Below are 72,089 nucleotides of genomic sequence, written 5' to 3'. Positions count from 1 at the left end.
TGTTGCATTACAACATGTAATTTAAATTGATTTTTATTTGGACTTCATGTAATGGACATACACAAAATAGTCCAAATTGGGGAAGTGAAATGCAAAAAATAACATGTTTTTTAAAAAAATGGAAAAGTGGTGCGTGCATATGTATTCACCCCCTTTGCTATGAAGCCCCTAAATAAGATCTGGTGCGACCAATTACCTTCAGAAGTCACATAATTAATTAAAGTCCACCTGTGTGCAATCTAAGTGTCACATGATCTCCGTATATATATATATATATATATATATATATATACACCTGATCCGAACGGCCCCAGAGTCTGCAACACCACTAAGCAAGGGGCACCACCAAGCAAGTGGCACCATGAAGACCAAGGAGCTCTCCAAACAGGTCAGGGACAAAGTTGTGGAGAAGTACAGATCAGGGTTGGGTTATAAAAAATATCAGAAACTTTGAACATCCCATGGAGCAGCATTACATCCATTATTAAACAAACCTGTCAAGAGATGGCCGCCCACCAAAACTCACGGACCAGACAAGGAGGGCATTAATCAGAGAGGCAACAAAGAGACCAAAGATCACCCTGAAGGAGCTGCAAAGCTCCACAGCAGAGATTGGAGTATCTGTCCATAGGACCACTTTAAGCCATACACTCCACAGAGTTGGGTTTTACAGAAGAGTGGCCGTAAAAAAATAAGCTAACATGTTTGGTGTTCACCAAAAGGCATGTGGGAGACTCCCCAAACATATGGAAGAAGGTACTCTGGTCAGGTGAGACTAAAATGTAGCTTTTTGGCCATCAAGGAAAACACTATGTCTGGCGCAAATCCAATACTCATCACCCCGAGAACACCATCCCTACAGTGAAGCATGGTGGTGGCAGCATCATGATGTGGGGATGTTTTTCATCGGCAGGGACTGGGAAACTGGTCATAATTGAAGGAATGATGGATTGCGCTAAATACAGAAAAATTCTTGAGGGAAATCTGTTTCACTCTTCCAGAGATTTGAGATTGGGACGGAGGTTCACCTTCCAGCAGGACAATGACCCGGTGCATACTGCTAAAGCAACACTCGAGTGGTTTAAGGGGAAACATTTAAATGTCTTGGAATGGCCTAGTCAAAGCCCAGACCTCAAATCCAATTGAGAATCTGTGGGGTATGACTTAAAGATTGCTGTACTTGCATTGCTTGCTGTTTGGGGTTTTAGGCTGGGTTTCTGTGCAGCACTTTGAGATATCAGCTGACGTAAGAAGGGCTATGTAAATACATTTGATTTGATTTTGTACACCTGCAGAACCCATCCAACTTGAAGGAGCTGGAACAGTTTTGCCTTGAAGAATGGGCAAAAATCCCAGTGGCTAGATGTGCTTATAGAGACATACCCCAATACTTTCACAAGCCACTGTGTATAATGCCTCTGATCATTAATAAATCACAGGAGGACAGACATTATTTCAAGCAAAAATGTTACCAAGCTAGAAAAACTGGTTTGCCTAAGGGGTTTGTTCTAACTAGGCCAGACAGTTCAAACAAACTAACCCATGCTCTTACTAGATTAGTGAGTTCAGGCGCCTACAGGCACAGAGTACATACGACTTAAAGGGAAACTCCACCCAAAACCTATCTTTTGGTATTTGTTTCATTAGTCCATTGTTGATATAGTCTTAAGTTTTCAAGGTATATGCAGTTCCTTCAGAAGGAATTTAAAATGGATTCAACTGAGATGTGTCACAGGCCTATACACAATAGCCAATAATGTCAAAGAGGTATTATGTTTTTAGAAACATTTTGAAATTACAAATGAAAAGCTGAAATGTCTTGAGTAAATAAGTATTCAAACTCTGTTATGGCAAGCCTGAATAACTTCAGGAGGAAAACTTTGCCTAACAAGTCACATAATAAGTTGCATGGACTCGTGTGCAATAATAGCATTTAACATCATTTTTTAATGACTTCCGCATCTCTGTACCCCACACATACAATTATCTGTAATGTCGAGCAGTGAATTTCAAACACTGATTCAAACGCAAAGACCAGGGAGGTTTTCCAATGCCTTGCAAAGAAGGACACCTATTGGTAGATATCCCTTTGAGTATGGTGAAGTTATTAATTACACTTTGGATGGTTTATCAATACACCCAGTCACTACAAAGATACAAGCGTCCTTCCTAACTCAGTTGCCGGAGAGGAAGGAGGCCAATGGTGACTTTAAAACAGTTACAGAGTTTAATGGCTGTGATAGAAAAAAACTGAGGATGGATCAACAACATTGTAGTTACTCCACAATACAAACCTAAATGGAGGGTGGTAGGTAGCCTAGTGGTTAAAAGCGTTGTACCAGTAACCGAAAGATTTGAATCCTCAAACCGGGTAGGTGAAAATATGTTGTTGTGCCCTTGAGCAAGGCGCTTAACCCTAATTGCTCCTGTAAGTATCTCTGGATAAGCATGTCTGCTAAATTACTCAAATGTAAAACATTTAAATGACTGAGTAAAAAGAAAGAAGCCTGTACAGAATAAAAATATTCGTAAACATGCACCCTGTTTGCAATAAGCCACAAGAGTAAAACTGCAAAAATTGAACTTTATGCCCTGAATACAAAGTATTATGCTTGAAGCAAATCCAGCACAACGCATCACTGAGTACAACTTCATATTTTCAAGCATGTTGGTGGCTGCATCATGTTATGGGTACGCTTGTCATCGGCAATAACTAGGAGGTTTTGCGGGGGGGGGGGTATAAAAGAAACTGAATAGAGCTAAGCACAGGCAAAATCCTAGAGGAAAACCTAGTTCAGTCTGCTTTCCAAAAGACACTGGAAGACAAATTCACCTTTCAGCAGGACAATAATCGAAAACACAAGGCCAAATATACACTGGAGTTGCTTACCAAGACAATATTGAATGTTCCTGAGTGGCCTAGTCACATTTTTGACTTAAATCGACTTGAAGATCTATGGTAAGACTTGAAAATATCTGTCTAGCAATGATCAACAACCAACTTGACAGAGCTTGAAGAATTTTTAAAAGAATAATGTGCAAATATTGCACAATCCAGGTGTTCAAAGCTCTTAATTTAAGAGACTCACAGCTGTAATCACTGCCAAAGGTGATTCTAACATTGACTTAGGGGTGTGAATAAATGAGATATCTGTATTTCATTTTCAATACAATTGCAAACATTTCTAAAACATGTTTTCACTTTGTCATTATGGGGTATTGTGTGTAGATGGATGAGAAAAATAATCAATTTAATCCATTTTGAATTCAGACTGTAACACAACAAAATATGGAACAAGTCAAAGGGTATGAATACTTTCTGAAGGCACAGTAACATTAAACAATACAGAAATACAACCGGTATGATGTAAATAGTCCGGGTGGATATTTGATTAATTGTTCAGCAGTCTTATGGCTGTAGAAGCTGTTAAGGAGCCTTTTGGACCTAGACTTGGCGCTCCGGTACCACTTGCCGTGCGGTAGCAGAGAAAACAGTCTATGACTTGGGTGACTGGAGTCTTTGACCATTTTTTGGGCCTTCCTCAGACATCGCCTAGTATATACAGTGCCTTGCAAAAGTATTCACCCCTCTTGGATTTTTCCCTATTTTGCTGCCTTACAACAACCTGGAATTAAAATCGATTTTTGGGGGGTTTGTATCATTTGATTTACACAACATGCCTACCACTTTGAAGATGCAAAATATGTTTTATTGTGAAACAAACAAGGAATAATACCAAAAAAAACAGAACTTGAGCGTGCATAACTATTCACCCCCCAAAGTCAATACTTTGTAGAGCCACCTTTTGCAGCAATTACAGCTGCAAGTCTCTTGGGATATGTCTCTATAAGCTTGGCACATCTAGCCACTGGGATTTTTGCCCATTCTTCAAGGCAAAACTGCTCTGTCTTTTTTATGGCCACTCTTCTGTAAAGCCCAGTTCTGTGGAGTGTATGGCTTAAAGTGGTCCTATGGACAGATACTCCAATCTCCGCTGTGGAGCTTTGCAGCTCCTTCGGGGTTGTCTTTGGTCTCTTTGTTCCCTCTCTGATTAATGCCCTCCTTGTCTGGTCCGTGAGTTTTGGTGGCCGGCCTTCTCTTGGCAGGTTTGTTGTGGTGGCATATTCTATGGATTTAATGGTTTCTGATATTTTTTTATAACCCAACCCTGATCTGTACTTCTCCACAACTTTGTCCCTGACCTGTTTGGAGATCTCCTTGGTCTTCATGGTGCCGCTTGCTTGGTGATGCCCTTTGCTTAGTGGTGTTGCAGGCTCTGGGGCCTTTCAGAACAGGTGTATATATACTGAGATCATGTGACACTTAGATTGCACACAGGTGGACTTTATTTAATTAATTATGTGACTTCTGAAGGTAATTGGCTGCACCAGATCTTATTTAGGGGGTTCATAGCAAAGGGGGTGAAAACATATGCACGCACCACTTTTCTGTTTTTTTGAATTTTTTTAAACAAGTGATTTTTTGCATTTCACTTCACCAATTTGGACTATTTTGTGTATGTCCATTACATGAAATCCAAATAAAAATCAATTTAAATTACAGGTTGTAATGCAACAAAATAGGAAAAATGCCAAGGGGATGAATACTTTTGCAAGGCACTGTAGGTCCTGGATGACAGGAAGCTTGGCCCCAGTGATGTACTGGGCCATATGCACTATCCTCTGTTAGGCCTTGCGGTTGGATGCCGAGCAGTTCCCATACCAGGCGGTGATGCAACCGGTCAGGATGTTCTCGAGGGTGCAGCTGTATAACGTTTTGAGGATCTGGGGACGCATGCCAAATATTTTCAGTCTCTTGAAGGGGAAAAGGTGTTGTCGTTCCCTCTTCACAACTGTCTTGGTGTGTTTGGACCGTGATAGTTTGTTGGTGATGTGGACACCAAGGAACTTGAAACTCTCGACCCACTCCACTACAGCCAAGTCAATGTTAATGAGGGGCCTGTTCCAGGTGAAAGGTATGTTGTTGTTTTGATGGATATGATTTTGCTGCAAATAAGCTGATCTTTTCACAGCCTGCTCCTGCAGCTTTGGGGTAGGCTGCATGACCTTTCACCACATGGTCAATCTGAGGTAGGAGAAAAAGAGAAAAAAAGTATGGTTTTGTGGATCTGGTTTGAGCAACCCTAGTCATCAAGGCTTACTATGTCAAAAAAATGTCAGTGTATAATGAATATGTAGCTGATTACTTCAGGTCACAACTACAGGGTTTTCGTTCTCTCCTTCTAAAAAGGAGACTGGGACACCAGGTGTGTGGCTTCTTAGGCCAATCAGTGAAAGGAATTGATCAATTAACTACCAGGTATGGAGAGAAAAAAAACAGCAAAACAGCAGCTCTGCAGGGCCAAGGGCCTGTAGTTGAATAAGCCTGATCTAGCAGGACCCAGGCGGAGCAGAGCTGAACTGACCAGTCTTTCAGTAGCACTCTGTACTCCCTCGTTGAGCCACAGGTCAGGCACCATGGCGGACAGGTAGGGTCTCCACACCCCGGGGACAATCAGGGGCCCCTGACTGATCTGAAACACCCGGGGACAGAACACATAGGGGAGCACTGAGCTATGTGCTTCAACACAGCTTGTACAGGCTCCCTAAACACAGTGTTTAGTTGATTTTAATTAAGCTCTTTTGGTTTGCATATATCTTGGGTTTTTAAGCCACGGATTTACAGATTGACTGACATGTTTTTGGCTTGGCTAACTAGCTAGCTATCGGGCTAATATTTGTTTGAAAAATGCATCTGGACATACAGCAGTGCTGAGGCAGAGCGCTCATAGTGAGAAAGACTGGCTACTATTTGTATTGCTTTTAAATCTAATGAATTTGTATTTTATTAACACTTTGTTCTAGCCAGCTATTTGTGTTGGTAGCTATCAAGTAAACGCAATGATCACAACAATATAAAGCAAAGAGGCACTGAGTTTGAAGGTAGGCCTTGAAATACATCCACAGCTACACCTCCAATTGACTCAAATTATGTCAATTAGCCTAACAGAAGCTTCTGAAGCCATGACATAATTTTCTGGAATTTTCCAAGCTGTTTAAAGGCACAGTTAACTTAGTGTATGTAAACTTCTGACCCACTGGAATTGTGATAGTGAATTATAAGTGAAATAATCTGTCTGTAAACAATTGTTGGAAAAATTACTTGTGTCATGCCAACTTGCCAAAACTATAGTTTGTTAAAGAAATTTGTGGAGTGGTTGAAACACTTAGGTTGGAGTCATTAAAACTCGTTTATGTAAACTTCTGACTTCAACTGTACACATACATACATATATACATACATATACATATATTTTTTATATATATTTCCTTTATTACCCTCCAACCCTACCACCCCTCCCCAATTGTAGCAAACTAGTGAACAACAACGCTTAGGCCTGTATTTCCAGCTTATACATACTATATACATTTTATGGACACAGTCCAATAGTTTTATTGTTTGTTTTTAACTCTTGTCTTCCTCAACCTCTCCCATATATTTATGATGTCCATCCGGTTTGATTTCTATATCTTTCAAACTGTGCTTGTTAATGTTGTAAATGACCATTGTAGCTGGATTCTTTAAAATGGAATATCTACATAGACGTACAGAGGCCAATTATCAGCAACCATCACTTCTGTGTTCCAATGGCACGGTGTGTTAGCTAATCCAAGTTTATCATTTTAAATGGCTAATTGATCATTAGAAAACCCTTTTGCAATTATGTTAGCACAGCTGAAAACTGTTCTGATTTAAAGTAGAAATAAAACTGGCCTTCTTTAGACTAGTTGAGTATCTGGAGCATCAGAATTTGTGGGTTCGATTACAGGCTCTAAATGGCCAGAAACAAATACTTTCTTCTGAAACTCGACAGTCTATTCTTGTTCTGAGAAATGATGTCTATTCCGTGTGAGAAATTGCCAAGAAACTGAAGATCTCGTACAACGCTGTGTTACTACTTCCTTCACAGAACAGAGCAAACTGTGTCTAACCAGAATAGAAAGAGTGGGAGGCCCTGGTGCAAAGCTGAGCAAGAGGACAAGTACATTAGTGTCTAGTTTGAGAAACAGATGCCTCAAGTCCTCAACTGACAGCTTCATTAAATAGTACCCGCAAAACACCAGTCTCAACGTCAACAGTGAAGAGGCGACTCCAGGATGCTAGCCTTCTAGGCAGAGTTGCAAAGAAAAAAACATCTCAGACTGGCCAATAAAAATAAAATATTAAGATGGGCACAAGAACACACACTGTACAGAGGGACTCTGCCTAGAAGGCCAGCATCCCAGAGTCGCCTCTTCACTGTTGACGTTGAGATTGTGTTAGCTAACAGTACCGTCAAAACACCAATGTGCCATTGAACACAGGAGTGATGGTTGCTGATAATGGGCCTCTGCACGTCTACAGTATGTAGATATTCCATAATTAAAAATGTCCAGCTACAATAGTAATTTACAACATTAAAACTTTTTATGGCTGCGATTCCGTTAACGGGATCGATATGACAACAGCCAGAGAAAGTGCAGGGTGCCAAATTCAAACAACAGAAATCTCATAATTAAAATTCCTCAAACATACAAGTATCTTATACCATTTTAAAGGTGATCTTGTTAATCCCACCACAGTGTCCGATTTCAAAAAGGCTTTACAGCGAAAGCACTACAAACGATTGTTAGGTCACCGCCAAATCACAGAAAAACACAGCCATTTTTCCAGCCAAAGACAGGAGTCACAAAAAGCAGAAATAGAGATAAAATGAATCACTAACCTTCGATGATCTTCATCAGATGACACTCATAGGACTTCATGTTACACAATACATGTATGTTTTGTTCGGTAAAGTTCATATTTATATAAAAAAATCTCAGTATACATTGGCGCGTTATGTTCAGTAGTTCCAAAAACATCCGGTGATTTTGCAGAGAGCCACATCAATTTCCAGAAATACTCAAAATAAACGTTGATCAAAGATACAAGTGTTATACATGGAATTTTAGATCCACTTCTCCTTAATGCAACCGCTGTGTCAGATTTCGAAAAAGCAAACCATGCAATAATCTGAGGTCGGCGCTCAGAGCCCAATCAAGACAAAAAGATATCCGCCATATTGTGCAGTCAACAGAAGTCAGAAATAACATTATAAACATTCACTTACCTTTGATGATCTTCATCAGAATGCACTCCCAGGAATCCCAGTTCCACAATAAATGTTTGTTCGATAATGTCCATCATTTATGTCCAAATAGCTACTTTTGTTAGCGCATTTTGTAAAAAAAAATCCAAAGTCACGAAGCGCGTTCACTAGGAGCAGACAAAAGGTCAAAAAGTTCCGTTACAGTCCGTAGAAACATGTCAAACGATGTATAGAATCCATCTTTAGGATGTTTTTAACATAAATCTTCAATAATGTTCCAACCGGAGAATTCCTTTGTCTTCAGAAAAGCAAATGGAAGAGCTCGCTCTCACATGAACGAGCGTCACGAGCTCAAAGCATTCTGCCAGACCTCTGACTCATTCCCCTCTCATTCGGCCCCCCTTCACAGTTGAAGCATCAGACAATGTTCTAAAGACTTGACATCTTGTGGAAGCCTTAGGAAGTGCAACATGACAAATATCCCACTATCTTCAATAGGGGCTGAGTTGAAAATCGACCAACCTCAGATTTCCCACTTCCTGGTTGGATTTTGTTCTCTGGTTTTTGCCTGCCATATGAGTTCTGTTATACTCACAGACATCATTCAAACAGTTTTAGAAACTTCAGAGTGTTTTCTATCCAAATATACTAATAATATGCATATATTAGCAACTGGGACTGAGGAGCAGGCAGTTTACTCTGGGCACCTTATTCATCCAAGTTACTCAATACTGCCCCCAGCCATAAGAAGTTAATTCATGTCTACACTATTTCTGATCAATATTATGTTATTTTAATGGACAAAATAATGTGCATTTCTTACTAAAAGTGACCCCAAACTTTTGAACGGTAGTGTATATTTCTGAAGACTTTTACTTCACTACACTTAAGTATCAAAATTAAATTGCAAAATATACTTAAGTATATTTTAAAAAACAAATACTTTTAGACTTTTACTCAAGTAGTATTTTACTTGAGTCATTTTCTATAAAGGTATCTTTTACTTTTACTCAAGCATGACAATTGGGTACTTTTTCCACCACTGGTTATCTTGTTATTATTTGTTGTTATTAGTCCCAACCTTTAGCTCCACTCAACCACTCCCATCTATCTCTTAACACCATCCATATTGGATTTCTATTTGCCATATATTTTTAACTGTGCTGTGATGTTTCACAAAAGTTCTGAACCTTTCTATTCTCATGTTTTCTACAGATCGTAAATTGAAAATAAACATTTTTGCTAAAAGTATTATTATATTATTGATCGATTCACTATGACTTTTCAGATCACCCAGTAATGCTATCTTCAGGGTTAGCTCCAGGTAAATATTGCAATTCTTCAGCCATTCCTGGACCTGTGACCAAAAACAAGCTACATATTCAGTACCAAAACAAATGAGGTAATGACTCTGCCTCTTCGCAGTGAAATATGCAGAGCTGGGAAGATTGTATCCCCCATATAAATAACACTGTTGGTTGCAAGAATTCTGTTTAATAATTTAAATTGAAAAATGATACGCTTTGAATCCGGTGTCGTTTTGCGTATCAGTTCATAAACCATGTGCCATGGAATCGCTACGTCAAATCTCTTCCCAACTATTTTGCAATCTATATGGCACGGCTGTCAATTTTTTGGTCCTTAAATAAAACTGGTATACTTTTTTATTTATAACAAAAAATTGACAGCCGTGCCATATAGATAGGCCCATTTAATTGTCTAGCTTGCTGTTCCTAATAAAATTGAATATTTTTTTCTCATATAATAAATAAAAAAAATCACTAGTTGTAGGCAAGACCATAAACAAATAGCTGAACTGGGATATGACTAAAGAGTTAAATCAGGGTGATTTATTTGACATAAATAGAAGGTATTTACCTTTCCATGGTAGCAAGATCTTATTTATTTTTGCTAACTTTCTATTAAAATGTATTGGAGTAAGATCATTTATTTATTTTGGGATATGTATACCGAGTATGTCCACATCCCCGTCAGACCATTATATTAGTAAACTACATGGTAAAGTTAGTTTTTTTTTTTTTCTTGTGATCCAATACGTAATATAGTACACTTATCATAATTTGGTTGTAATCCAGAGAGGTGACAAATTATCTAGATCCTCTGAGGCTGTGGAGGGATCCAAGTTGCGGATTTAAAAGAAAACATGAATCATCAGCGTACAATGACACCTTTGTTTTTAAACCCTGGATTTCTAATCCCTTGATATTATTGTTGGGTCTGATTTTAATAGCTAACATTTTGATGGCCATAATAATTAGATATTCTGATAGTGGACAACCTCGTTTTACTCCTCTTGACAGTTTAAAACTTTGAGAAGTAGCCAGTATTTACTATTTTAATCATAGGTTTACTTTACATGATTTTAACCCATTTTATGAGAATCTCCAAAATTGAAATGTTCCAGGTATTTATATATAAACTTCAGTCGTGCTTTATCAAAAACCTTTTCAAAGTCTGAATGTATGAATAGCAGGCCAGGTTTCCCAGATTTTTCATCACTTGGCCTGTATTGGTTGACCTGTCATGATATATTGCTTGTTTGTTTTATGCTCTTGAAGCACTGAGATTCCATGAAAAGCGCTATAAAAATGTTCTGTAAAAAATGTTCTGGAAGTCGCTTTGTATAAAATTTGCTAAGTGCCACATTATGTTGTAGTAAAACAGCAGCTGTTCTAACAAACTCACTGCCATGTGACTGGAAGATGTTCCACAGATCATGGCCATGCGCAATGTGATTAGCTGGTCCTCACAGGGTAGGCAAAAACCCCTCATGTCTGCACCAATTACACCTGGAACCACAGAACACCCCTTGGTTTCATTATTTACACTGTTAACTTAAGGATCGGTGTCCCGCTAGCGGTACAACTTCCGGTGAAACTGCAGGGTGCGCAATTCAAATAAATAATCATAAATATTATGGATTTTAAACATTTAGGTAAATATAAGTGTCTTATATCGGCTGAAAGCTTAAATTCTTGTTAATCTAACTGCACTGTTAAATTTACAGTAGCTATTACAGCGAAAACATGCCATACGATTGTTTGAGGACGGCGCCACACAAATATTTTTCCACCGGCACAGGTTTCATGTATTCACATAACGATTAAATATTCACTTACGTTTTGAAAATCTTCCTCTGATTTGTCATCCAAAGGGTCCCAGCTATAACATGTGTCGTTTTGTTAGATAAAATCCTTCTTTATATCCCAAAAAGTCAGTTTAGTTGGCGCCCTCAATTTGAGTAATCCACTCGTTCAACTTGCAGAGAAAGGGATCCAAAAATCTACCCCTAAACTTTGTTTCAACAAGTCAAAATACATTACTATTTACTCCTCAGATAAACTATAATATTTATTTCTGAAAGAAGTTTGTTCAATAGGAAACCGATTTTAGCCGGTGCGTAATGTCTTCATGGCGCTCGCAAACACGAATTTCCAAGACTGTGTCCTTCTACTAAAACTGTTATTTCTTATTAGTTTTTGAAGTTACAAGCCTGAAACCTTGAACATAGACTGACACCCTGTGGAGGCCATAGGAATTGCATCCAGTGAGCTAATTTTCAATATGACCTTTCTCTTGCATTTCTAAGAGGATGGTCTCTCAAAAAAAAATCTGGTTGGTTTTTCTTTGGATGTTCTCCTACCATATCTACTGTGTTATATTCTCCTACATTATTTTAACATTTCTACAAACTTCAAAGTGTTTTATTTCCAATGGTACCAATTATATGCATATCCGGGCTTCAGGGCCTGAGCTACAGGCAGTTTGCTTTGGGTACGTCATTCAGGCAGGAAGTGGAGAAAGGGGTCTAGCCCTAAGACGTTTTTAAAAGTGAAACGTCGTGGACCAAGAACATTTGTACATTTACATTTCCGCCAAGTATGTTGTGAAAAAATAAGCATTTCTCATTCTTCGGTCTACTTGACATTTCCACTTCTACATTTTGAAAGTTCACTAGGAAAACAGAAAACACATGATGTAAAAAAAACTTAGTTGTTCCTGCCATAACCTGCCCATTGAAGCTGTGCACAAGGCTTCTGCTTCTTTTTTTAACACCAAGAACACATTTATTTGACAAGGCTGTCACATTTGTTTGACAGCACACCTAACCCAAAACATCTTCCCGCGGCCATGGAAGGAGGAAACAGAGGTGGAGGAGCAGAGTGCACATCACTCTGATATGTAAACAGTCAGAACCGCACCGAGTGCTTCAACCTTTCACCTTCGACCCAATGTGTTATCGGCTGAGGTCATGGCAGGAGACAGAAGCCGAAGTTCGTGAGCAGTTTAACTGCCTAAACAGAGCCAGATGGCCAAGGTCTGGTTAGGTGACTGGACCAGGTGATGATAAACTCCTGCAGTAGCTTCTACAGAACTGCTCACAGAAACATGTGCAGTTAACATCTAGATCTCTATTCTAAGCTCATCTATAGATTAACGGCAATACCAGTGGTATACTATTTGCCATATATTTTTCAACTGTGCTGTGATGTTTCACAAAAGTTCTGAACCTGTCTATTCTCATAGTTTCTACAGATTGTAAATTAAATAAACATTTTTCCTAAGAGTATTATTATATTATTGATCGATTGACTATGACCGATTGACTATGGAAAAAATTGCCCAAAACGCCAAATTACGTAATTAACCGGTTCCCATGCTTTTAAAATAACAATTCTGTTCCGTAACAGTATAGATCTATTTTGTTTTCAGTTCGGGTTCTGTTACTCAAATAATTTAGTTATTTTCTGGTTTTCGGTTCTGTTCCCTGAACCGGTTCCAATCCTTGGTCACAAACCACAGTTGGGTCACCTGTTACTGTCCTCCCTTCCACTGGCATACTGTTATGTTCAGCTCATAACTGTTTTCTTTCTCTTTCTGTTGTCTGGATGTCAAATCAAGAGTGTTAAAACAGTCTGAGTCTTGACAATCCCTCCCTCCCTATTTTCCTGTCTCTCTCTCTCTGCCTTTTTCTTTCACTCTCCAGTTAATGTCACCTCTCCCAGCTCTTAAAGATACCTACTCATGCAACCCCTCTCTTTCTATTTACTGTAACCAACATCCTCAACCACTTAGCACCAACCGACACCGGACGTCCATGGACGTTGAAAAGTAGTTACAATTTGGTCCGTTCACCCTGGCCTTTGATGTTAACGTCCACCTATGAACCGGACCAAATCTGAACCTACCATAGACGTATGTTTCTTAAGTTTGGATAGCAAAGTACAGTGAGTAGAGCACAGTCGAGTACAGTCCAATACAATACTGTAAAGAAAAGTACAGTGTAGTAGAGTATATTGTACCGTACAGAACTATATTCTACAGTAGTGTACTCTACTGCACTGTACTGAATTATACTATGCTCTATTGTACTGCACTGTACTCTACTGTGCTGAACTGTGATGTCCAAACTTGTGAAACATATCCATAATTATGCATTTCTTTGTAGTACAGCTCAGGGACCCATGATGTCATTTTGTTACCGTAATTTCGTTACCGGGTGTAAATCCACTTCACTTACTGTAGCTCAATAACCCAAAAAATTATAATAATCAAAACTCAAGGTGTCATGTCATCGCTAACCCCTCATTCTTAATGCAGACATATTTTATTCTTAATTTGGAGTAGATATTTGACAGTTTTGAGAAAATGTGGTCGCATGAAAAACTGAGATATTTTACCGTAATTCTGTTACCTAAGTTTGCATCTCCACAGTTCTTCCACTAAATTAGTTTTTGTACATTTTTCAGTGGAAATTGTTAACAGTAGTCATTGTGCATAGAGTTGTATGGTTTGTTAAACTTTGAAATCAACGATTTTTGTTTGGCACTTTGATTCAGTGAAAAAACTGAATCAAAGTGTAATTCCGTTACGGTGGAATTGCCCTGCACACACTGTCTGGTCAAAATACACACACACACACACACACACACACACACACACACACACACACACACACACACACACACACACTCGCATGCACGCACACACCCACACCATCATTTAGACACACATACAGAGTACACCCTCCCCAATAATAAACCAAACCCACTGCCAGAATCCATCCTACCCCTCTCTCCTCCTGTTCTATAGCTCACCTGGCCCGAGAACCTGTGTCCTTCCAGGACAGGAAGTCAAGAAGGTCCAGAAAGTGGGCGGCGTCCCACCAGCAGGTCTCTCTCATGTTCTGACCAAAGAATTAAGGGTAGGGAGGAAATTACATTAAAACGTCAGGGCAATAAACAAACATCACTTAGGAAAACTAGCCAATCAGCAGAGTCCACCAATAAAACTGTCTGTTGACTTATAATGGGTGACCTCTAACCTCTGACTGCTTTCAGCCAGAGCAGCTTGGGAGGCTGCATCTCATGATATCACCCCTCCAACCCTGCCCAGGACCCTGTGGCCGGTGCTGGTGATGCGTCCATCCACATCACCACGTTCCACTCAGCCTCACCTACACACAGGGCAACAGAGGAAGATGAGACATTTTGACCAAGACTTTCAAGTTGAAACATTGCACTCAATAAAACTGCATGAGCATTCAACAGTGTTAGTGCGGGTATCCATCTACTTTTCACCACACTCTCACTCACCATCCTGGTTGATGGCTACAGGGTGGAAATTCTGGTTCAGGACCACAATAGAACAGGTGGCATCAAAACCCACCCCTCAGACCTGGCTCCTCTGCACTCCCTGGGTCACCCTCTGTCACATGAATATGGTGTTTCGAAACATGTTGTTATGACACAAGGCGAGACCCAGATGCAGATGGTTGGAGTCTTACAATATTTATTAATCCAATAGGGGAAGGCAAGAGAATGGTCGTGGACAGGCAAAACTGTCAAAACCAGTTCAGAGTCCAAAAGGTACCGAAGGGCAGGCAGAATCAAGGTCAGGGCAGGCAGGATGATCAGGCAGGCGGGAAAGTAGTCCAGAGTCAGGCAGGGGTCAAAACCGGGAGGACTGGCAAAAAGAGAATAGGAAAAGGAGTACGGGAAAAACACGCTGGTTGACTTGACTAACAAACAAGATGAACTGGCACAGAGAGACAGGAAACACAGGGATAAATACACTGGGGCAAATAGACAATGGGTGGAGACAATGGCAGGAATAGGTCAAACAGATCAGGGCGTGGCAGTTGTTTATGCTTTGGTTTTGTATTGCTGCTGAATATAAGGACAACATTTTGCAAAACGGCAATAAGTATCCATAAAGGCCTTGGAGTTAAGCGTCATACTAATCTACGCCAATAATGACAGAAATTCCTAGAGAATGCATCCCTTTGCAGAGCACTTAAGTCATACCTACACAATCTCAAATAGCCTGAACACTAGTCTGATTAACCATACCTACCAGGGAAACATCTAAAGTACAAACCGCACAGACAACCGGTAGAGAAAGTTCAAATGTAATTATATTGTACGGTATACATTTCACCGATTTTGCACACAAATATCTCAGGCTGTATACCAATGAATTGTGTATTACTCTGATTAATCAGACTATCCTAACACCTACCCTAACTGTGCTACAGCACTTAGACCAGATGTCAGTGGATGACTGGACATAATGGTCTGAGTGAGGCTCCCAGATGGTGACAGGCTCCTCTGCAGTAGTCTTCATCTGTCCCTCCCTGGTGACCAGAGCAGCCCTCACTCTGGCTGTCCCCACGCCCACACCCACATAGTGCCACTCTACTGGACCTGACTCAACTATGAACAACACCTGCAGGAGAGAGAGAAATCATTAACCAAGGTTACTAGGGTAAGTCAGGATCTGTTTTTTATAGGTTATGGTCCCAAACATTTAATTAAAACATATAAACATATGTAGAGACTCATTGATAGAGTGTAAAAATACCAAAACTATTGCACTATGGTGAGTGATCAAATTTTTTTGTGTGGAGTTTCAACCATAATTTCGGTCTCCGTTCAGTCTGCTGCATTTTACAATTTATTGTGCAAAACATGACTCTCTAAACATTTGATTTAAACAGGGACAACACGACGGGAAACTTTAACTTTTTTGAAACATTACTTTACGTCGAAGTTCACAATTTATGTTGATAACTTCCACGACAACGTTCTGATTTCCAACTTAACGCATTAGTGGCCAAAAAGGGTACGTTGTTGTGGTCTCGCATACCAAGGCATGTGTGTATTCATTCAGACGATTCTGTTGCGAACGTTTCTTAACTTCTTATGGCTGCAATCCCGTTAACAGAATGATATGACAACAGCCAGTGAAAGTGCAGGGCGCCAAATTCAAACAACAGAAATCTAATAATTAAAATTCCTCAAACATACATGTATCTTATACCATTTTAAAGGTAATCTTGTTGTTAATCCCACAAGTGTCCGATTTCAAATAGGCTTTACAGCGAAAGCACCACAAATGATTATGTTAGGTCACCGCAAAATCACAGAAAAACACAGTCATTTTTCCAGCCAAAGACAGGAGTCACAAAAAGCACAAATAGAGATAAAATGAATCACTAACCTTTGATGATCTTCATCAGATGACACTCATAGGACTTCATGTTACACAATACATATATGTTTTGTTCGATAAAGCTCATATTTATATCCAAAAACCTCAGTTTACGTTTGCGCCATGTTCAGAAATGCCTCCAAAATATCCGGAGAAATTGCAGAGCCATGTCAAATAACATAAATACTCATCATAAACTTTGATGAAAGATACATGTTTTACATAGAATTAAAGATACACTTGTTCTTAATGCAACCGCTGTGTCAGATTTCAAAAAAGCAAAAGCACAATATTCAATAATCTGAGAACAGCGTTCAGCCACAAAAGGAAGCCATACAGTTACCCGCCAAATTGTGCAGTCAACAAAACTCATAAAAAGCATTATTAATCTTCACATACCTTTGTTGATCTTCGTCGGAATGCACTCCCAGGACTCCCACTTCCACAAGAAATGTTTGTTTTGTTCAGTAATGTCCATCATTTATGTCCAAATAGCTATTTTTGTTAGCGTGTTTGGTAAACAAATCCAAAGTCAGGAAGCGCGTTCACTAAAAGCAGACGAAATGTCAAAAAGTTCCGTAACAGTCAGTAGAAACATGTCAAACGATGTATTGAATCAATCTTTAGAATGTTTTTAACATAAATCTTCAATAAAGTTCCACCCGGAGAATTACATTGACTTCAGATGTGCAATGGAACAGAACTCCCTCTCATGTGAACGAGCATGGTCAGAGCATGGCCAGGTCATGGTAGACCTGACTATTTCCTGTCTCCTTCGGCCCCACTTCACAGTAGAGGCATCAGACAACGTTCTACAGACTGTTGACATCTAGTGGAAGCCGTAGGAAGTGCAAACTCATCCATATCCCACTGTGTGTTCAATAGGGGCTGTGTTGAAAATCGACCAACCTCAGAATTCCCACTTCCTGTTTGGATTTTTTCTCAGGTTTTTGCCTGCCATATGAGTTATGTTATACTCACAGACATCATTCAAACAGTTTTAGAAACTTCAGAGTGTTTTCTATCCAATACGAATAATAATATGCATATATTAGCAACTGGGACTGAGGAGCAGGCAGTTTACTATGGGCACCTCTGTGCACCTTTCATCCAAGCTACTCAATACTGCCCCTGCAGCCATAAGAAGTTAAACAGAAATAAAAGAAACAAAACGGGGAGGGACTTAACTGAATTTGTCCAATAGAAAATCTTGTTTTAATTACACCCCAGTCCAGAGAGGTTTCTCTTTGGTTTGGTCAGCTTCGTAAACAGTGAGTCTGCGACACTGGCAGCTCATTATCCTACACACACAAATCTGAAATTACATTAGCCCACTAAATGTGCCGAATTTAAAGACTTTAGGTCAAATGCCCCGTTTTGAAATTCGGTACATAGCTCCCTCTCCTCACAAGGAACAAATTTGCCTCAGGGACCCATAAGGTCTGCCATGATGGATTTTTTTGAATTTTGTTAAAATGCTACTCTTCTGGCACCAAATGACTGATCTGGACAAAACTTGACGTGTCATCTATGAACAAAAGTCTCTCAACACAATATTTTCCAGACTAGTACCTAAAATAACATGGTCGCTGTTGACCATTAAACACTCACGTGGCCGTGGTCTGGCTCATAAATGCATATAAATCCGTCAAGGATATTCGTATTGTAACACAATTTGGTACACATGTTGCAAACACTGTTAAGACTCAATATGTCTTAATCTGTTTGACTCAGAGTGCTGAAATTTGGCTTACATGCTCAGGGATACGAGTCTAGCTAACCCACACGATATCTCAGACACCGCTGGCCTGATTTTGACAAAACATGGGTGAATGAAGCATCTTGCCATAGAGAATTCTCATTTACAACAGTACACTGATTGCCCCAAGGGGGGCATTGCATAATTCGTAGGGGATGACATGTTTACTGTTGCCTTGTTTTAAAGTGAGGATGTCAGGAAACGAATCTATATGTATAAAAAATGCTCTGCCAAGATTATACCTTCAAATGGTATTGGCCTCAATTGAAAAAAGGCATACACTTCTTAGAAATAGGTGATAATAACATAGATAAGTCAGGGTCATTAGAGTCTAACAGATAAAAAAAAACAAAAAACATTCAGTCAGAATTGAAAGACAATCCTATTGACCCTGCCAATACTACAAGGGCGAATACAGTATCTTACTATTGTGTTATTTTCTTAAAGTATAAACACTTAAAGCCAAGGGGAAACAGAGAAGCAGTGTACAGTTAGCAGGCTGTGTTTGGGTCATACATAAATAGAGGGGAGAGAGAATAGAGGAAGGAGAGGATGGAGGAAAACATAGCAGCAGGACAGGAAGAAACAGATGGTCGTTAACAAACACTGTAGACATGTTTAACATACACACGAGTGAGTGAGTGGGTAATCTAACTTTCCTCTATTTATGAACAACAAATGCAAAGGGCACTCTCCACATTTTGGATAGAGCAGAGCACAGACAGGAAGAGTGTGTTTTCATGGGCTTAGGATCCATCACTTTCCAACAAAGAACAGCTTATGGCAGCTGGGTCTGGGTCTAAACTCTTGATTACGCCTCATTTCCAGATGCATCAAACTATTTGCGTTCCGGCGGAAGTCATTCATTGTCAATGAAGCAGTCCGCAACGCTACGTTGGGGTGCCGCAATAGGCTGTGGTGCATTCTGTGTACTGCATGCATTCAATATTTTCAACTCGTGGGTTGCTTTACCGTGCGGTGGTACAAACGGAAGTACAGTCACAGACTCTAACAAGCTAACTTTTAGCTACTGTAGTTGAAAAGCGAAGCACATGTGCGTCAAGTACGGAAAATGTGGACTAGACATCCAGCAAAACAAAGCACATATGCATCTGGTGGACATCGGGCAATAGACCTCCATGCAGTGGAAGCAGCTGGCTGAGCCAGGGGGAAGAAGATGGTGTTATCTAGAGGTTACCCATCAGGCCACTGAACAGGAAGCAGGTACAGAGGAACAGGAAGTATGGCCAGGTCAGCTGAAGGCTGATGGGAAAATTCCCAGTTACAGTAATAAACACAGCAGCGTGCTGGGGGATATGTGTAAACCTATTTTATCTTCAGCAAAGAGACCGCTGAGAGACCAGTCTCAAGTCTTACTAGCTCCATACAGAGAATGCAGGTGTGTGTTTTTCTTTTTTGGCTTATGTGTGTTTGATCTGTCCCTGTGACTGTGTGCATGACTGTGGTATTGGAACGTTGTTGTTGAACCCATTATAGTATCATTATCGTGACAGGAGGAATAGACTTTCCAAAATATTCCAATCTGGAATTCCAACTAAAGGTGTCAATATCTCCAAATGGTGGTTGTTGTTCCGCTGTCAAGGCAACCTGAAGACAAGCGTGTCATCTCAGGGTTGATCTCACAGCAAGGACAGAGCACAGAGACAATAACAGTGCTATCAGTCCATGAGTTTGCTTGAGACTGAGGAGCAACACTGAGGCCCATAGAGCTCTACTGGAACTGTAAGGAGTTTCTCCACACATTGCATATTACAGACAGATCATAAGACATATTTCCATCTATTCAGGGAAATAATGAATAGTAGTACCTATGTAATTACAGTGTAGAAACACATTGTTGCTACATACAGGTAACTACCAAAATAATGGAAGCACTTGAGGGATACAAAGTATATTGAAAACAGGTTCTTCCACACAGGTGTGGTTCCTGAGTTAAATAAACAATGAACATCCCATCATGCTTAGGGTCATGTATAAAACTGCTGGGCAGGCCATTATTTTGGCTATTTCTTTGAGGATGAGAATGCCCCCATCCACAGGGCACGAATGGTCACTGAATGGTTTGATGAGCATGAAAACGATGTAAACCACATGCCATGGCCATCTCAGTCACCAGAGCTCAACCCAATTGAACACCATCAACAAAACACAAAATGATGGTATTTCTTGTGGAAGAATAGTGTTGCAACCCTCCGATAGAGTTCCAGACACTTGTAGAATCTATGCCAAAGTGCATGGAAGCTGTTCTGTCTCGTGGTGGCCCAACGCCAAATTAAGACACCTTATGTTGGTGTTTCCTTTATTTTGGCAGATGCCTACTTGTTATACCTGTACTTGAAGCACCCCTTAAAATGTGAGGCACAATGTTCTATTTGATATTCATTTGAACATTTTCCTTCCCCTATATAACCAATGCAGAAAGTATCACCTGAAAAGCAAAACAAAAAAACAGGGGGAGCCACCCCCTTCCCTCGGCCCCCTCTCTCTCTCCCTCTCTCACACACACCAGAAGTAGTCACCTCCAAAACGATTGACACCCTTGATAAAGATGAGCAAAAAAGACTATCAAATAAATAATTAAAATACTGAGCTATATCGTATGCTCAACATATCGAGAAAATTATATTATTTTATAATAGCACAATTGCTCGTAGAAAGATATTTTGTTTAACAAGTAGCCTAATACTTATTGGCACCCTGGCTTTCAATACTCCAGCACCCTCCCCTTGGGAGGATAACGACAGAGCCTTTTTCTCAAATGTTTTATGAGATTGGAGAACACATTGGGAGGAATCATAGGACTTTCCTCCATACAGAATTTTTCCAGATCCTTGATATCTTCGACTGCCCTCTTCAATTCAAACCACTGATTTTCAATGGGTTCAAGTCCGGAGACTGATAAAATGGTGATTTTATAGTCAATTAACCATTTCTTATGGATTTGGATGTGTGCTTGAGGTTATTGTCCTGCTGGAAGATCCACTTGTGGCCAAGTTGCAGAGGCAACCAGGTTTTTGGCTAAAATGTCCTGGTACATGATGCCATTGATTTAACAAGGTTCCCAGTATCAGTGGAAGCAAAATAGCCCCATAACATCTATCACTCCAGTGTTCATTTGCTAAATTGTAATTACTTCGCTACTATGGCCTATTTATTGTCTTACCTCCTTAAGCCATTTGCACACACTGTATATAGACTTTTTCTATTGTGTTATTGACTTTACGTTTGTTTATTCCAGGTGTAACTCTGTGTTGTTTGTGTCACACTGCTTTGCTTTATCTTGGCCAGGTCGCAGTTGTAAATGAGAACTTGTTCTCAACTGGCCTACCTGGTTAAATAAAGGTGTGAGAAAAAAAATACACCACATATTTTACAGTAGGTATGAGGTACTTTTCTGCATATGCCTCCATTATTTTAAGCCAAACCCATCACTGGTGTGTGTGACCAAAGAGCTCTATTTTCATGTCATCTGACCATAGCACTGGGTCTAAGATCCCTCACAATGTGTTCTCCAATCTCATAAACATTTTAGAAAAAGGATGTGCCATTATCCTCACAAAGGTGCTGTAGTATTGAAAACAGGGCTGCCAATAATTATCTTTTTGTGAATTTTGTGATTTTTTTGTGAATCTTTTTTGAATCTTTTGCGATTTTTTTTTTATTGCTTGTTAAAAAAAACATATCTTTCTCTGAGTAATTTTGTTAGTATAAAAAAAAAAATCCCAATTTTTATGCATGAAATATAGCTCACTATTTGAAATATTTATTTGATATCGCTTTTTTTTGCTAATCTTCATCAACGGTGCCAATAATTTGTGTGGTCACTGTGGTGCCAAATTGCCACGCTTCCACCTACAAAATCAAAGAGCAAAAGAAGGAAAGCAAATATTGTGAAAGCTGTTATTCAAAAGGAAATCTAGTCAACCTGATTAAGATTGGGTTACGAAATAGAGCGGGTAACAATATTTTCAAAAACAATACGTAATCCCAGAGGACACCGCTCCTTTTACTGCATTACCTAATCCCATCAACCATTGCGGGAGGCGGGAACATGGCTGGTTGTCAACGCAACGTGCATGTCATTACAAAAAGTAACGCCCATCACATCATCTCAAACCAATAGGAAGCCTTAGAAATTACATCATTGTTATTTTCAGTATAGCAGCAGCATAGAAGTGGATAAAGTTCGTCTCCACGTTGGAAGTGCTAGAAAGTACATTGTATCGAGTGAGATACAGCATCTGCTTAGAAAAGAAAAGCCTCATTTCAGTAGGCAAATCGAATAAAAAAAATCTTCATTGAAACAAAGACGCATATCGATTGAGGAAGTGAATATTTTTTGTTTGATACTATTCTTCTTTTTATCAATCCTCAAGAAAAGTTTCCACTTAGGACATCAAAAGTTATCCTCCGACTTGAGGTTCGAACATTAGTCTACTTGTCCTAAAACTGTCAAAAGATTGAGGACATCGGATTGCAGTTTATCACTCCAAATTGTTTATTGCAATTTCAACATTTGATGCTTTCATTTTTTTCCCAACAACTATCTTCGAGATAAAGACCAGTCAATTGATGCCCACCAAGATGGAAGCTACATTCTATGACGAATCGGTAAATGGTCAGCAAGGCGCAGTGGGTGGATATCATGGGTTTAACCCGAATAGTATGAAGCAGAGTATGACACTGAACCTCAACGACCCTAAAATGTTTAAACCTCATCTGCGGGCGAAAGCTATCGATATACTGACGTCCCCTGATGTGGGATTATTAAAACTGGCCTCTCCGGAATTGGAAAGGCTCATCATCCAGTCCTGCAATGGTTTGACGACTCCGACCCCAACTCAGTTCCTCTGTCCCAAGAACATCACCGACGAGCAAGAGGGTTTTGCTGAGGGTTTCGTGAGGGCGCTCGCGGAGCTTCATTATCAACAGCATATGCCTAATGGCAGTTGTGACTCTCAGACGAATGCTTCCAACGACATGGCATCCGCCTCTACTGTGTCGGACAGTCCTATACCCTACAGCTGCACCGTGCGCCCCGAGCCACCGGAATACACAAACTTGGGCCTTTTCAATCGGGCTGTCAGCTCTGCGTCGGCACCTACCGGCGACAGACACTCCTCCGCCAGTTATACGTCCGTCCCGTCCCAAACCCACATCGAGACCCAGCTGCCAGCCCAGCACCCACGGCTACAGCCATTCAAGGAGGAGCCCCAGACGGTGCCCGAGATGAGCGGCGATACCCCTCCGATGTCTCCTATCGACATGGAGAACCAGGAGAGGATAAAGGCCGAGAGAAAGCGCATGAGGAACAGGGTGGCCGCGTCTAAATGCCGGAAAAGGAAGCTGGAGAGGATATCGAGGCTGGAGGACAGGGTCAAAAACCTGAAGACCCAACACACAGAGTTGGTCTCTTCTGCCAACGTGCTCCGGGACGAACTGGCACTGCTCAAACAGAAGGTCATGGACCATGTTAACAGCGGGTGCCAACTCATATTGACGCAGCAGCTCCAGGCGTTCTGAACAGCCATAAGACATTGCGGTTTGAGTGAGAGACTTTTCATTATGGGACCAAACGCAGCTCCTATAGGGGCGTGTTCTTCGTCTTTGCGCCCTGACAGAATGGCGACAAGAAAAATAAACGTATTCGTGGAATAAATAGGCTAGTGGTGTCTACGGCCAACAAACAGTGGCAATGCCTGTTGATCGATTACGAGTTCTGACATTGTCTAGTATGTATATAGACCAAGTCTAGCACTGAGTTTTCTCACCAGCGACAAGTTGTACAATGTAACACAATAACGTTACGAGACATTGCTTTATTGACACACCTTGTGCGAGGATTGACCCAGAGGTGTTTGTGTACTAGGACTGACACAAAACTGCCTTACTTTCTTAACATTTACATTAATACCATTTTGTGAAAAGGTTAAAACAAATGTTAGACCTGAATGAATAGTTTATCATAATACTATTTTTATGCCTGTCTTTTGAGCACTTCAGAAAATACAAATATACGACAAATACAATGTGGAATAAAAAGTCATGAATTGAGAATATTGTCTTGTTATAATTATAAAGAATTGGGTTTTAAATAGCTTTTATTGGCACAGAAAAAAAGTTGAATAGTTCGTTCTTGGATGAACAGTGAATTAATTTAATGTTCGTTAACAGTAAAATGGGGACAGACTGACCATTGAGTCACTCCAGTGTAGTGTAATCGCTTGGTAGGGGACCGTGCTCCTCGACAACGATTGGACATCGTTTCGGAAATGAGCAGCAAGCAAGCCAAATATGGCAAGAGAGTTCTGAGAGCAGTTACGTTTTCTATGACGGTGGGTCAGGGTGTGTCTAAAATACTGTCTCCTGTTGTAAATGCTGGTTGGTAGTAATAGTCTTACGACTGGTGTTTTAAGGAGCTGAGGTGCTACATAAATTAAAATATCTTTGATAACGAGTTCACATGACTGAGAAAAAAAACATTCTTCAATGGTGTCTTGTGTAGATATTGTAATGTGTTCAATAGATGTGTTCAATAGTGTCAACTACTGCCCCCCTTCACACCTACACTGCTGCTTAAATGATTACCACTATGCTGCTATCCATTGGTTATTGATTGACATTCCCAAGTATCTATTCATACTGCTACTGGTCACTATTACTCCTGTTTACATGTACAGTGCATTTGGAAAGTATTAAGACCCCTGGACTTTTCCCCCGACATTTTGTTATGTTACAACCTTATTCTAAAATGTATTCGTTTTTTCCCCCTAATCAATCTACACACACAACCTCATAATGACAAAGCACAAACAGGTTTGTATACATTTTTCGTAAATTTATATTAAAAATAAAAAGAATATCACATTTACATAAGTATTCAGACCCTTTACTCTTTACTCTTACTTTGTTGAAGCACCTTTGGCAGCGATTACAGCCTCGAGTCTTCTTGGGTATGACGCTACAAGCTTGGCACACCTGTATTTGGGGAGTTTCTCCCATTCTTCTCTGCAGATCCTCTCAAGTTCTGCCAGGTTGGATAGGGAGCGTCGCTGCAAAGCCAGATATGTTCGATCAGGTTCAAGTCCAGGCTCTGCCTGGGCCACTCAAGGACATTCAGAGACTTGTTCCAAAAGGCACCCCTGCGTTGTCTTGGCTGTGTGCTTAGGGTCGTTGTCCTGTTGGAAGGTGAACCTTCGCCCCAGTCTGAGGTCCTGAACGCTCTGGAACAGGTTTTTAATCAAGGATCTCTCCGTACTTAGCTCAGTTCATCTTTCCCTCGATCCTGACTAGTCTCCCAGTCCCTGCCGCTGAAAAACATCCCCACAGCATGATGCTGCCACCACCATGCTTCACCGTAGGGATGGTGCTATGTTTCCTCCAGATATGACGCTTGGCATTTAGGCCAAAGAGTTCAATCGTGGTTTCATCAAACCAGAGAATATTGTTTCTCATGGTCACTGTCCATTAGGTGCCTTTTGGCAAATTCCAAGCGGGCTGTCATGTGCCTTTTACTGAGGAGTGGCTTCCGCCTAGCCACTCTAACATAAAGACCTGATTGGTGAAGTACTGCAGAGATGGTTGTCCTTCTGGAATGTTCTCCCATCTCCACAGAGAAAGTCTGGAGCTCTGTCAGAGTGATCATCGGGTTCTTGGTCACCTCTCTGACCAAGGCCCTTCTCCGATTGCTCAGTTTGGCCAGCTCTAGGAAGAGTCTTGGTGGTTCCAAATTTCTTACATTTAAAAGTGATGAAGGCCACTGTATTCTTGTGGATCTTTTTCTTGGTACTCTTCCCCAGATCTGAGCCTCAACACAATGCGGTCTCTGAGCTCTACCGACAATTCCTTCGACGTCATGGCTTGGTTTTGCTCTGGCATGCACTGTCAACTGTGAGACCTTATATAGACAGGTGTGTGCCTTCCCAAATCATGTCCAATCAATTGAATTTACCGCCAGTGCACTCCAATCAAGTTGTAGAAACATCAAGGATGATCAATGGAAACAGGATGCCCCTGAGCTCAATTTCGAGTCTCATAGCTAGGGTCTGAATACTTAAAAAAAAATATATATATTTTTTTAAATTGTAATATATTTGCAAAAAAAATCTAAAAACCTGTTTTCACTTTGTCATTATGGGGTAATGTGTGTAGACTGAGGATTACAGTTTTTTTTTTTTTTTTTTTTTTAATAAGGCTGTAATGTTACAAAATGTGGAAAAAGTCGAGGGGTCTGAATACTTTCCAAATGCACTGTATATAATACCATTAGTATATTACCATAAGTAGTTATATATATCCCTGCTACCAGTCATGTTTTAGTTCTGTTTACATGTATATTGGCCTATCACGCCTACACTTGCACACCACTTATGATGCTGCCATACTGTTTACTATTATTATAAGGGATTCACAGCAAAGCTATGAAACCTATTGTTATTCTTAGATACTTCCCCCCAATTGACATGGTTAAATAACTCAAGCATAAATTGGTTATTTATTTATTTGGCACACAGAAACTAGAGGCCATGAGTAGCTTGGTCAAAAATAATGGCACAGATTGGCCTATAGGTGGTGCTGTTATAATCAGTCTCACAAACCCTCATATCCGCTGCCCCGTTTGACCTAGAGACTTGAAAGGTCTTTCCTCATGCTGAAAAAATTTGCCTCAAGGACCCATATGGTCCCTCAGGATAGATTTTCCTCCATCTTGGACATTTTGGAAAATCTTTGAAAAACTTCTCATGAACCATAAATCCAAATTATACCATCTCTTAACTTAGTTTGAGAAAAACTAAGGGATTGGTGATGAGATGGCTGAGTTATTGATAAATCAGGAAATCAGATTTTACGTGTCCATTTAAAATCTTTGTAAATCCACAATGGCCTATCAACTTTGTAGGGTCATCAAACACATTACCATGATGAACCATGTTAAGTTTGGCTTTGATATCTTAAAAAGTTAACAATTCACTTTGACTATGTAAGACTAATGCTTATTAAAATAATCATACAATAATCTTCACCTGGACTGAAAGTCTGATACACTCAGAATGTGGTATTTTGAATCATCAAAACAGTCCCTAAACAGTTTGAGAAAATAACATTGATGCATTCAAAGATGGCCACACTATACCAGTAGATGCATATTAGCACATGTGGAAAAAAATTCAAAAAAATAAAGAAATCTTCTCATGAACCATGACACCAAATGTGGAATGTTGGCCCATGCTACATCTTAACTTAGTTTGTGAAAAGCTAAAGGGATTGGTAAAAAGATGGCAGAGTTAGCAAATCAAAAATCAGATTTGACGTGTCCATTTAAACCACTGTAAAGCCACTCCAAAGTGGCCTATCAACTTGAAACGTATCATCGCTATAATGGACGTCCTTATGCTAATAATACTTAAAACATCTTCTCATGAACTTTAAGTCAGATTGAGTCTATATACCAAATCTGGAGTCAATGAATTAGCCTAATGAATTTGACAATGATTAGTTGCTGCATTCAAAGTCAGCCACACTACACCACTAGATGGCACCATAACTTGGTAAGTAAACCTTACGTATATGTCCTTACAAGCTGTGTGAACATAAAGTCACTGCAACCTTAGATGGCTGCACCAGACCAGTTGGTGGCACTATAGATGTCATTGGCAACAGTGAGATATGGCAACAATACTAGAGTAATTACTATTGATCAAGTGGACTTTGATATTAAAACAGGTGTAAACTGGTGTAAAAAAATTATAAATAATATATACACACATATATACATATTTGCATGCATACTAATACATGCATTGCTCTGACAAAGTACAGTGAACAAGGACCCAAGTGTACTACTCAGGCATAACTCTACAAGAGCATGTCAATATCGCAATAATAGGGCTGCAACATTTGTACACAGAGGCGTGGGGAATACAACAAAAGTAACACTATTTTATCAAACAAATTAACGGACAAAATAAACCCACCAGAAGGTCAGAAATGCACCCATCCTCAAACGTATTAACATGACTAACGGTGCATTTAAAGGAGGGTCAGAGAGGCTATGGGAGAGATATCACTGTGTGCGCACGCGTGTGTAGACATGTTAGTGCCATAACAAGCTGTCTGTGACCACACCACACTGGGCCTTCATTCCTTCCTTTTCATTACAGCACAGCTCTGTGAGCCTTCAACACAGATCTACTGTGTGCATCATAGGCTGGGTTTGCACTCTACCAAGCGTTCGAAAACGTTATTGACACTAGTGTAAAGTTGTGGTGCATGGTGAAGCGGTTGCAGAGCCTCTACGGAGTAGACCTAGTGGAGTGTAAATCCAGTCTTCGATATCATCCTCTCGCTCTGCTTCAAGGCAGGGTTTAGGGCCCATATGGATGCCTCGACACTGTTTGTTAAACTCTCCATTTGTCTCTGCCCTACCCCCACCACAATCTGTCTGTCGATCCATCAGACTGTCTGTGTGTGTCTCAGCTGACGAGCAGACCATTCATCCCTGCGAGGCATTGGCGGTGCACATGGTCCTGCTCCAGTTCCTCATGACCGGGATGCCACAGCCGGGACAAGTTCCATGTTCAGGGCATACATGGTGTGAGAGGGCATCACACCTCGGTGGACCTACGTCAAGGAAAAACATGAACAATATAGTCGTTTGAGTTGATTTCTTTCACATACAATGACACAAATACCTTTTCAGCTTTCCTTTTTATTAGAGAGAAAAATGTTTGAATGCAGTTGAAAAAGCAAATCAATTCAAATGTCAGAATGTTTTTTTGTTATAGGTATAATCATGTGACCTAAGGCAGATTGAAGCGGTGATTCTCTCACCTGTTCCAGGAGATCAAACATGCTGATAGGAGGGAGGGGCGCAAGGAGACTGTCACCAGAACAGGCCAATAGGAGAGCAGCCTGCTGCTCAGCATCGTCTTGTAATAGCGGAGGGGGCGGGCCGGCCAGACGAGATACACTGTGAGGTGGGCCAGAGTACGGATGAGGAGAGAGAGTCAGAACAGACAGACAGAGACAGACGAGCATGACAAGAGCCTAAAAGTCATTTATTAGTAAGGGGAAATTCTGCCTGGCCCTTAAACTGCAAATTAAATGTGTAAATAAAAAATAAAAAAGTATTTTAGATGGACCTCTATCCAGTCTCCAAGTGATCCTTTTTGCAGTGTGCTGTACGGGCAGCTCTCCTACCTCACCTTACTGCTACTACTGGTGCTTCATGTACCTAAAGTATAGTATGCTGTTTGAACTAACAACCATTTAAGGTAAAACTGAAGTCTATAAAATTACTCTAAGTTGACCCTTGAATTTACATTTGAACAGAGCAGTTAAACTTTATTCTACAGTCCGCTGCTTGCCATATAGTTACTCATTAAAATGGTAATAGCATAATAATTACATTTTGGTTTCTATGCAATTCATTGATACAAGTAGTTGTGCAACCAGAGGGGGGGGAGTAATAAAAAAATATAAACTCTAGACCACCTTTACGCCACACACAGAGATGCATACAAAGCCCTCCCTCACCCTCCATTTGGCAAATCTGACCATAATTATATCCTCCTGATTCCTTCTTACAAGCAAAAACTAAAGCAGGAAGTACCAGTGACTTGGTCAATAAGAAAGTGGCCAGATGAAGCAGATGCTAAGCTACAGGACTGTTTTGCTAGCAGACTGGAATATGGTCCGGGATTCTTCCGATGGCATTGAGGAGCACACGTACATACATACCCCAACCAGAAGCCATGGATTACAGGAAACATCCACACTGAGCTAAAGGGAAGAGGAGCACACGTACATACATACCCCAACCAGAAGCCATGGATTACAGGAAACATCCACACTGAGCTAAAGGGAAGAGCTGCCGCTTTCAAGGAGCGGGACTCTAACCCAGAAGCATATAAGAAATCCCGCTATGCCCTCCAACGAACTATCAAACAGGCAAAGCATCAATTCAGGACTAAGATTGAACCGTACTACACCGGCTCCGGTGCTCGTCGGATGTGGCAGGGCTTGCAAACTATTACACCCTCAGAGGTAGTAATAATACCTGGGGGAAGAGCAGCATTCTTCTTACCAAATCACATGACCTTAATATTGTAGCTGTTCAGAACAAGGTTAAGGGCAGAGAAAGCTTGTTGGACACTAAGAAAGCTTTGTTGTAGAGCATTTAACACAACATCTGGGGAGGGGTCAGCTGAGTGTAAGACTATCATCTGAATATAAATGGATGAGAGCTTCCTACTGCCTGACCTATGTTGTTGATGTAAATTGAGAAGAGCGTGGGGTCTAGGATTGAGCTTTGGGGTACTCCCTTGGTGACAGGCAGTGGCTGAGACATCAGATTTTCTGACTTTATACACTGCACTCAGAGAGGTAGTTAGCAAACCAGGCCATAGACCCCTCAGAGACACCAATACTCCTTAGCCGGCCCACAAGAATGGAATGGTCTACCGTATCAAAATCTTTGGCCAAGTCAATAAAAACAGCACAATATTGCTTAGAATCAAGGGCAATGGTGACATCATTGAGGACCTTTAAGGTTGCAGTGACACATCCATAACCGGAGCAGAAACCAGATTGCATACCCGAGACAATACTATAGACATCAAGAAAGCCAGTCAGTTGATTATTGACACGTTTTTCAACACTTTTGATAAACAGGGCAAAATAGAAATAGGCCTATAACAGTTAGGATTAGAGGTCGACCGATTATGATTTTTCAACGCCGATACCGATTATTGGAGGACCAAAAAAAGCCGATACCGATTAATAGGCCGATTTCTTTTATTTATTTGTAATAATGACAATTACAACAATACTGAATGAACACTTATTTTAACTTAATATAATACATCAATAAAATCAATTTGCCTCAAATAAATAATGAAACATGTTCAATTTGGTTTAAATAATGCAAAAACAAAGTGTTGGAGAAGAAAGTAAAAGTGAAATATGTGCCATGTAAGAAAGCTAACGTTTAAGTTCCTTGCTCAGAACATGAGAACATATGAAAGCTGGTGGTTCCTTTTAACATGAGTCTTCAATATTCCCAGGTAAGAAGTTTTAGGTTGTAGTTATAGGAATTATAGGACTATTTCTCTCTATACGATTTGTATTTCATATACCTTTGACTATTGGATGTTCTTATAGGCACTTTAGAGTATAGCTTCCATCCCTCTCCTCGCCGCTACCTGGGCTCGAACCAGGAACTCATCGACAACAGCCACCCTCAAAGCAGCGTCACCCATGCAGAGCAAGGGGAACAACTACTCCCAAGTCTCAGAGCGAGTGACGTTTGAAACGCTATTAGCGCGTACCCCGCTAACTAGCTAGCCATTTCACATCGGTTACACCAGCCTAATCTCGGGAGTTGATAGGCTTGAAGTCATAAACAGCGCAATGCTTGAAGCATTGCGAAGAGTTGCTGGCATAACGCACTAAAGTGCTGTTTGAATGAATGCTTACGAGCCTGCTGGTGCCTACCATCGCTCAGTCAGACTGCTCTATCAAATCATAGACTTAATTAGACTTAATTATAACATAATAACACACAGAACTACGAGCCTTAGGTCATTAATATAGTCGAATCCGGAAACTATCATCTCAAAAACAAAACGTTTCTTCTTTCAGTGAAATACGGAACCGTTCCGTATTTTATCTAACGGGTGGCATCCATAAGTCTAAATATTCCTGTTACATTGAACAACCTTCAATGTTATGTCATAATTACGTAAAATTCGGGCAAATTAGTTCGCAATGAGCCAGGCGGCCCAAACTGTTGCATATACCCTGACTCTGCGTGCAATGAACGCAAGAGAAGTGACAATTTCACCTGGTTAATATTGCCTGCTAACCTAGATTTCTTTTAGCTAAATATGCAGGTTTAAAAATATATACTTCTGTGTATTGATTTTAAGAAAGGCATTGATGTTTATGGTTAGGTACACGGAGCAACGACAGTCCTTTTTCGCGAATGTGCACCGCATCGATTGTATGCAACGCAGGACACGCTAGATAAACTAGTTACATCATCAACCATGTGTAGTTATAACTAGTGATTATGATTGATTGATTGTTTTTTTATAAGATAAGTTTAGTGCTAGCTAGCAACTTACCTTGGCTTCTTACTGCATTCGCGTAACAGACAGGCTCCTCGTGAGGCAGGTGGTTAGAGCGTTGGACTAGTTAACCGTAAGGTTGCAAGATTGAATCCCTGAGCTGACAAGGTAAAAATCTGTCGTTCTGCCTCTGAAGAAGGCAGTTAAACCCACTGTTCCTAGGCCGTCATTGAAAATAAGAATGTGTTCTTAACTGACTTGCCTAGTTAAATAAAATGTGTAAAATAAAAATATTTTAAAAAAATCGGCAAAATCGGCGTCCAAAAATACAGATTTCCGATTGTTATGAAAACTTGAAATCGGCCCTAATTAATCGTCCATTCCGATTAATTGGTCGACCTCTAGTTAGGATCAGCTTGATCTCCCACTTTAAATAAAGGATAAACTGTGGCTGCCTTCCAAGCAATGGGAACCTCCCCAGAAAGGAGAGACATGTTAAAAAGGTTAGAGATAGGCTTGGCAATGATAGGGGCAGCAACCTAAAAGAAGAAAGGGTCTAAACCATCTGACCCTGATGTTTTTTTTGGGGTCAAGTTTAAGGAGCTCCTTTAGCACCTCGGACTCAGTGACTGCCTGCAGGGAAAAACGTCGGGGATAGTCGCAATAGAAGGGGTGGGAGATGAGGAAATGTTGGACGGGCAAGGAGGCATGGCTGAGACAAATAGGAATCCTGACTTAATGAAGTGGTGATTAAAGAGCTCAGCCATGTGCTTCTTGTCAGTAACAACCACATCATCAACATTAAGGGACATGGGCAGCTGTGAGGAGGGTTTATTCTCCAGAACTTCTTGGGGTTAGACCCACAGAGAGAGAACTGCTCCTTAAAGTAACTAACTTTGGCCTTCCGGATAGCCTGAGTGCACTTAATTGTCATTTGCCTGAACGATAGCCAGTCAACTTGAGTATGCGTGTGCCGAGCCTTTCGCCAAATGCAATTCTTGAGGTGGAGTAACTCTGCAAGATCACGGTCGAACCAGGGGCTGAACCTGTTTTTAATTCTCATTTTCTTTATGGGGGCATGTTTGTTAACAATACCACTGAAAGTATCAAAAAAGAAGGCCCAAGCGTCTTCGACAGAGGATCAAGCTGATTCTATACCATTTTACAGAGGCCAGTTCATGAAGGAAGGCTTGCTCATTAAAGTTCTTTAGCAAACGTCTATGACAAATCAGATGAGCTAAATTACTTCTATGCTCGTGTCAAGGCAAGTAACACTGAAGCATGCATGAGAGCATCAGCTGTTCCGGAAGACTGTGATCACACTCTCCGTAGTCGATGTGAGTAAGACCTTTAAACATGTCAACATTCACAAGGCTGCAAGGCCAGACGGATTTCCAGGACTTGTAATCCGAGCAGGCGATGACCAACTGGCAAGTGTCTTCACTGACATCTTCAACCTGTCCCTGACTGAGTCTGTAATACCAACATGTTTCAAGCAGATCACCTTAGTCCATGTGCCCAAGAACACTAAGGTAACCTGCTTAAATGACTACCGACCCGTAGCACTCACCGGGCTGCAGTGGAGCAGGTTGAGAGCTTCAAGTTCCTTGGTGTCCACATCAGCAACAAACTATCATGGTCCAAACACATTAAGACAGTCGTGAAGACGGCACGACAAAGCCTATTAACCCTCAGGAGACTGAAAAGATTTGGCATTGGTCCTCAGATCCTCAAAAGGTTCCACAGCTGCACCATCGACAGCATCCTGACTGGTTGCATCACTGCCTGGTATGGCAACTGCTCGGCCTCTGACCGCAAGGCACTACAGAGGGTAGTGCGTATGGCCCAGTACATCACTGTGGCCAAGCTTCCTGCCATCCAGTACCTCTATACCAGGCGGTGTTAGAGAAAGGCCCTAAAAATTGTTAAAGACTCCAGCCACCCTAGTCATAGACTGTTCTCTCCGCTACCGCACGGCAAGCTGTACCGGAGCACCAAGTCTAGGTCCAAAAACCTTCTACCCCCATGCCATAAGACTCCTGAAAAAAGAATCAAGGGCTACTCAGGCCCCTCTTTTACACTGCTGCTACTCTCTGTTTATTATCTATGAATAGTCACTTTAACGCTACCTACATGTAAATATTACCTCGACTAACCGGTGCCCCTGCACATTGACTCTGTACCGGTACCCCATGTATATAGCCTCGCTATTGTTATTTTGCCTAGATAAATAAAGGTTAAATAAAAAAATGTAAGGGCTTGTAAGTAAGCATTTCACTATAAGTTCTACCTATACCGGTTGTATTTGGCGCATGTGATAAATAACATTTGATTTGATACTTCGTTGAACATTTTTCTAGTTGATTTAAGGCGGCTGAACGCTGCAGACAGACAATTAACCTCATTACCAATCTGTGACAATGTGGTAGGCTGCCAGGCTGTTCTTCAAGTAGGGCTGGGGGGGTGACATCACTGCCGAAGGCGTAGGGGAAGTGTCCATCACGCAGCCGGTAGGCCTTCCTCTTGGACACCACAGCAGTCAGCATGTCCTTCAGGTGGCTCTGTGGTAGTGGAGGGAACGACGGGTGAGTGAAGTGTGTGTATGAAGGGGGGAAATCCTGAGTGGACTGATACAACTGGCTGTTGGAAGGTGTACAAAGCCTGTCTCAAAGCATAAAGTAACCTGTGCTACATGAAAAACATAATCTTACAACCCTTCTCATATCTTGTACTAGTATCCCATAAAAACACACACACACATACCTCCACTGCGTGGACCATGGTGCTGACGGCGTCCTCCGTGACGTTGTCCAGGCCCAGCTCAAAAGCGGTGACCATCATGCGGGCCTCCAGCTGGCCCGGGTTGGCAGCAACAGGGTGTGGGCACTAAGTCTCAGCTCCTCCTCCTCACTCCCAACCTCCTGCAGGCTGAAGGCCTGGGCCGCACTCAAGAGGGTTCTGGGGCTGGAAACGATGCTGGACACGCAACAGGTCACACACACAGAATTATACTTCACCAACAGGAGAGGTCTGAAGTTTTTAAACCATGTATTACTGCCACCTCCCATTACGTATTATTGAAGGACAACTCTTCTGTCTGAAGGAGAACTTATTTTTTTCCTTTGGCAGGCTTGCCAGGCTTGGAGGCTGAGCTACCTGCACACTGCAAAGATCCAGCACCCTCTGGAAAAGGGAATGGGTTGCAGTCAGGTTTGTGGTCAACATACAGATGTGTGGTATCCATCGATATTGATATATTCGATGGAAAACCTACCTGGTGTGGAGACGATTATCTGACAACGTGTGAGAATGGCCAGGAGAAAGTCATTGTGGACATGAACTGAGAGAGAGAAAGAAAAAAATAGGGAGAGTTTTATTGAAATTCTTAATTTTTTTGCACTGAGCAGACTAGCTCTGGTCCATACGCTTGTGTCAGGTGTGCAGCTCGTAGTGCGAATCGGACGCATGTGCATGGCTAGTGGCTGTAAACAAACTGCTCTCATTTCATATTTTGGAGAATGGACAACTGAAGAATTCAGTGAAAAGTTAAATCAAAACTCTAGTAACATCTTAACTTTGGTGAGTAATGAAAGTATATTGAAGCCAGTCACTAAAATAAATTGTTGATGGGGGATGAATGGAAAGATGCAAGTCGCTGGCATGGACCAGAGCTAGGTTTATAAACCCTTGATTGCTGATACTATGTATTGGTCAGTGAGAGGCTTTGAAGCCCCAGGTCACCCATATTGTCACTCCCCAGAAGCAGTCCTCAATAGGTATTTCAATTAAAATGTTTCAAGTACAAAATTACATGTCATTACAGGTTTTGGGGGCAGTAATATTAGAACTTTCCAAAAATTATACTTAAAGTTTTTATATATTTTTTCAATAAAATTTTTAGCTCATATAATATAAAAGTATGCATTAAGGTGTGTCTGTAATAGAATAAATAAGGCAAAAATAAATGTAGACATTAATAAATGCATTTTTATAGCTTCCAAAATAGTTTTTACATCAGTGGGGAAGTGCCTAGATGGAGGCGGAGGGCTTCCAAACAGCCCTTTCCGAAATGCACCTTGACCTTTCCAACCCTGACCCAATATATACAGTTTAAGACGGAAGTTTACTTACACTTAGGTTGGAGTCAATAAAACTCGTTTTTCAACCACTCCACAAATTTCTTGTTAACAAACTATAGTTTTGGCAAGTCGGTTAGGACACCTATTTTGTGTATGACACAAGTCATTTTTCCAACAATTGTTTACAGATTATTTCACTGTATCACAATTCCAGTGGGTCAGACGTTTACATACACTAAGTTGACTGTACCTTTAAACAGCTTGGAAAAATCCAGAAAATGATGTCATGGCTTTAGAAGCTTCTGATAGGCTAATTGACATAATTTGAGTAAATTGGAGGTGTACCTGTGGATGTATTTCAAGGCCTACCTTCAAACGCAGTGCCTCTTTGCTTGACATCATGGGAAAATCAACAACAACAAAATAAATCAGCCAAGACCTCCGAAGAAAGGATGAACCAGACCTCCACAAGTCTGGTTCATCCTTGGGCACAGTTTCCAAACACCTGAAGGTACCACGTTCATCTGTACAAACAATAGTACGCAAGTATAAACACCATGGGACCACACAGCCGTCATACCGCTCAGGAAGGAGACGCGTTCTGTCTCCTAGAGATGAACGTACTTTGGTGCGAAGAGTGCAAATCAATCCCAGAACAGCAAAGGACCTTGTGAAGATGCTGGAGGAAACAGGTACAAAGTATCTATATCCACAGTAAAACGAGTTCTATATCGACATAACCTGAAAGGCCGCTCAGCAAGCAAGAAGACACTGCTCCAAAACCTCCACAAAAAAGCCAGACTACGGTTTGCACATGGGGACAAAGATTGTACTTTTTGGAGAAATGTCCTCTGGCCTGATGAAACAAATATAGAACTGCATGGCCATAATGACCATTATTATGTTTGGAGGAAAAAGGGGGAGGCTTGCAAGCCGAAGAACACCATCCCAACCGTGAAGCACGGGGGTGGCAGCATGATGTTGTGGGGGTGCTTTGCCGCAGGAGGGACTGGTGCAGTTCACAAAATAGATGGCGTCATAAGGAAGGAAAATGAGGTGGATATATTGAAGCAACATCTCAAGACATCAGTCAGGAAGTTGCAGCTTGGTCGCAAATGGGTCTTCCAAATGGACAATGACCCCAAGCATACTTCCAAAGTTGTGGCAAAATGGCTTAAGGACAACAAAGTCAAGGTATTGGAGTGGCCATCACAAAGCCCTGACCTCAATCCTATAGAAAATTTGTGGGCAGAACTGAAAAAGTGTGTGCGAGCAAGGAGGCCTACAAACCTGACTCAGTTACACCAGCTCTGTCAGGAGGGATGGGCCAAAAATTCACCCAACTTATTGTGGGAAGCTTGTGGAAGGCTACCTGAAACGTTTGACCCAAGTTAAACAATTTAAAGGCAAATTTGTGGAGTGTTTGAAAAACAAGTTTTAATGACTCCAACCTAAGTGTATGTAAACCTCTGACTTCAACTGTATATATAGACCCGTTCCAAACAGACCCGAGGACAACCTGTATAGACCTAGTCGGATCCAGACTTGGTCCTATCCGAGTGAGGGAGCTGAGTTACTTTATTAACCGGAGCTGATAAAGCGCGAGAAGAGCAAGTCTAGCAGGTGGGGCAGGGCAGTACTGTAACACAGGGAGGAGGGAACCAACACGCTACATACTCCAGAAAAGCATCTCTGTGTGTGTGTGTGTGTGTGTGTGTGTAGCCCCTTCCGGAAAAGTTTTAATTACACATACCCGAGACGATCATATGAAATCTGACCCAGACCAGAGACACTATTTATAATTCTGGATCCTGACCCGCTCAGGTCCCAGATCGGGTCTCGGGCAATGTTACCTCTAACCTACAGGCTCGCAGATCCCCGGGAATGCCACCCAGAAGAAATATCATCCCGCATAGAGAAGCACAACATTGAACTTCACTCACACTATGAACATTTCCCTTTACTATGGGAATTGTGATCGAATCAATGCAATGTTAGCCACTTTCAATGCAACATACCGAAACAAAACGAACTATGCAAGAGATTTTGTTTTAGGCAGAACGCTTCAGAGTAGGATTATATTGCATTGATAGGTACGAGTTAGTGTAACGGATGTGAAATGGCTAGCTAGTTAGCGGTGGTGCGCGCTAATAGCCTTTCAATCGGTGACGTCACTTGCTCTGAGACCTTGAAGTAGTGGTTCCCCTTGCTCTGCAAGGGCCATGGCTTTTGTGGAGCGATGGGTAACGATGCTTCGTGGGTGACTGTTGTCTGTGTGCAGAGGGTCCCTGGTTCGCGGGAGGGGACGGACTAAAGTTAAACTGTTACATTAGGCATAACCAATCAGAGCTGCAGTAGGCTTATATGCAATTAAACCATTACCATATATGGATCTGTAACGCCCAACAGTTTTTATTTGTTTGTTTATATGCGAGAACCGTGTACTGCCGAGTCGATATTCACGTAATAAAAATTAATTCCCATCGACCACAAATTGGTGAAAACAAACATTTTCAGTTGACCTCCAGTGTAAATGAGCCAACTTTGTCGTCAATTTTTTATTGGTGTTAAAATAAAGTATGCTGTTTGGAGCACCGGGCCGTCGTTTGATATTACTACTTTTTCATAACGACAATACAAGTTTGACGTTGGGCGACAAAAGAATGTTCATAATGTAGCTATGACAATTGTCTACAGACGGACTGTAAACCAGACTTTAGACTTGCTTTCAATGAGAACAACAAAGTCATTACACATATACTTTATAAAAGTAGTTTTGAACAGTAATTGGCTAAAACAAGCAGACAAGAAAATTGCATTTGTAAAAAGAGCCAATGGGGTAACCACAGGTTGTTTTCCCCACAGGCGGGCGGGGTCGTGATGTTATATCTATGGGTGTGTTGGTAAATTCCCTCTGGAGTGCCAAACTGCACTCTGGGCGTTCGTAAATTGAGAGCATTGTCAGATTGCCCGTTAGTAAATTCAGAGGTTCACTCTCGGAGTATTCAGAGGGCACCCTGGACGCTCTGGCCGAGGAGTAGAGTTGATCCGTGCGTTCTTACCTCAAAACGGCAGTCAAGCCGTTTTGAGCTCCCGAATGGCACAGTGGTCTAAGGCACTGTATCTCAGTGCAAGAGGCGTCACTACAGTCCCTGGTTCGAATCCAGGCTGTATCACATCCGGTAGTGATTGGGAGTCCCATAGGGCGGTGCACAATTAGCCCAGCGTCATTTGGGTTTGGCCATCATTGTAAATAAGAATTTGTTCTTAACTGACTTGCCTAGTTAAATAAAGGTTAAATGTACAAAATAATAATTTAAAAGCACCCAAGCTAAATAAAGTTGGCTAGTTTGCTAGCTACTTCCAGACACAAATAAGAGAACACCTCACTCTGATCATTTCACTCACCCTAACGGAGCTGGTTAGGCTGCTTTTCATGGCAACAATTTTAATTACTTTTTTTTGCCGAGATTTACAGACACCGGTCATATTAAACAGGTGTTGCGCGTTCGGGAAATGCATCGGTTATTCTGCACTCTTGCACACTCAGGCAAGAAGCTCTAAAATCGAGCAGATAGCCAGAGTGAATTTACGAACGCACCCATAATACCGACTGGGAAACGAGCTACAGGCTTTAGCTAGCTAGATACTACATAGCCGTTGGCAGAGAACTGGTTTTAGCTATCCATTTGTGGCCGATTAAAACAACTTTCGAAATAGGAAAGTAAAAATAAAAAAAATAAAAGTGTAAGGACAACATCAAATCAACCAATGGTTGCTTACTTACTGTTTGACATTATCACCAATTGCTTCAGTTAAATGTTTCTTGGCAATTTCAAGCTCAGTAGCATGGGCTGCCATAACGACGTCTATACAAGTGTTGGACGTAATCATTCCGCGCCTTGGCTGCATCTTCTTTTTCTGTTATCGGAAGTGTGTGCATCAGCAAAAGGTGTAATAGCGCCACCTATGAACTTGGAATATAAGCAAACACACACACACACAAACACACACACACACACACACACACACACACACACACACACACACACACACCTGCAATTACCATTTCTTGCCAGCAGAGAGCACACATGCCTCAAGAGACAGTGCTGTGTTTTATATAATAACAGTGCATTCAGGAAGTATTCAGACCCCTTGACCTTTTCCACATTTTGTTACCTTACCTTAGTTTTTTTTTTGTTACCTTTCCCCTCATCAATCTACACACAATACCCTACAAAGCAAAAACAGGTTTTTAGACATTTTAGCAAATGTGTTAGAAATCAAATGTATTAAGAAGCACCTTTGGCAGCGATTACAGCCTCAACTCTTCATGGGTATGACGCTACAAGCTTGGCACACCTGTATTTGGGAAGTTTCTACCATTCTTCTCTGCAGATCCTCTCAATCTCTGTCAGGTTGGATGGGGAGCGTCGCTGCACAGCTATTTTGAATTTTTATTTAACCTTTATTTAACTAGGCAAGTCAGTTAAGATCAAATTATTATTTACAATAACGGCCTAGGAACAGTGGATTAACTGCCTTGTTCAGGCAGTACTTATGTAAATGTTATTTTTCAGTAATTTTTTTAAATAAATGAGCAAACATTTCTACTGTGCCTTGCAAAAGTATTCACCCCACTTGGCATTTTTCCTATTTTGTGGCCTTACAACCTGGAATTAAAATAGACTTTTGGGGGGTTTATATCATATGATTTACACAACATGCCTACCAATTTGAAGCTGCAAAATATGTTTTATTGTGAAACAAACAAGAAATAATACCAAAAAAAACAGAACTTGAGCGTGCATAACTATTCACCCCCCCAAAGTCAATACTTTGTAGAGCCACCTTTTGCAGCAATTACAGCTGCAAGTCTCTTGGGATATGTCTCTATAAGCTTGGCACATCTAGCCACTGGGATTTTTGCCCATTCTTCAAGGCAAAACTGCTCTTGCTCCTTAAAGTTGAATGGGTTCCGCTGGTGTACAGCAATCTTTAAGTCATACCACAGATTCTCAATTGGATTGAGGTCTGGGCTTTGACTAGGCCATTTCAAGACATTTAAATGTTCCCCTTAAACCACTTGAGTGTTGCTTTAGCAGTATGCATCGGGTCATTGTCCTGCTGGAAGGTGAACCTCCGTCCCAGTCTCAACTCTCTGGAAGACTGAAACAGGTTTCCCTCAAGAAGTTCCCTGTATTTAGCGCCATCCATCATTCCTTCAATTCTGATCAGTTTCACAGTCCCTGCATATGAAAAACATCTCCACAGCATGATGCTGCCACCACCATGCTTCACTGTGGGGATGGTGTTCTCGGGACGATGAGATGTGCTGGGTTTGTGGCAGACATTGCGTTTTCCTTGATGGCCAAAAAGCTCAATTTTAGTCTTATCTGACCAGAGTACCTTCTTCCATATGTTTGGGGAGTCTCCCATATGTCTTTTGGCGAACACCAAACGTATTTGCTTATTTTTTTCTTCAAGCAATGTTTTTCTATGGCCACTCTTCCGTAAAGCCCAACTGTGGAGTGTATGGCTTAAAGTGGTTCTATGGACAGATACTCCAATCTCCGCTGTGGAGTTTTGCAGCTCCTTCAGGGTTATCTTTGGTCTCTTTGTTGCCTCTGATTAATGCCCTCCTTGCCTGGTCCGTGAGTTTTGGTGGGCGGGCCTCTCTTGGCAGGTTTGTTGTGGTGCATTATTCTTTTCATTTTTTAATAATGGATTTAATGGTGCTCCGTGGGATGATCAAAGTTTCAGATATTTTTTTGTAACCCAACCCTGATCTGTACTTCTCCACAACTTTGTTCCTGACCTGTTTGGCGATCTCCTTGGTCTTCATGGTGCCGCTTGCTTGGTGGTGCCCCTTGCTTAACGATGTTGCAGACTCTGGGGCCTTTCAGAACAGGTGTATATATACTGAGATCATGTGACAGATCATGTGACACTTAGATTGCACACAGGTGGACTTTACTTAATTAATTATGTGACTTCTGAAGGTAATTGGTTTCACCAGATCTTATTTAGGGGCTTCATAGCAAAGGGGGTGAAAACATATGCACGCACCACTTTTCCGTTTTTAATTTTTTAGAATTTTTTGAAACAAGTTATTTTTTTCATTTCACTTCACCAATTTGGACTATTTTGTGTATCTCCATTACATGAAATAAAAATAAAAATCCATTTAAATTACAGGTTGTCATGCAACAAAATAGGAACAACGCCAAGGGGGGTGAATACTTTTGCAAGGCACTGTACAAGCCTGTTTTTGCTTCGTCATTGTGGGGTATTGTGTGTAGATTGATGAGGGGAAAAAAACGATTTAATCAATTTTAGAATAAGGCTGTAAGGTAACAAAATATGGAAAAGTCAAGAGGTCTAAATACTTTCCGAATGCACTGTACATACTGTTTTACTCATTATAATACTGTATTCTAGTCAAGACCATCCTATTCAACTATTGCTGTACATATACAATTCTATCCTACGTATTTTACAGATATACTACATATTCTATCCACAGAGTGTCCATAATGTCTATACATCCCATCACAGATACCGTATTTATTCAGAACAAATATTTAAACGCATCAATTTCAAAAATTTTACTGAGTTATAGTGTCAGAGCTACTAGGAGTACTGGGTGGATGGAGTCAAGCGCAGAGAGCAGGTTTAAGGAACGTGGATTTATTTTCCAATGCACAGGGAAAACGATCATGCCCTAAAACACACGGGCGCATGAAACGATGAGTCCAAAAACACCGGACTAAACTGTTCCGAGAAAATAACAACATCCACTTCACAATCCAACACCAACATAACAGAAAAACAAGCCCGCACAACAGCCAGCGGGCTACCTACCCTTAAATAGCCTACCCACCAAACTAAACTCAAAACAGGTGCACCCAATCAGCCCAAACTAACAGAAACAAAAAGAAAAGAATCGATGGCAGCTAGTAGGCCGGTGACGACGACCGCTGAGCGCCGCCCGAACAGGAAGAGGCACCATCCTCGGCGGGATTCGTGACAGTACCCCCCCCTCTGACGCGCGGCTCCCGCAGCGCGCCGACCCCGGCCTCGAGGACGACCCGGAGGGCGAGGCGCAGGACAATCCGGGTGGCGATGGTGGAAATCAGCCAAGAGGGAAGGATCTAAAATGTCTCTCCCCGGTACCCAGCACCTCTCCTCCGGACCGTACCCCTCCCAGTCAACGAGGTACTGCAGGCCCCTCACCCGGCGTCTCGAGTCCAGAATAGCTCGTACAGCGTACGCCGGGGACCCCTCGATCTCCAGAGGGGGCGGAGGGACCTCCGGTACCTCACCTTCCTGAAGGGGACCAGCTACCACCGGCCTGAGGAGAGACACATGAAACGAGGGGTTAATACGATAGTAAGAAGGGAGTTGTAATCTATAACACACCTCGTTTATCCTCCTCAGGACTTTAAATGGCCCCACACACTGCGGCCCCAGCTTCCGGCAGGGCAGGCGGAGGGGCAGGTTTCGGGTCGAGAGCCAGACCCTGTCCCCTGGTGCGAACACAGGGGCCTCACTGCGGTGGCGGTCAGCGCTCCTCTTCTGCCGCTCACTGGCCTGCCTGAGAGAGGCCTGGACTGCCCGCCAGGTCTCTCTAGAGCGCTGTACCCACTCCTCCACCGCAGGAGCTTCGGTCTGGCTCTGATGCCACGGAGCCAGGACCGGCTGGTACCCCAATACGCATTCAAATGGCGACATGTTAGTTGAGGAGTGGCGGAGTGAGTTCTGGACCAACTCTGCCCACGGGACGTACCTTGCCCATTCTCCAGGCAGGTCCTGGCAATACGACCTCAGAAACCTACCCACTTCCTGGTTCACTCTTTCCACCTGCCCATTACTTTCGGGGTGATACCCAGAGGTAAGGCTGACCGAGACCCCCAGACGCTCCATAAACGCCCTCCATACCCGGGACGTGAACTGGGGACCTCGATCAGATACGATGTCCTCCGGCACCCCGTAATGCCGGAAGACGTGGGTAAATAGAGCCTCCGCAGTCTGTAGGGCCGTAGGGAGACCAGGCAATGGAAGGAGACGACAGGACTTAGAAAACCGATCCACAACGACCAAAACGGTAGTGTTCCCCTGAGACGGGGGAAGATCAGTCAGGAAATCTACCGATAAATGAGACCATGGCCGTTGTGGAACCGGGAGGGGTTGTAACTTCCCTCTCGGCAGGTGCCTAGGAGCCTTACTCTGTGCGCATACCGAGCAGGAAGAGACATAGAGTCTCACGTCCTTAGCCAAGGTGGGCCACCAGTATTTCCTCCTAAGACCCCGCACTGTCCTCTCAATCCCCGGATGACCCGAAGAAGGTAGTGTATGAGCCCACCGAATCAAACGATCACGAACACCAAGCGGTACTTACCTAAGGCCAGTTGGACACTGGGATGGCACAGGTTCTACCCTTAACGCCCGCTCGATGTCCGCGTCCACCTCCCATACCACCGGGGCCACCAGACACGAGGCTGGAAGGATGGGAGTCGGATCGATGGGCCGGTCATCCGTGTCATAGAGACGAGACAGCGCGTCGGCCTTAGTGTTGAGGGAACCTGGTCGGTAAGAGATCGTAAATCTAAAACGAGTAAAGAACATGGCCCACCTAGCTTGACGCGGATTCAGTCTCTTCGCCTCTCGGATATACTCCAGATTGCGGTGGTCAGTCCAGATGAGAAAAGGGTATTTTGCCCCCTCAAGCCAGTGTCTCCACACCTTCAGGGCTTTTACCATAGCTAGTAACTCCCGGTCCCCCACATCATAGTTCCGCTCCGCCGGCTCCAGCTTCTTAGAAAAGAAAGCACAGGGACGGAGCTTCGGTGGCGTGCCCGAGCGCTGTGATAGCACGGCTCCAACACCAGCCTCGGACGCATCCACCTCCACTATGAACGCTAACGAAGGGTCCGGATGCGCCAACACGGGAGCCTCAGTAAACCTTGCCTTCAACTGGTTGAAGGCTCCATCTGCCTCGGCCGACCACCGTAGACGCACCGGCCCCCCCTTCAGCAGTGAGGTAATGGGTGCCGCCACTTGGCCAAAACCCCGGATAAACCTCCGGTAGTAATTGGCAAACCCTAAAAACCGCTGCACCTCCTTTACCGTGGTTGGAGTCGGCCAATTACGCACGGCGTTAACGCGGTCACACTCCATCATCACCCCCGAGGTGGAAATGCGATAACCCAGGAAGGAAACGGCTGGTTTGGAGAACACACATTTCTCAGCCTTGACGTACAGGTCATGCTCCAGCAGTCGCCTAAGCACCCTGCGCACCAGGGAGACATGCGCGGCGCGTGTGGCAGAATAGATCAAGATGTCATCAATATATACTACCACACCCTGCCCCTGCAAGTCCCTGAGAATCTCATCTACAAAGGATTGGAAGACGGCTGGAGCATTCTTCAACCCATACGGCATGACGAGGTACTCATAGTGGCCTGATGTGGTACTAAACGCTGTTTTCCACTCGTCTCCTCCCCGAATACGCACCAGATTATACGCGCTCCTGAGGTCCAGTTTTGTGAAAAAACGCGCTCCGTGGAATGATTCCATCGCCGTAGCGATGAGAGGTAGTGGATAACTAAATCCCACTGTGATTGAATTTAGACCTCGATAATCAATGCACGGACGCAGTCCTCCCTCCTTTTTTCTCACAAAAAAGAAACTCGAGGAGGCGGGTGACATGGAGGGCCGAATGAACCCTTGTCCCAGAGCTTCCGTGACATATGTCTCCATAGCCAACGTCTCCTCCTGTGACAATGGGTACACGTGACTCCTGGGAAGTGCAGCGTTCTCCTGGAGGTTTATCACGCAATCCCACCGTCGATGAGGTGGTAATTTAGTCGCTTCTTTCTTACTAAAAGCGATAGCCAAATCGGCATATTCTGGGGGAATGCGCACAGTGGAAACCTGGTCTGGACTCTCCACCGATGTGGCACCGATGGAAACTCCCACACACCTACCTGAACACTCATCTGACCACCCCTGAAGAGCTCCCTGTCGCCAGGAAATGAGGGGATTGTGAATGGCTAGCCAGGGAACCCCCAACACCACTGGAAACCCAGGTGAATCAATAAGGAAAAAACTGATCTGCTCCCTATGATCCCCCTGGGTTACCATGTCCAGCGGAATCGTGGCCTCCCTGACCAGCCCTGACCCTAACGGTCGGCTATCTAGGGAGTGCACGGGAAAAGGTGGGTCTATCTGCACCAGCGGAATACCCAACCTACGGGCGAGTCCGCGATCCATAAAACTCCCAGCTGCGCCTGAGTCGACTAGCGCCTTATGCTGAAGAGAGGGGGAAAACGCAGGGGAAAAAATAACCAAAAACATGTGACCAACAGGGAGCTCTGGGTGAGTCTTGTGCCTACTCACCTGGGGTGGCCGAGGAGTATTCCGCCTGCCATCCCGACTCCCAGATGGACTCCTCCAGCACCGGTCCGAAGTGTGTCCTCTCCGGCCACAGTAGGTGCAAGAAGAGCCACCTCCTCCGGTCCCCCTAGATGCAGCTCCTCCCAACTCCATCGGAGTTGGAGCGGGAGGGCTGGGAGGTGGAATGGACAGGACCCCCTCTGAACGCCCGCGGGCAGCTAGCAAGTTATCTAATCGGATCGACATGTCGATCAGTTCATCGAGAGAGAGTGTGGTGTCCCGACAAGCTAGCTCCCGACGGACGTCCTCCCGGAGGCTACAACGGTAATGGTCTATTAAGGCCCTGTCATTCCACCCCACACCAGCAGCCAAGGTCCGGAACTCTAAAGCGAACTCCTGGGCGCTCCTCGTCTCCTGTCTAAGGTGGAACAGACGCTCACCCGCCGCTCGGCCCTCTGGTGGGTGGTCGAACACAGCCCGAAACCGGCGGGTGAACTCTGCGTAATGGTCCCGAGCCGAGTCTGGGCTGTTCCAGACTGCGTTGGCCCAGTCCAGGGCCCTCCCCGACAAACAGGAGACAAGGAGGCTTACACTCTCCTCCCCCGAGGGAGTCGGACGCACGGTAGCCAGGTAAAGCTCAAGCTGGAGCAGAAATCCCTGGCAACCAGCCGCTGCTCCATCGTACACCCTCGGGGGGGGTGAGACGCAATGAGCTGGTCCCAGCCGATGACCCTGTGGGAGTGGGTTGTGTCGTCTGCAGGGGAGCTGTAGGGGGCGTCGGGAGACCACTCCTCTCCCATCGTTCCATCCTCTCCATCATCTGGTCCATCGCTGACCCGATACGATGAAGTACAGCTGTATGATGATGGACACGCTCCTCCATAGTTGGGAGAGGGGTGGTCGCTGCTCCTGCTGACTCCATAAGGTGGTGCGGGCTTCTGTCAGAGCTACTAGGAGTACTGGGTGGATGGAGTCAAGCGCAGAGAGCAGGTTTAAGGAACGTGGATTTATTTTCCAATGCACAGGGAAAACGATCATGCCCTAAAACACACGGGCGCATGAAACGATGAGTCCAAAAACACTGGACTAAACTGTTCCGAGAAAATAACAACATCCACTTCACAATCCAACACCAACATAACAGAAAAACAAGCCCGCACAACAGCCAGCGGGCTACCTACCCTTAAATAGCCTACCCACCAAACTAAACTCAAAACAGGTGCACCCAATCAGCCCAAACTAACAGAAACAAAAAGAAAAGAATCGATGGCAGCTAGTAGGCCGGTGACGACGACCGCCGAGCGCCGCCCGAACAGGAAGAGGCACCATCCTCGGCGGGATTCGTGACATATAGTTCATATAAGAAAATCCTTCAACTGAAATAAATTCATTAGGCCCTAATCTATGGATTTCACATGACTGGGCAGGGGCGCAGCCATGGGTGGACCTGGGAGAACATAGGCCCACCCACTTGGGAGCCAGGCCCACCCACTGGGGAGCTAGGCCCAGACAATCAGAATTAGTTTTTCACCACAAAAGGGCTTTATTACAGACAGAAATACTCCTCAGTTTTATCAGTTCTCCGGGTGCCTGGTCTCAGACAATCCCGCAGGTGAAGAAGCCGGATGAGGAGGTCCTGGGCTGGCGTGGTTACACATGGTCTGTAGATGTGAGGCCGGTTAGACATACTGCCAAATTCTCTAAAACGACGGTAGAGAAATGAACATTAAATTCTCTGGCAGCAGCTTTGGTAGACATTCCTGCAGTCAGCATGCCAATTGCATGCTCCTTCAAAACTTGAGACATCTGTGGCATTGTGTTATGTGACAAAACTGCATATTTTAGAGCGGCCTTTTATTGTCCCCAGCACAAGGTGCACCTGTGTAATGATCATGCTGTTTAATCAGCTTCTTGATATTCCACACCTGTCAGGTGGATGGATTATCTTGGCAAATGATAAACAATAACAGGGATGTAAACAAATTTGTGCACAAAATACTGCAGGAAATTAGCTGTAAAACTGCAAATTTTTCTCTCCACCCATGGCAAAATTTGCAGAATTGCATGAAATGTGTTATAAAATTGCTAAATCTTCTCTCCACCCCATGGCAAAATGTGTAGAATTGCAGCAAACTTAATTTAAAATGGCAACATTTTCTCTATACAAGGGGGGCTGCTAAAATGTTTTGCTTGCAAGCCACATGATGAGTTCTGTTTTTTTGTGGGCCCTCATCCCCATCAAAGTTGCCCATTCCTGATTTAGCTTTACACGACTCCCAATGAACATTGCATATAGGCACAAATAAAACAATGAGCCAGATGTTTCACCGGATGTATAAATCTAAAGCATCCGGTTGGCATTTCCACTCACCAACTATGGTGGTGATATCCCCTAATGGAAACGACAGACTGTGGTCTATCCTGGGTTATAGAAATCGTTGATGTTGGTCAAATCAAATCAAATGTTATTCGTCACATGCTCCGAATACAACAGCTGAAGATCTTACCGTGAAATGCTTACTTACAAGCCATTAACCAACAATGCAGTTCAATAAATAGTTAAGAAAATATTTACCAAATAATCTAAAGAAAAAAAATAAATAGAAAAATAACACAATAAATAACAATAACGAGGCTATATACAGGGGGTACAAGTGCCGAGTGGATGTGCGGGGTACAGGTTAGTTGAGGTAATTTGTACGTGTAGGTAGGGGTAAAGTGACTATCCATAGATAATAAAAAGCGAGTAGCAGCAGTGTAAAAACAAAGGGGGGTAGGGTCAATGTAAATAGTTCGGGTGGCCATTTGATTAATTGTTAATTGTTCAGCAGTCTTGTGGCATGGGGGTAGAAGCTGTTAAGGATCCTATTTTGGACCTAGACTTGGCTCTCCGGTACTGCTTGCAGTGTGTTAGCAGAGAGAACAGCATATGACTTGGGTGACTGGAGTCTTTGACAATTTTTTGGGCCTTCCTCTGACACCACCTAGTGTATAGGTCCTGGATGGCAGGAAGCTTGGCTCCAGTGATGTGTAAAATGTCTGGACCCAGGTACAAGTTGTCATTAGTCACAGATCTAGGTTCAGTAAATCTGACTTTATTTTAGTGTGGGACAATTTCCTCATTCTCTATTGATTGGTTGTTATTGGGTTAAATATTACATTTTGTGATTGAATATATGCAATACGATACGATATATTGTCAAAAAGAATATATATTTTTTTCTCCTATCACTATTGTTGTGTTGTCGTCTTGCAGCGCATACTCTCCCAGTGTCTGGGGCAATTTCCTCTTTCTCTATTGATTGGTTGTTATTGGGTTAAATATGACACTTTGTGATTCAATATATGCCTATCAAATATACAGTTTTTCAATCCAGTGTATAGATGTACAAGTTGCCTTGGGGAGAGACCATCTTTTCACCACAAACATTAAGAAAATCTCGAGACAACGAGACATGATAATACCCATTCTTGCACTCATCGAAGATCACTAAGGCTCTTGTTTGATGTTTCATGGAAATTAAAATCACTTCTAATGATGTACAACTTTGGCAATCAATCATTTTCTTGTGGCTGATCCATACTAGTATCAACTGGAGGAAAATAATCTATAAAAAGCTAAATTAAATAAAATGTACATTAGGAGCACTGGCCTACAGTGTCCAAATCCAACAAAGCAACAGAATTTTTAATAGGGCAAGAAAAACAATTTTTGGCTATAATACCTTTGTCTTTATTGAAGACTATGACTCTTAATAATAAAATAAATGTGTGTGTGTGATGGGTAACAGGTTACTTAAAGAGTGTTGAGGGGTAGAGAACGTATTCATTTAAATGTAAATCAATTCCAGACAAGGACTGCTACATGCTTTGTGTTTTCTTCACTCTCATAAGAGACTTTTTCTCCAAAGTTAAGAGTTACCTCTTTTTACATACTAACAACCACCTTTGAGAGACAATGAAACACCCAAGCACACACACACACACACACACACACACACACACACACACACACACACACACACACACACACACACACACACACACACACACACACACACACACACACACACACACACACACACACACACACACACACACACACACACACACATACAGCAGTCAAGAAAGTTTAAGAAAGTCCCCTATCCCAGTATTTTCCAAGTAGTACCCTTCTCCCACACTCACAAGTATTTCCTCATTTGGGTTTTATGTCCAAAACATTTTGCCTAAAGCCCTCTTTGTTTGCTAAGACCACATATTGTGTCCATAATCAAATAAACACAGCTGCCAATAGCTCTGAGATGGCCACAATATACACACCCTGCCTTGTGGGACAAACACACATAAACGCACCCCCATCCCTCACATAAACCTCTTTTATAAGAGCCAAAACACTGTATAATCAAGGTCACAAGTTCTTCTAAGAGGACTTCTAGAAATAGAAACAGAGTATGTATGAGAGAAATGTTGAAAGTGATAGAGAGTGAGTTGTTGATAAGTGGGTTATATGGGAAAGTTTCAAAGCTTAACCACGAGATTGAAAGTTTAAGATTGATTGAGAGCGTGTGTGAGTGAAACAAATACCAAGCACTAAGCTGCAACAACAGCAAGTGTGAGTATGTATGTGTGATCCAGAGCAGGTGTAAGTGTCATCACCACACACACCAATTCCAGGCAACCAGGCATAGTGGGTTTCGATCTTTTCTTTTTTCTTTCCTGCCTTCTTTACTTACTTCTTTCTTTCCTTCCTTCTTTCCTTCCTTCTTTCCTTCCCTCCTTCCTTCCTTTACACCTCACGGCACAACACCTCTCCCCTTTTTAGTTTGTGCGTATATATTGATATGTAGGCTACGTGTTCCATTTTTAAATTGATGTAGTTCTGTCCTTGAGCTGTTCATGTCTATTGATATTCTGTATTAGGTCATGTTTCATGTTTTGTGTTGACCCCAGGAAGCGTAGCTGGTGCTGGTGTTAGGATCCTAATGGGGATCCTAACAAAATACCAAAATACCTTCCTTCCATTAGCAGTTGAAACCTTATATTAGGAGGAGTTTGTTATTCTTTAGAAGCACTATGACATCAAAGGTAGTTGGCAGGACAACCTCCCACTCCACATTGAAAAATTACCATCACCCCAGGCTAGCTCAATCTTTTTGGACCAGCCTCCATCCTACTGCGAGTGTGTGTATGCATTCATGTGTGTTTGAATGCCAGCGAGAGAGACAGAGAGACCAGTACTAAGGAGAAGGCATGAGAGTCAAGAGCATGCAGTTATACAGGAGCCACAACGCAGACTGAGACATCGGCTCTGACAAGCCTGTAACAAAGACCAGCAGGAGAAACAAACGACGTGGGGACGCATAGACTGTCTTCACACAGCTACAGGTGTGTACACACTCCTCTTTCCTGTAGCTTATCTTGTCCTGTTTGTCTATTCTTCAACTAAGTTAAACAGCAAATTCCATCCTCAAGAGTAACATAGTTCTGAAAATGGGTTCTATTATCATTATGTAACTAATTTATTTAGTAGAAATGTCATTTCAAAGGGCTTGTATTTTAATGGAAGCCTCCCAGAACTTAAACCATTAACCACAATTAATTGTTCATCTATTTTAATACACTCCTGCTGTTTATTAACGCTTTATTCGCTGTTGTTAAAGGTTTATTAACTGTTATCAATGGTTTATTAACTTACAAATGTGAGCCATTATTAGACAAACGCTGGGTAAGGAGAAAAGACTCAGTAACATCCCCCCTGGGTCTGCCTGTAACTGGACAGACACACTTCAGTCACAGCAGAACATCAAGTGACCCACTGGCACTGGACGACAGTCACCCCAAAGACTGTCCTCTGCCAGCCTACTGTAGGACAGTCACCGCAAGTTTGACCTGTCTGGATGCAAACCGCGCCATTAATATAAATGAACTATCGGTCTGGCTCTACCTGAGGGGGAAAATGTACTTTGGAGACTTTGTTTTGCTTTTTATAAGTCAATGAAAAATGTAATGCTCTGAATGTGGCTGACTTGATGAAGAGTAGCAGGCCTAGGGTGTTAGCAACAGAGACATACTATACAGCAGTAATAACACACTATTAGATTAATAGTCCTGCAATATTGATCATTTTCTGTAAACACTGTCACTTATCTAAATTGGGGTTTGGGACTAACTTTTAAGAATGGTTAATCGCTGAAGCCTAATTATTGATAGTGATGATGAATAAGGGTTTTGATAAACGAGAGAGAGAGAGAGAGAGAGAGAGAGAGAGAGAGAGCGAGAGAGAGAGAGAGAGAGAGAGAGAGAGAGAGAGAGAGAGAGAGAGAGAGAGAGAGAGCGAGAGAGAGAGAGAGAGAGAGAGAGAGAGAGAGAGAGAGAGAGAGAGAGAGAGAGAGAGAGAGAGAGAGAGAGCACATGGTTCATGTTCACGTCCCAAGTCTCATTGACTTATTATGGCTTTAAAGTTCTAATATATCCCTTTCTAAATCTCTCCTCCAATTTTCCTCAAAACTATTCTCCATCTGTCAGTATGTTTTTGGGTGTTTTTGATTTGATTTGCCTGAAAGCCTGACACAAAGGAAATTCATGGATTTCCAGTGCTGGACTGGTAATGATAAATAACACTTAATCAATAGGACATACATAAATAAAGAACATCAAATGTTGTCTTCTGCTTGACGTCAGGCAGTAATACTATTTTTCTCTCTGTTGACAGTGAACAATTTTGCCAACACATTGGTTTTGGTTTAGGTAATGCTACTGGATGCTCCCATCCCAGGTAATGCTCCCATTAAGTATGGTTGGGATGGGACCCTTCAATGCACCTCAGAACATTTCAGAGAAGACCGCAGGCAGAAATGATTGCGTGCCCCCACTACTTTTTCCATCCAAGACATATTGAGTCCTTGCTTCCTCAGTATGTTTGAATCCAGAGGATTTGTTTTTATGGGTAGCAATTTGATGTGAAGTAGGTCATATTTTGCACCTGTCTAAAGTGTTGGATGGTTCTATTTCAAATACTTGTTTCGATCTCTCACTATGGGATATGCTTGGGCGTGTCCACAAGCTCGAAGTAACCAATCAAACAACATTTGTTGGAGACAGACAGGTCGATGGGCGAATGAGGAGAGCGCCCTTCCTCCACAAAGGGAGCCACTCGCCCGCCAAACTGGTCATTCTCACCTCTCCTCCTTGTCGAAGTGACTGCATTCACTAAAGCTCTCCTCATCACGGCTGGATTTCTGTTTTCCTACTGAAATGTTCTCAGGTAAACCGTGAGGTTAACACTGCCGAATGTAGAACCTCAGCTCCTGTTGATAGTGTTGAGTACAGAACGAAAGGTTTTGCTTCGAGTAGAATTAATTTTCTACTCGTCAGTCTCTCTTGAGCTAATGCCACACGGCTAGCTGTCAAGGTTTGGTTAACCATCGCCACAAGGCTTTAGCTAAATTGACTAACCAGCTGCAAGGCTAGCTAAACACGAAAGCAAAGGACTAGCTTTTCCCACCTGGCTAGCTTGCTGTAATGCAAGCTAACCACACCAGCACTACTACCTACAACAACAATAGTGTTGCTAATTCCCGTCTTTCGTCTTGCTAGCTGTAAAACTAGCTAACCACACTACACACGGATAACTGCCCATACAAACATGTACCATGGTACTACTATGGCACTTTAATTTATAACATGATACTACTATGGTACTTCCAGTTACCAATGCGGAAGCCTAATATATTTACATATGTACTAATATTTGAAATACATATGGAAATACATGTATTACTCATATACAGTACCAGTCAAAAGTTTGGACACACCTACTCATTCAAGAGTTTTTCTTTATTTTTACAATTTTCTATATTGTAGAATAATAGTGAAGATGTCAAAAACAACACATATGGAATCACGTAGTAACCAAAAACAGTGTAAAACCAATCAAAATAGATTTTTATAATTGAGATTCTTCAAAGTAGCCACACACTCTTGGCATTCTGACAACCAGTTTCATGAGGTAATCACCTGGAATGCATTTCAATTAACAGGTAATTTGTGGAATTTCTTTCCTTCTTTATGTGTTTGAGCCAATCAGTTGTGTTGTGAAAAGGTAGGGGTGGTATACAGAAGATAGCCTTATTTGGTAAAAGAACAAGTCCATATTATGGCAAGAACAGATCAAATAAGTGTAACAATTGTCGTCGGGAGAAGGAGAGGAGGACCAAAGTGCAGCGTGGTACGTATCCATAATACTTTTAATGAAGATGAACACGCGAACAAAAACAACAAAACGACCAACAAACAGTTCTGAAAGGTGCAACAAACACTAAACAGAAAATAACTACCCACAAACACAGGTGGGAACAGGCTACCTAAGTATGGTTCTCAATCAAAGACAACGATTGACAGCTGCCTCTGAATGGGAACCATACCAGGCCAAACACAGAAATACAAAACCTAGAACAAAACATAGAATGCCCACCCCAACTCACGCCCTGACCAAACCAAAAAGGAGACATAAAAAAGGAACTAAGGTCAGAACGTGACAATAAGCAAAGAGAATTGACAGTCCATCATTACTTTAAGACATGACGGTTAGTGAATCCGGAAAATGTCAAGAACTTTGAAAGTTTCTTCAAGTGCAGTCGCAAAAACCATCAAGCACTATGATGAAACTGGCTTTCATGAGGACCACCACAGGAAAGGAAGACCCAGAGTTACACTACCGTTCAAAAGTTTGGGGTCACTTAGAAATGTCCTTGTTTTTGAAAGAAAAGCAAATTTTTTGTCCATTAAAATAACATCAAATTGTTCAGAAATACAGTGTAGACATTGTTAATGTTGTAAATGACTATTGTAGCTGGAAACGGCAGATTTTATTATGGAATATCTACACAGTGGCCCATTATCAGCAACCATCACTCCTGTGTTCCTATGGCATGTGTTAGCTAATCCAAGTTTATCATTTTAAAAGGCTAATTGATCATTAGAAAACCATTTTGCAATTATGTTAGCACAGCTGAAATACTGGCCTTCTTTAGACTAGTTGAGTATCTGGAACATCAGCATTTGTGGGTTCGATTACAGGCTCAAAAAGGCCAGAAACAAAGACATTTCTTCTGAAACTTGTCAGTCTATTCTTGTTCTGAGAAATGAAGGCTACTCCATGCGTGAAATTTGCCAAGAAACTGAAGAACTCATACAACGCTGTGTACTCCTCCCTTCACAGAACAGCACAAACTGACTCTAACCAGAATAGAAAGAGGAGTGGGCGGCCCCGGTGAGCAAGAGGACAAGTCCAACTGAGCAAGAGGACAAGTCCAATTGAGTGTCTAATTTGAGAAACAGACACCTCACAAGTCCTAAATTGCCAGCTTCATTAAATAGTACCCGCAAAACACCAGTCTCAGCGTCAACAGTGAAGAGGCGACTCCAGGATGCTGGCCTCCGGGATGAGTTTATACTCACTCCACGCTTGGCATTCCGCTTGGTGATATTAGACTTGTGTGCGGCTGCTCGGCCATGGAAACCAATTTCATGAAGCTCCTGAGGAACAGTTCTTGTGCTGATGTTGCTTCCAAAGGCAGTTTGGAACTTGGTAGTGAGTGTTGCAACAGAGGACAGACAATTTTTACGTGCTACTTGCTTCAGCACTTGGTGGTCCCGTTCTGTGAGCTTGTGTGGCCTACCACTTTGCAGCTGAGCCGTTGTTGCTCCTAGAGGTTTCCACTTCACAATAACAGCACTTATAGTTGACCAGGGCAACTCTAGCAGGGCCGAAATTTGACAAACTGACCTGTTGGAAAGGTGGCATCCTATGACAGTGCCATGTTGAAAGTCATTGAGCTCTTCAGTACGGGCCATTCTCCTGCCAATGTTTGTTTATGGAGATTGCAAGACTGTGTGCTCGATTTTATACACCTGTCAGAAACTGGTGTGGCTGAAATAGCCTAATCGACTAATTTGAAGTAGTGTCCGCATACTTTTGTAAATATAGTGTATTATAATATATGAATTTTCTGTATGGGTTATACCATGGTATAGTCTAAATCGTGGAAATGTTCCATGGTTTTAGCCTTGAAGTATGATGGTACTACCATGGTACTGCCATTGCGGTACAACTCAATTTTAGGAAGGTTCCTAATGTTTGGTATACTTAATGTATATACCCCATATATACCCTATATATACCCTATATACACTGAGTGTACAAAACATTAGGAACACCTTTCTAATATTGAAATGCACCACTTTATGCCTTCAGAACAGCCTCAATTTGTCGGGGAATGGTCTCTAAAAGGTGTCTAAAGCGTTCCACAGGGTTGCTGGCTCATGTTAACTACAATGCTTCCCACAGTTGTTTCAAATTGTCTGGTAGTGGATCTCAACTCCGAATAGCTCGTTCCATCTCATCCCACATATGCTCAATGGGAATGAGATCTGGTGAGTGGGCAGGCCACTGCAGTAAGGTGAATTCACTGTTATGTTCATGGAACCATTCCTAGACAATCCTAGCCTAGACAATCCTAATTTTGAGACGGCTACATTTGAGGAAGTGGGATACATACTCATCCTTCCTGGAGAAGAACAAACAGGGTATTGACCTGACCACCACTCCAAATGGACCTGACCTGTATGCCTCTCTTTGCCAATCTGCTCCTCTGGTACAGCATGGCACACAGTCCCCGGAGGCTCCGAGGTCAACAGCCAGCATGGACCATGGGGGGACAGGCCGCTCCGCCAACGCCCTCTATGCCAGCGACACAAGTTAGCATTCCCCCTCCATCTAGCCAAAGCACCTCTCCTTCGCCTTTCTGCCAATTAACAACAACAGCAAATTGTTCCTGAACCATCAGCTCTCACTAATTCCAGGCTGCCACCAATGGAGGGTCATGAACAGTAGGGGAAAAGCCCAACGAGGCCACAGTGAGCTCATCAGCAGTCCCGGTTGTATCTGTCACGATCGTCATTTAAATAATTTGACCAAGGCGCAACGTGAGTAGAGTTCCACATTTTTTATTACTCATGAAACTTCAAAAAACAACAAAGATATAACGATCGTGCAAAACGTAGTGCACAAAGGCACTCACACAAAACAATATCCCACATTGCAGGGGGGGGGGAAAAGAACACACTAAGTATGATCCCCAATTAGAGGTAACGATTATCAGCTGCCTCTCTTGGGAACCATACACATACACCAACATAGAAATAAACTCACTAGAAATCCCCCTAGTCACGCTCTGACCTATTACACCATAGAGAACCCAGAGGGCTCTCTATGGTCAGGGCGTGACAGTACCCCCCCCCCCCCCCCCCCCCCCCCCGGACTCCGACCGCGAAACCTGAAACTAGATGGGGAGGGTTAGGGTGGGCAACTAGCGTCGGTGGCGGCTCCGGTGCGGGACGTAGCACCCGCTCAGACCGCGGATCCGGCCATGGAGCCAGGCTGAACGCCGTGCCTGGACTGGGAACCGGCGCAGAGGAAGGCTCCGGCCATGGAGCGGGACTGGATGCCGTGCCTGGACTGAGCACCGGCGCAGAGGAAGGCTCCGGCCATGGAGCGGGACTGGACACCGTGCCTGGACTGGGCATCGGCGCAGTGGAAGGCTCCGGTCATGGCACCAGCGCAGGAAGCTCCAGGCCGTGGACCATCACTGGAAGCGCCGGGCCGGGGACCGTCACTGGAAGCTCCGGGCTGTGGACCGTCACTGGAGACTCTGAACTGTGAACCGTCGCTGGAAGCTCTGGACTGTGAATCGTCGCTGGAAGCTCTGGACTGTGAACCGTCGCTGGAGGTTCCGGGCTGTAGACCATCGCTGGAGACTCCGGACTGTACACACGCACTGGTGGGAGAGTGTGGGGAGCCGGCACAGGACGAACCGGGCTCGGAAGGCGTACTGGAGGCCTGGTGCGTGGAGCCGGCACAGGTTGAACCGGACTGATGACACGCTCCTCAGGGCGAGTGAGGGGAGCCGGCACAGGACGTACCGGGCTCGGAAGGCGTACTGGAGGCCTGGTGCGTGGAACCGGCACAGGTTGAACCGGACTGATGACACGCTCCTCAGGGTGAGTGCGGGGAGCCGGCACAGGACGTACCGGGCTGGGAAGGCGCACTGGAGGCCTGGTGCGTGGAGCCGGCACAGGTTGCACCGGACTGATGACACGCTCCTCAGGGCGAGTGAGGGGAGCCGGCACAGGACGTACCGGGCTCGGAAGGCGTACTGGAGGCCTGGTGCGTGGAACCGGCACAGGTTGAACCGGACTGATGACACGCTCCTCAGGGTGAGTGCGGGGAGCCGGCACAGGACGTACCGGGCTGGGAAGGCGCACTGGAGGCCTGGTGCGTGGAGCCGGCACAGGTTGCACCGGACTGATGACACGCTCCTCAGGGCGAGTGCGGGGAGCCGGCACAGGACGTACCGGGCTGGGGAGGCGCACTTGAGGCCTGGTGCGTGGAGCCGGCACAAGTTGCACCGGACTGATGACACGCTCTTCAAAACGCCTGCGCTGCAACATACTCCTAGCCAACATCTCTCTCCGATATCCCTCCTCCAACAGCTCCATCGACTCCCAGATGGTCTCTGGTTCTCTCCTTGGCTCGGCAGACCACCCCTTGTACCCCCCCCCAAAAAAAATCTTGGGGTTGCCCTTGGGTTGTTTGTGGCCGCGGACCCCGGCGTTGTCGCTGTCCTCCTTTACTCCTCGGCGACTCCCGCCAAGGAAGAGTCTCGCATCCACCTAGTATCTCTTCCCATGACCAACTCTCCTTCACCTCCTGGGCACGCTGCTTGGTCCTGACTTGGTGCGATATTCTGTCACGACCGTCGTATAAATAATTGGATCAAGGCGCAACGTGAGTAGAGTTACACATTTTAATAATAGTGAAACTTCCAAAACAACAAAGATCTAACGATGAAAAATGTAGCTCACATAGGCACTCATACAAAACAATATCCCACATAGCAGGTGGGAAAAAGGACACACTAAGTATGATCCCCAATTAGAGGTAATGATATTCAGCTGCCTCTAATTGTGAACCATACACACACACCAACATAGAAATATAATACCTAGAAACCCCCCTAGTCACGCCCTGATCTAAAACACCATAGAGAACCCAGAGGGCTCTCTATGGTCAGGGCGTGACACCCCCCTTCTGGTCAACAGGAGTAGATTGTTTTGGGCCCTTTACAATCAAGCTAGATCGTCCAGTGGAGAAGCACTGGGGCATTCTGTTCAAGCGCTTGAAAACTAGATGTATCCACCTGAAACTACTGGAGAGTTTGGATGCTGAAGCCTTCCTCATGGCCCTACAGCGGTTTAGCCCCCGACGGGGGAAACCCTACAAGATCCTAGCTGACAGAGGCACAAACTTCAAGGTAGGAGAAGCCAAGTTGGAGGAAACCTTCCAAGCAATGGAACCAACCCTCCAGGATCAACTGATGGAGCCAACAAATCTCCTTCAAATTCAACCCTCGAGGAGCTAATTTTGGAGGAACATGGGAGCGAGAGATCAAATTGGTGAAGACGGCCTTACAAGCCGTCCTGGGTGACCAAACTGTCACTTAAACCGTCTTGCGGACCGTCCTGATAGAGGTTGAAGGAATACTGAATTACAAATAGTCGTGTTAGATCAGTGGAGATCCAGGTAAAGAACCAGACATATATCCAGCCTGTTGTCCGAATAATTCCTCTCAATGAGATGACAGAGGACGTGGAGGGATGAGCCTTTTGAGGAGTATGGAATTTAACAAAATTCTGGGGTGGCTGTGGAAAAGGCCCATGGAGTTGATGAAATCTCCCTTTAATTCATAGCCACTTCCCAGCTTGACCAGAGCGCTTTAATTAGGTCAGGTTGAAATGTCTGACAGATCTCAACTCATTAAAAGGAGGAAATCTCCACTGCCCGACATCGCTGCTTTCTCTCCCCCAACTCCATCTAATCCAGACATTGTGTGCACGCACAAATCTACATAAATCCACAGAATCTGTTATCGTTCATCTGAACTATCTGTTACTCTCGGGAGAGCGGGACATCAGTTATTGTTTATAGTTATTACCACGGAGCGCAGCTTGGAGCGCATGCTTCTAACCTATTGTGTTATATCAATGGACAATGATCAAGGCCCTACAGATCATCACGGGACAATTATTCCACTGATATACAGTTAAAATTTAACAAAATTACATATGAAGACAAACCTGGAAGTATGACATATGAAACGTAATTGTTACTTGCTAAATTGATAAATCCTGAGATCAAACTGATTGAGATTATAGATTGAATTATTTATTTATTTGCATTGTCATTATCATGATTATATTTAGTGAGTTTTCAGGCCCCTCCAGTGAGAAATTTAGCTACTTTTAGGCTGTCTTTGGGGAATTTTGACACAGAGGCATTCTGTGGTTTTGATCAAATGTAGCGACTTTTCCCACTAAATTCTGCTGCAAACGAGAGTGGAAGAAGCTGTCTGTGCAACGACACACACACAGGCGGATAAGCACAAGGGGAGGGTGTGTGTGAAGGGAGAGGGGAGAAGAAACTACGTCCGGACCGCAGCAGTGATGAAGAAAGGCAACCGCAAACGTCATCTAGCGACTACTAGCGACAAATCAAGGAGCCAATAGCAGATCTCACTGAAAAACAGTTGCGAACGCTAAGCCTGCCTAGACAGTCAGTTGAATGAGAGAGAGGCAACTGAACATTGACGAGAGAAGCGCAAGATAAACTAATTATTTTAAACCTTATCTTGAAGGTGAGTGAGTTATAAAGCATAGGATATAAAACAAAGTTAGGGTGGGAATAATTATATTATTGTTCTTTTTTATGACGTTTTGAAGTTGAATGGATTTATAAAAGTATGTTAGCAAAAAAGCTAAAATTGTCTAACTTTAGCTCCAGTCAAGCTAGCCTGTAATCATGGCAACACAGGACTCCAACAAATTTTAACATGGTCACTCCCTGATCTGTATCACCTGTCTTTTATAAACTCAGAGAGTGTAAAGGGGAACATTGTAACTTGCTGTTGTTAGGGATATGAAATGAAGAAAATGTATCTTTGAGATAAGATTATTATTAATACCTTTTACAAATAGTTTTTAGTATGTTGGCTATGTATAAGATTAACCTAGTCATTGATGAGATATAGCTGTATTGAAGAGAGAAGCACCAGAAAACACATTTTTTAAAACCTTATCTTCACGGTGTGTCAGTTTCCCTTAATTTTTCTTACCACACCATATCCAGGTCCCAAGGTTTAAGAGGGTACACTACACAAGAATGTATGTTGTTGTTTTTCACTATGCGCTAAAGGGGTTTAAGAGTGTCCACTAGGCCGACGCTTTTTAATTGCAGAGTGAGTAGTGAATGTTGCATTATGTGAGTACCATCAATTATTGCATTTTTGGTCACTTAACCCGTAAAATGTTGTTACGCAGAACATAATGATAATACATTATAAACAACTACCATGCTTTCATGTTTACATGCTGTTAGTGTAAATCCATGGTATATTCCCTCCATCCATGGTAGTACAATAAAATAAATACCATGGTACGATCATCATGGTTTTTGGTCACTGCCGTGGCAGGAAAATACCATGGTATTTGCACCAGTACCTTTACATGGTGCATTTTTGTAAGGGTCTCCGCAAAGCTAGCTACCCCAAACTAGCTTTTTCACTTGCAAGGATAGAATTGCTAGCTCTCCTCTCACATTTAGCCCACCCACTTTCACCCGTATCATGTTGACTAGACCGACCACCCTCGCTTCACAGCCTGACGGTTGAGAGACCCGATTTGTTCGTTGAGAGACAAGCGAAGCACATGCTTTTCTCTGGCTAGCAGTGTGGTTACTAGCTAGGCTATTTAACCACAAGGCGAATGCTAACTAGTTCACATGTACTATTTCTCTGAGCAATGGAGCCGGCTAACCCCTCACAGGGAGAACCAAGCGGGGTGCCTGCCCCTGCTCCCTCTACTGGAACACCCTTTTCCGTGTGGGGCTACGATTTCAGACAAGGACACACTCTTTGTGTACCGCCTAGCTGGGGGTCCCACCCGCAAGTGAAGGCTGCGTAAAGCACTCACCGTGCTTACCCCTTCACCCTCTAAACAGGGCGATGAGGAGACACCGCAATCGCAACCCACTTGGGCGGAGGTAGCGGCAGGTTACCCTGAGGACCTATGTCCTATATGTTTTGATAGCGGATGAAGGAGAAGGGGACCTTCTCATTGACGAGTTTAATGGTGGCCAAAATTCTGGCATCTTCCCAGAGGAAGAAATTGAGGAAGAAGAAGCCCAAGCACTAGGCTCAAGGCTGTCTTTCTCCCTCAGCAGAACTCCAGTACCCAATGACAAATATGGGCTAATCGATGTTTGTAAACGATCAGCGACCAGACTCAATATTGAGTGGCCCGCACCCGTGGTTCTAGGCCTTGGTTAATGACGTTCTCCGCTACATGTTGAACCAGTTCATTTTTGTCTACATCGATGACATCCTCGTTTTCTCCCACTCAGCCCAAGAACACATGCTCCATGTCCGACAGGTCCTCCAGTGCCTCCTGGAGAACCAGCTTTTTGTGAAAGCGGAGAAATGCGAATTCCATCGCTCCACCGTCCCCTTCCTTGGTTACATCATTGCTGCAGGGAATGTACAGATGGAACGGTGGTGGATTGGCCCCAGCCTACATCCAGAGTGAAGCTGCAACGTTTCCTGGGATTTGCCAAATTTATCCGCAGTTACAGCACATTGGCTTCCCCCCTGTCTGCACTCACATCCCCCAAGGTTCCGTTCACATGGTCCCCAGCTGCTGACCGGGTGTTCCAGGACCTCAAGCACCGCTTCACCACTGCTCCCATATTGGTTCATTCTGACCCGTCCCGTCAGTTCGTGGTGGAGGCCAATGCTTCGGATGTCGGAGTGGGGGCTGTCCTGTCCCAGCGTTCTGCCCTGGACCTCAAGTTACAACCATGCGCCTTCTTCTCCCATCGCCTCAATGCCACGGAGAGGAACTACGATGTGGGGAATTGTGAGCTTCTCGCGGTGAAGATGGCGTTGGAGGAGTGGAGACACTGGTTGGAGGGGATGGTACTTCTGTTCATTGTGTGGATGGATCACAATAACCTGGAATATCTCCGCACTGCCAAGCATCTCAATTCCAGGCAAGTTAGGTGGGCCCTGCTTTTCACCCAGTTTAACTTCTCCCTCTCCTACCAACCAGGATCCAAGAACATCAAGCCGGATGCACTGTCAGGCTGCTATAGCCCCGTGGCTACACTCTCGGACCCCGAGGCCATCCTTCCCACCTCGTGTCTGGCGACGGAACTCAGCTGGGGAATAGGGAAGCCTGCCACCTGGGCTCCCATCGGACCCTGACCTTTGTGCGACAACGCTTTTGGTGGCCGGCCTACCATGGTCCCGGAATTCTCTGCGTTCGTCGCCGCCTGAACGATCTGTGCGCAGAACAAGACTTCTTGGCAAGCTCTGGCTGGTCTTATTCAACCACTGCCTGTCCCTCACCATCCCTGGTCTCACATACACCTGGACTTCGTTACGCGTCTTCCCCCATCTGATGGCAACACCGCCATTCTGACAGTAGTGGACTAGTTTTCCAAAGCCACCCACTTCATTCCTCTCCCCAACCTACCCTCTGCCAAAGAGACGTCCCAGGTCATGGTGCAGCACGTCTTCCGGATCCATGGACTCCTGGTGCACATGGTCTCTGACCGGGGCCCTCAGTTCTAGTCCCGGGTTCTGGAAGGCGTTCTGCACGCTCATTGGGTCGTCGGTCATGCCTGTCCTCTGGGTTCCACTAGCAGTCCAACGACCAGTCGGAGGGAGACCTGGAGATGACTCTGCCAGCAACTTGTGTGAGTTGAATATGCCTGCATCACCCTCCCCTGCTCTGCCACTGGGCACTCACCTTTTGAGTGTTTCCTGGGGTGTTAGCCCCTGCTCTTCCCGGAGCAAGAGGAAGAGGTCGGCATACCCTCGGCCCAGATGTTTGTCCACTTCTGTTGCCATACCTGGAAGAGAGCCCGGTCGGCTCTTCTCAAGACCACCTCCAGGTATTGACGACAAGCGGACCGCAAATTTCTCCAAGATTATTAGCCTCTCTGCTGTACGTCTTCTGTTGCCCCGTACCCTGCGTATTCATCCAACTTTTCATGTGTCTAGGATTTAACCTATGTCTCACAGCCCTTTGTCTCCTGCCTGTCCTGACCTGAGCCTGCCTGCTGTTCTGTACCTTATTGACTCTGTCCTGGATTACGGACATCTGCCTGCCTTTGACCTGTATTTTGCATGCACCCGGTTTGGGTCAATAAACATCTGTGACTCTAGCTGTCTGCATCTGGGTCTTATCCTGAGTTCTGATAAAAAATAGATTCCCAGAAAACATTATTTATAAGCCAGTCTCACACATCCAGCTCTTTCATTCGATACCAAATTCAGCCAGTGCCATATTTAGGCCAGCCAGGAGAAATAGGATGCGAGTAAAATGGGTCAGTCTGAAACAATCATTGGCCTCCAGCTGGCGCCCAAGAGATGCACAGGCATAATCTTATTATAGATACACTTATGCACATACTTCTTTTAGATAACTTTTTTTATTTAGAATTGGGGCTTCATGTTTGCCTTCATCCAATTCCAAACAAAAACCTTCTACTTGATTTTCAGACTTTTATTATGAAGGAGTACAGATTTTTTAACAGTATCCCTCCACTTAATTATAATAATACATAGGTCCTATATAGCCCTTTTCTAAAACCCAAAGACACAATCTGGAAGCTTTGGAGAAGCTTGAGTAAGCAGGGGAGATCTAGGAATATGAGAACAAGGGCTAACCAAACACACCCAGAGATATGATATAGCCTGGTTAGTGGCAGTAGCGTGAAGGAATATCCAAGAGTGAATGAACTTAAGTCAGAATTGGAGTTGTGATAACGTATTTCTGCATGTCTATTCTGCAGTGCACACACCACTGCTAAGAATTCAACCACGTATTGACTCGCTCTCCCCTGCCTATGTTTTAGGTGCACCAGTGACACAGTCAGCCTGGTTGTAGAGGAGCAGAAGAAGAGAAGAGGAACCACTAGCCATGGGGCCCAGAGCTTGGTGCCTGTTTGTCCTGCTTGGGCTGTCCGTCTGGGGCAGCAGTGAGGGCCTCAGATCCCCCATCCTGACCCGGAGACGGAGGTACCTGGAGGACAAAGGAGAACCACCCAAAAAGTGCTCGTATACCTTCCTGGTCCCTGAGCAGAAGATCACTGGGCCAATCTGCACCAGCCGGGGCCTACACACGGACAAGGACCGCGTGACCCGCGTGGACGTAGCGGCGGTGAGGGACCTGCTCTCCAAACAGAGACGGGAGATGGATACCCTGAAGCTGGTGGTGAACATTGATGGGAACATGGTGAACGAGATGAAGTTGCTGAGGAAGGAGAGCAGGAACATGAACTCCAGGGTGACCCAGCTCTACATGCAGCTGCTGCACGAGATCATCAGAAAGAGAGACAACTCTCTGGAGCTGGCTCAGCTGGAGGGACGCATTCTGAACGCCACAGCAGAGTCCCTACGTCTGGCCGCCCGCTACCGTGACCTAGAGGTCCGATACGCTGCGCTCTCCGCCGTGGTCAACAGCCAGTCAGTTCTGGTTGGTGCCCTGGAAGAGCGCTGTCTGCAGGTGTACGGCCGGCGGCAGGAGCAGTCTCCTCAGGGCCCACCACTGGTGCAGGTGGTGCCAGAGAACATACCGGTTAGCATCCCGAGATTTACCAACGAGATCCAGAGGGACCACGGCCGGGCATTTCCCAGAGACAGGGGCTCCCAAGCAGGGCCAGCACCCACAGGAAGCACCCTGGAGCTCCAGAAGGCTCCGCAGGGCAACTTCAGTGCAGAGGGTGAGGCAACTGATTGTTAGATACACTATATAGTGCATTGGGACAGTATTCAGACCCTTTGACTTCATCCACATTTTGTTACGTTACAGCCTTTTTCTATAATGGATTGAATAGTTTTTTTCCCCTCATCAATCTACACACAATACCCCATAATGACAAAGTGAAAACAGGTTTTTAGACATTTTTGCAACTGTATACAAAATAAAAAAACGAAATACCTTATTTACATAGGTATTCAGACACTTTGCTATGAGATTTGAAATTGAGCTCAGGTGCATCCTGTTTCCATTGATCATCCTTGAGATGTTTCTACATGTTGATTGGAGTCTACTTGTGGTCAATTCAATTGATTGGACATGATTTGGAGAGCCACAAATGGAAGCCACTCCTCAGTAAAAGGCACATGACAGCCTGCTTGGAGTTTGCCAAAAGGCACCTAAAGGATTCTCAGACCATGAGAAACAAGATTTCCTGGCACCATCCCTACGGTGAAGCATGGGGGGGGGGGGGGGGGCAGCATAATTCTGTGGGAATGTTTTTCAGCGGCAGGGACTGGGAGACTAGTCAGGATCAAAGGAAAGATGAACAGAGCAAAGCACAGAGAGATCCTTAATGAATACCTGCTCAGGACCTCAGAATGGGGCGATGGTTCACCTTCCAACAGGGCAACGACCCTAAGCACACAGCCAAGACAACGCAGGAGTCACTTCGGGACAAGTTTCTGTACCAAGCTTGTAGCATCATACCCAAGAAGACTCAAGGCTGTAATACCTGCCAAAGGTGCTTCAACAAAGTACTGAGTAAAGGGTCTGAATACTTATGTAAATGTGATATTTCCGTTTTTTATTTGTAATAAACTTGCAAAAATGTCTAAAAAACAGTTTTTGCTTCGTCATTATGTGTGTAGATTGATGAGGGGGGAAACTATTTAATCCATTTTAGAATAAGGCTATAACGTAACAAAATGTGGAAAAAGTCAAGGGGTCTGAAAACTTTCCGAATGCACTGTATATACAAAAGTATGTGGACACCCCTTCAAATGAGTGATTTGCCTATTTCAGCCACACCCATTGCTGACAGATGTATAAAATCGAGCACACAGACAGGCAATCACCATAGACAAAACATTGTCATGTGGAATGGCTTAACTGAAGAGCTCAGTGACTTTCAACGTGGCAACGTCATAGGATCCCACTTTCCAACAAGTCAGTTCGTCAAATTTCTACCCTGCTAGAGCTGCCCCGGTCAACTGTAAATTATGTTATTGTGAAGTGGAAAAGTCTAGGCGCAACAACGGCTCAGCCGTAAAGTGGTAGGCCATACAAGCTCACAGAACGGGACCGCTGAGTGCTGAATCTGTCTTCTGTTGCAACACTCACTGCCGAGTTCTAAACTGCCTCTAGAAGCAACGTCAGCACAAGAACTGTTTGTCGGGAGCTTCATGAAATGGGTTTCCATGGCCAAACAGCTGCACACAAGCCTAAGATCACCATGCGGAATGCCAAGTGTCAGCTGGAGTGTTGTAAAGCTCGCTGCCATTGGTCTCTGGAGCAGTGGAAACACGTTCTCTGGAATGATGAATCACGCTTCACCATCTGGCAGTCCGACGAACAAAACTGGGTTTGGCAGATGCCAGGAGAACATTAACTGCCCCAATGCATAGTGCCAACTGTAAAGTGTGGTGGAGGAGGAATAATGGTCTGGGGCTGTTTTTCATGGTTCGGGCTAGGCCCCTTAGTTCCATTGAAAGGAAATCTTAACGCAACAGCATACAATGACATTCTAGACGATTCTGTGTCTCCAACTTTGTGAAAACAGTTTGGGGAAGGCCCTTCCCTGTTTCAGCATTACAATGCCTCCGTGCACAAAGCGAGGTCCATACAGAAATGGTTTGTCGAGATCGGTGTGGAAGAACTTGATTGGCCTGCACAGAGCCCTGACCTCAACCCCATCGAACACCTTTGGGATGAATTGGAATGCCGACTAACAGCCAGGCCTAAATGCCTAACATCAGTACCCAACCTCACTAATGCTCTTGTGGCTGAATGGAAGCAAGTCCCCTCAGCAACATCTAGTGGAAAGCCTTCCCAGAAGAGTGGAGACTGTTATAGCAGCAAAAGGGGGACCAACTCCATATTAATGCCCATTATTTTGGAATGAGATGTTCGACGATGTCCACATACTGTTGGTCATTTAGTGTAGGTTGGTGGGTGAGGTGGTTGGTGAGGGGATGGATGGGTGGTTAGTTGGTTGGTTGTTTGGTACCAAGGATAAAGCATAGACTTATTTCAAAATTAACCTCAAACCAATGTGTGTTCATTTTCTTCTTAGTCAGATTTTTTATTATGTAACATTTGCATATTCGGCTAGAACTAGGTTTGGTGCGGCTCACCAGAAAGAACACAGACCTCGATGGAAAGAAAAGGTTGTAGCATTCTAAGTTCAGAAGTTGGAAAAGAGAAAAAAGAACCACAGAAAATAAACATTTTACTCATCTACCGAAATTCCTGACACATTTAGATTGTCCCGACCCAAGAATAATAAAACGTGTGGGATTTGAAGGCAGCTGTGTATGAAAGTGAACCCTCTGCAGGATGGCTCCCTCTCATGCTAAGTATGGACAGATCCTAGGCTGGAATGACATGGTTTTCCCTGACCACAAAGTAACTGCACATCTGGTTTACTTCACCGCCGCTTGCTGAGACCAATAGCGATCCTCACCTATAAACTAGGCAAAGATTCATCTCACATTAAACAAACACAATAGTTTAACTGTTCACATCTGCTCTAAGACAAATGTATAACAAATGAATGGTAGATAGAGATAAATCCTAATATTCAATGTGTTCTAAACAAATCACTGCTTTAACTGCCTACATCTAGTGTGTGATATTTTGTTCTTTTGTGTGTTATTTCTTACATTATTAGCCCAGAAAATGCTGTGTACACAAAAAAACAAAAAAACAATAATAAAATATAAATACAAGCATTTTGCTACACCCGCAATAACATCTGCTAAATATGTGTATGTGACCAATACAATTTGATTTGATTAACAGTTTGTAACTGATAAATCCCTCCGTCTCTACCTTTGTCCCTTCATCTCTTTCGCCATCCCTCCATCTCTCCCTTCATGCCTCCATGTCTCCCTCTTTCTCTCCCACCATCCCTCCCTCCATCCTCCTCCAGGTCCTTTCAGGGACTGTCTCCAGGCCCAGGAGGCTGGCCATGGCACCAGCGGTATGTACCTGCTGAAACCTGGCGAAGCGGAGAGGCCCATGCAGGCGTGGTGTGAGCAGGACCTGGACAACGGAGGCTGGACCGTCATCCAGAGCAGGAGGGATGGCTCTGTCAACTTTTTCAGGAACTGGGACGCTTACAAGGTGATGATGAAAAAGACAAAAGACACCGAAAACTAATAAGCCAGAGACAACAACGGTGCCGTTATGTGACCTATCCAAAGGAACTCGTCTGGTCTGGTGTCTCAGGATCCTTTCCAAGGCCTGGACCCCTTGTGTTTTCACTTATAATATAATGCATTGTGTGTGTGTCTGCGTATTATTGCTGAAGTGATTTAGTTTGAGATGGCCATTATGAAAGGTAAGAAGACCCAACAGGAAGGTATATACCACCGCTCAATCTCCAACGTTTACTTTCCAAACTACCACAGCTCTGCTAGGTACATCTTCTTTAATTACAGTGGACTAATTCAATCTGAAGTGAACTCTCTGATTATTGTTTGTCTTATATATTATCATGGCCAAAGAGATTAAAGCTGTTCACCTGAACAGACCAAAAAGTGATTTAGATGCATTTGTCTTCCAAAGGTACTTTCTGACAAAAATGTATTTATAGTATTCCTTTTTTTAATGTTCCTCTTTTTAAACCACTCAGACTATACAAAACCAACAACTAACTTTTAATTTATCTTTCTTAGAATGGATTCGGCAACATAGATGGGGAGTACTGGCTGGGGCTGCTGGGGATCTACAATTTAGGGAAGCAGGGAGACTACAGACTTCTAGTGGAGCTGGAGGACTGGGTGGGGAAGAAGGTGTATGCTGATTACAGCAGCTTCCACCTGGAGCATGAGAACGAGGGCTACCGCCTGAGGCTGGGCACCTACCAGGGAAACGCTGGCGACTCACTCAGCAGCCACAACGGCAAGCAGTTCACCACACTGGACCGAGACAAGGATGCCTTCTCAGGTGGGTCAATCAATCAACCGGTTGATCAATCAATCAATTCACATACTGTTGGCTAAATACATAAGATATACAGTAGGTCCTAAAGAATGTATATGAGACAAACAAATGGGCTATTTACATTATCTCTATGCAGGTAACTGTGCACACTTCCTTAAGGGAGGCTGGTGGTACAACTCCTGTGGCCAGGCCAATCTGAATGGTGTTTGGTACACCGGCGGGGTCTACCGCAGCAAGTTCCAGGACGGAATTTTCTGGGCAGACTACGGCGGAGGATTCTACTCTATGAAGGGAGTCCGCATGATGATTAGACCTATAGACTGAGACTACAGAGGGAGAGACATGACCATCCTATCCCTCAACCAACACGTGTACAGTATTGCCTATCGCAGACCTACTCACTCACAGAGATTGAGTACAAACATTGTCTGACCTTATTGTGGGATGGTAAAGTATTAAAGTATACTACTAATGTCTGGGCCTCACTGTCAGCACTAGACTTAGAGCAAGGAGTGCCAGGCCTATTGGTTACCATGGAGAGCAAAACAACTGACCATGTGGTATGGAATTGAAATCTGTGTATGTTACTAGAGGTAAAAGCTTGCCTATTTTAGAGGTGTGTAAATATCTTTACATGTCATAATAACATCTTATGTAAGCATTCAATCTACTACTCTGTTTCAACTTCTCCATCTTGAGATGCTTTATGATTTGCATCCCTTAAGATATTTTTTCATGTATTTGAAATAAACCAGGGAGAAGCTGTAAATGATCCTATAGAAAACATTGGGTTTTCTATTCACTGTCTATATTTGTGGATCATGCACCATTTATTGTGCTTTCACAGCTGACTTATGTACTGTAGCCTGTGTCAATGTTTTTCTCATTTTGCAGTTGATTAAATCTCAATACGAGCCAGAGACAAAACAAGAAAAAAAAGGAAAGGAATTACGGTTTGTTTTGTGTGGTTTTTGGAGACTTAAAAAATGCACACGAAGCAGAGAGTTAG

The 72,089-nt window shown here is 43.5% G+C and overlaps 2 protein-coding genes and 1 pseudogene across 2 annotated transcripts; 2 read left to right on the top strand and 1 right to left on the bottom strand.

The window, feature by feature from the left end:
- Nucleotides 1–22,612: 22,612 nt before the first annotated feature.
- On the top strand, nucleotides 22,613–24,886 carry LOC120020236 (transcription factor AP-1-like). Its single transcript, XM_038963765.1, has one exon. The coding sequence runs from the start codon at nucleotides 22,999–23,001 to the stop codon at nucleotides 23,947–23,949; it is 951 nt and encodes a 316-aa protein (XP_038819693.1). The 5' UTR covers nucleotides 22,613–22,998; the 3' UTR covers nucleotides 23,950–24,886.
- Nucleotides 24,887–26,911: 2,025 nt separating this feature from the next.
- On the bottom strand, nucleotides 26,912–35,492 carry LOC120020644 (annotated as a pseudogene).
- Nucleotides 35,493–61,657: 26,165 nt separating this feature from the next.
- On the top strand, nucleotides 61,658–71,936 carry LOC120020355 (angiopoietin-related protein 1-like). The gene is made up of 5 exons (XM_038963950.1): nucleotides 61,658–61,728; nucleotides 66,009–66,875; nucleotides 70,065–70,258; nucleotides 70,813–71,083; nucleotides 71,217–71,936. Exons 2-5 carry the CDS (start codon nucleotides 66,074–66,076, stop codon nucleotides 71,402–71,404), a joined length of 1,455 nt encoding a protein of 484 aa, XP_038819878.1. The 5' UTR covers nucleotides 61,658–61,728; nucleotides 66,009–66,073; the 3' UTR covers nucleotides 71,405–71,936.
- Nucleotides 71,937–72,089: the final 153 nt, after the last annotated feature.

This window comes from Salvelinus namaycush, chromosome 25 (genome assembly GCF_016432855.1).
Source record: "Salvelinus namaycush isolate Seneca chromosome 25, SaNama_1.0, whole genome shotgun sequence".
Classification (NCBI taxonomy): domain Eukaryota; kingdom Metazoa; phylum Chordata; class Actinopteri; order Salmoniformes; family Salmonidae; genus Salvelinus; species Salvelinus namaycush.
Note: the sequence above shows the minus strand (reverse complement) of the source record. Positions and strands in the feature narration are given on the sequence as shown.

Excerpts from the sequence above, each read along its gene's own strand:
- LOC120020355 (XM_038963950.1), top strand. The coding sequence starts at position 66,074 with ATGGGGCCCAGAGCTTGGTGCCTGTTTGTCCTGCTTGGGCTGTCCGTC. Across the intron at positions 66,876-70,064 it reads GGGCAACTTCAGTGCAGAGG|GTCCTTTCAGGGACTGTCTC; the intron begins GTGAGGCAACTG and ends ATCCTCCTCCAG. Across the intron at positions 70,259-70,812 it reads GGAACTGGGACGCTTACAAG|AATGGATTCGGCAACATAGA; the intron begins GTGATGATGAAA and ends TATCTTTCTTAG.
- LOC120020236 (XM_038963765.1), top strand. The coding sequence starts at position 22,999 with ATGCCCACCAAGATGGAAGCTACATTCTATGACGAATCGGTAAATGGT.